This window comes from Carex rostrata, chromosome 7 (assembly GCF_964058835.1).
Source record: "Carex rostrata chromosome 7, lpCarRost1.2, whole genome shotgun sequence".
Classification (NCBI taxonomy): Eukaryota; Viridiplantae; Streptophyta; class Magnoliopsida; order Poales; family Cyperaceae; genus Carex; species Carex rostrata.
Genome location: NC_135924.1, coordinates 13,068,559 through 13,140,647, shown reverse-complemented (window position 1 = coordinate 13,140,647; position 72,089 = coordinate 13,068,559). Strand labels below are relative to the sequence as shown.

Here is a 72,089-nt window from a genome sequence, read left to right as displayed (position 1 = left end):
TTTGTTTTTACTTGCCTCAGGTGTTGTATATAGGGATGGCAAAAAAATTTGTAGTTCGTGATTCGATTCGGGTTTGATTCGAGTTTAATTCGATTCGAAATGGGTTCGAATTGAAACGAACCAAACCAGGTTCGGTTCGAAATTAATTCAAACCAAACTCAAACCTAGTCTGGTTCGATCGAAATGGGTTCGGTTACTTTTATGGTTCGAATCTCATAATAACATCGACCGTCCATTTACCTGATGAAATTAAAATTCAAGATAAAGAGTCATAATTTAACTTAGCCGACACTCTCTCGCTCTCAAATCTCAATAACCTAGTTCTCTCTCCAACTCTCCCTAACTCACTCTCCCTCTAGCTCTAAAATCTAGCCGACGCTCTCGGCGACTGGCTGTCTCTCCGGCCTAGATGACTCTCTCATAGTTCATACCAGGAAAGCCGTCTCTGATGTATTTTTTCATAAACAATTTTTCAACTTAAAAACACTCATTTTATAGTTCATACCGGTAAAAGGAAGTCATGTGAATTTTGTCCCGCAAGAAAAAATTAATGTATAAACTACCGGTATAACTAGGGCTGCTAAAAATAATTTAGTTCGTGATTCGATTCGGGTTCGATTCGAAAAATGTGTAGTTCGCAATTAATTCGATTCGAAATGGGTTCGGTTCGAAACGAATCAAACTAGGTTCGGTTCGAAATTAATTCAAACCAAACTCAAATCTAGGGTAAGTTCGGTTCGGTTCGATTCGTTGCCTCCCCAAGTTGTATACACACTTCAGAGATTAAAAACAAGCACAGCATTTTTTAAGAAATAAGGATATATTTCGAAAAAAGAGGCATTGTTTCACAACAAAGTGGGTCTATTTTTTGTTATAATATTAATGAAATTAATGAAAATTATACAAATTTGAAGACTTAAGGTCTTTTTTTGTATAAAATTAATGAAAATTCAATCAGTGTACAACTAAAGAATTGAGTGACTGAGACACTAAAGGGCATCTACTGGCATCCATTGGGTTTTTTAGAGGGTTTTTCGTTTTTTAATTTGTTATCAGTTGCTTTGTGGAATTCATGTATACACTGGGAGTTGGTAATAGTAATAGGAAATTTTTAATACAAGTTTGAGCTGGTTACAGCCTTTTTAAAAAAAAAAAAAATACAACTGTAAATTATTTCTTATAATCAACTGTATAAATTTATTTGAAAAATAATGTCAGGATGATTAAATAAGTAGATTGTGAAGTGGTTCCTCGTTATAAATAAATATGCATCAATCTGTCGCAGCCGTGATATAAAAAAACATTTTTGTTTGCCAATAGGTATGATAAAGTTAAATATAGTGACCATGTATTTTTGACACTACATCAAAGACTAGTTCTTAATTATCATCCATTTTAGATGCTATTCTAATATTTTGCTTCTCATTTGAAAATCATCATATTCTTTTTCTTCCATAAAGCGAATCATACATTAATTATTTAAAGGTCTTCATTATCATAATCTTTTTCATATTTTGGACACTGCTAACATGACAGTCCTCAATATTTTGTTAGATATGTATGTAAGTAGATTTATGTGAAAAAGAGCAACAAGAGATAAAAATATGTTCAGATATAATGAATTAAAAAAAGATACACCTAGTTGATTTTTATTTTATTTATTTAATAAGTTTATGATCACTTCTACAATAATGAATAGGAAACTCCGATTTTTATTTAAACAAAATAAAAACAAGAAATTAAATTTGTATGAAAAAGACAAAATTTATTGATATTGCTATTAAAGGAAAACAAATTGCCGAATTGATATATTCCTCTTGTCTAGTTTCTAATATAATTGATCTAGAAAGAGTTTTGTTATCAATCTATTTTGTAGCAAGACGAGAAGAATATATTGTATATAGAAATTATTTTAAAGAGTTATTAACGGATAATTTACACATTTAGTAAACAAAAAAGTATAAATAGATTAATCGAAAACAATACGATCACATTTAGTTTTCTTATTATTTGCGTTGAAATGGACAAACTTTTAAAATCTAAATTCGGAAAGCTCAAAATTTCCATTCACTTAATTTGTTTATCAAAGCCGTTTGCTAGCCTATATATATATTCTTTCTTCATTTGGAGTTAATTTCCTCTTCAACTCGCATCAGGTGAATAAAATATAATTTACATCTAGTGTAATAAAATGTGGTCTATGCGGCTGCATATGCATATTCGGTTGTAATCTGCATAGAAATCTGTGCGGGGTCAATATATGTGGTTTCACATATGCGGCTGTATATTTTTACCACATATTTGGTCGCATATTCAGCTGTATATTTTTACCACATATTTGGTTGCATATTATCGCATATTATTTGTATGATATCAAATATTACCGCATACTTGTTTTTATATATATAGATTCTCATTTTAAAATTCGCATATATAAGTCCGCATAAAAAGTATGTATATGTGGCCACATACCATATATGTGGTATGCGGTAACCTTCCACATACTGCATAGAAATCTTATTTAAAAATATTATTTATATCTATATTTTAATGTATCAATCAAATAAGTACTTCATTGTTATTCTACCATTTTAAATCTGAACAACCTATGAATGCGTTTGGATTCAATCTCAGGAATAGCAAGAATAGCGCTAACCTCACTCTGAAGTTAGTGCTATTCCATCATTTAAATAGGTTAGTAAAAACAGCGCTACTATCAGAAATAGCTCTATTCTTAGAGTGATCCAAATATAAAATAGGAAAAAAAAAATAGTCACTAATTCAAAAACAATTCTAACCTTATACTGTTCTTATGAAAATAGCGCACAGCCCATTCATTTTCTTTCGGTAGTTATGGCCCAATATTCATTAGTTCATTTAATTGCTGACATCATTACTCTCTTAATTTTGATTTAGCTCGTTCACACGTTGATCCCTTTGCATCGTTAATGGTATTAAATAAAATTAACATGGACAACTATCCAGTGCATTCCTCACTATATATACTTCAATTCTATTCTAAATATTATATCAATACATTTGATTGGATATTAAAAAGAGCTATCGTTAATAACTTCTATAATTGTGTTCTAAAGAATGACAACTCTGAATTACTTTGGTGACGATTCAAAAAGTATTGCACCTAAAAAATGGAATTCGCTTAAGAATTGTGCTAATTTTGTAACGCTGTGACATTGCTTTAGCTCATTCAGTGATCCGTTTGCATCCTCAATGGTATAAATTCAAGATTTCATTTGGCATATTTTTTTTGATATAGAAAGGTGTCTAACCTACTAACTTTTTGTTTAATTTTGCTTTCAAACTCCAATAAAACTTTTATGTCTTCTATTGTAATGGTACCAGTACTTGTGGTACCAAAACTATTATCTTGGTGTGTGTTTGAATGAATCAAGGAATAACTCGGAATTGCAGCTATTTCTGAGTTCAAAATAGCTACTAACCCAACATTTTATAGGAGTAGCGGAATAGTAGCTAACCGGAGCTATTCCTTTGTTGAGAATAACGTTTTTTTTCATCCAAACGTGCTGTGTTGAGAATAGCTCATCAGGAATAGCAGCTATTTCTGAGTTAGCGCTATTCGTGTGTCATCCAAACGTAAAAAAAAAAAAAAAAATTCTAACTTGGATCCAAGGCAGAAAGCAGGTAACAAAGTACGGAGATCAACGGTATATTATCATCCCTATCCACATCATGTAAGTTCATGCTCATCCTCATCCTTCTCATCATCCCAGTTGCCATGTGGGCGTCAAAAGTTCGGTTCATTTCCGTTATTACTAGCGTCTTGATAATTTAAATTCAGAGAATCCTGAAAAGAATTGTCATTCCAATCCATGTCATAAATTACTTTCTAAATTAGGAGATGTTAGTGTGTGCTGTGCATTCAAGATAACTGTTATTCTGGTAAGATCCAGAACTCGGTCCCATTAATCGAACAGAGCTGTCTGATCTTGACTGGTGCATGTGCAGTACTGGTACAGCAGCACAGGATCGATGTAGATACTGTGGAATCAGGTACAGGCTCACAGGTGCATTGTAAAGGGGGGTTGGAGCAACTTATCACTTATCAGCAGCTTTAATTTGTTATGTACATTTGTATATACACTTGTTTGAGAAAGAAGCCAATGAAGCACCGGTGTTTGTACTATTTGTGTTTGGTAAAAGGAAGCTCATGTCTTCTCACCGAATCACTTTCAATCTCTTTCAATCTCTTTCAATCTATAAAAGTGACGAGGTATACAATTGTACTTGGGTCTGTTAGAATGACATCTTAGTTGTCAAGAGATCGTGATGACAGCTGTATTCAGGCAAGCTTTTTTTTTTTATCTAGTGCCAAACAATATTTTTTTTTTTTTGGTATTTTGTCAAAAATATTATTAAATCAGTAAAGTTAAATCATTAAACTCTTGTAGACCTTGTGTTCAAAGTTTGTGATTCGGGTATAATATAAATATATCATTCAGAAATAGTTTGTTTAATCAAAATACTTATAAATATGTCAAAATTCTGAAGTTAAGAAAGAACACAAATTTTGCAAATAATTCATGAATTATTCAGGTATAATTCAGAAAAATTGGAATTGTTTTATGCATTTATTTCTTGTTACTTAATACATAAGTTATTCATAGATCTTGTTACTATGTAAGTACATACTTCAATAGGCAAGTTAGGTGATTTAAGATATACAAGTAGTACTTCTAGACCTCCAACCCCTTGCTCAGGAAAAAGAAAAGAGATGTATACATGAACATTTTCTCCTCTGTGGTACAAGTCTAGGGGCGAAACTTACCTATACCTGGGGGTGCTAAGCCACCCCAACTTTGTAATTTTGTTATTACCAAGTATATAGAAATTATATTATATTGTTCATTTTACATGTATAAGCCCCCTATAAAAAAAATATTTAAATTAGAGGGCTTCAATGTAAATTTTAAAAAATATAACTTGACTCATTTGATCTAATTGGGCCTGGGCCTTCCATTCTTTGCACAATGAAATAAACAAATTAGAAACGAATAAACAAATAATATTTATTATAGCTCCGTCGGTTCAACTATTTATTTTAGGAAATTATAGGGCAAAATTTAAATAAAAATATATGAATATTATGTGTTTAGTTTAATTTTGATAGACATGACACTTTGTTGGTGTAGTTATTCATTATATATTTTGTGAAATCAAATAGTGAAGGATTTTCTTATCTTGTATTATATTGTGTTATGTATTTTTTATATGATATTATTTAGCACCCCCTGTGCTCAAATCCTGGTTCCGCCCCTGGATACAACAAGTCTTGTTTTGCTGGTACGGTACCAGTTTGTTCACATGCATGCCCAGTCATATATCCTCTGCTCATTCATGTTTGGACTTGGTAATTCAACATACTTTTTGTGTATTCTTTTCCTTTTTGTTATTTTAAGAAAAATAGTACAGTCAACTTGGTCCTTGCTCAATGCTTCCTCAAAAACTATCACAAGACTGTGAGGAGAGATAATTACAAGGGTGCTGTTTTTGGTTTTTAACTGTTTATATTTACTGTTTGTATATGCTGTTCTTGTCCTCTATAATTTTTTTTTTCAGTTTAATTGTGCTGCCTTTGGGGCCCATTTCACTAATAAGTCTTGGGTCAATTTACTAATAAATTAAAAATTAGGCCTGGAAATTGTCCAAATACTAAATATAAAGCCCAATAACTTCCATTAATTATTAGGCATGATGCTTGCAACCCAAAATTGCATTTGGTGCAATTGTTTTCCTCACCATATCATGCCATCTCTTTCAATACAAATATTAGAGCATTGTTCTCCTAATTTTTGAAGTAAAAGAAAAAGGAAAAAAAGACTTGTCCTAAATGTTTGTATGACTAGTTAACTATTTTATTGTTAAAGGTGAACCTAGAACACCACACAATATATTTATATATGATATATTCTTATTATAATAATAAATGAGATTCTTCTACATGAAAACTTCTGTAATTTGCAAAAAAAAAAAAATAGCTGTATTTATTTTCAATGAATACTGACGCAGATTAAATTAATTTTGAAATAATTATCATTAGAATTTTTATTTGGTTGACTAATAAAAAATTCTACAACATCTTGTTTCCATTACAATTCATGTAGAACAACTGATATTTTATTTCCATCCCACACTATCATATATTCATAACTGTGGATTTAAAAAAAAAAATTGTAGGTTCCCATATCTCTGAAATCTCATATATGGGATATCTAAAAGTGTGTCAAGGCTGAGGCTCTATGAAGAGCCCCTTTAGATGCAACATATACTTCCCTTATGTTCACAAATTAAAAAATAGAACTATTTTTTTTTTTAAGTAAAGGTTGGAGGTCAAGTCATCCACCTATTTAATATACATAAAGAATTCTCTTACGGATTTCGAACATGTGACCTACTATATAAAAAGTACTGCATTTGTCACTAAACTAAAAATTGATTCTGATTAGAACTAATTGATTACCAATTAATTAAGGATAACTAATTTTGGGTTGGGCTCTCTTCCGGGTGTATGCTAATTGGGTAGATGATCTCAAACACTGGATTAATTAGGACCCAAATTATTAAATCAAGCACTAGTTTCATTTATGCAACCTACTTTTGAGACTACATAAAGCATCCAATCAAAGATGCGCAATGCTATGTTAAGATTAGAATGAAATATCAAACTTGACATGATTTTTTTTTAAGCTAACAAAATAGAAAACTAAATAGAATGAGGTTTTGTGGTACTTTACAATGCCTATGTAAAATTTGTATATGAATTCATTTTTGTTTTTAACAATTAATTCACAAATCTTCATATGAAAATATACTTAGACATGCATCAAATTTTAATTTCATTTTAGAATTATGTTACTATTTTTTTAAGATAAATTTAAATTCTTTTGATCCAAAATTTTTGGGCTATCTGCAATTAGTTTTTTTCTACCTATCTAAACAAATAGTAAAAAAAAATGTAAAATTTGATCAATATAAGTAAATATCAAGGTTCTAAATAGCGATTATCGCGTTATCGCGGAAAGACTAAAAAAAAAAAAAACTATCGTGAATAGTGTAGCTATAGCGAAAGCTATCCCAAATAGTGTTTTTTTTTTTTGTTTAAAAAATTATGTTTTATATTTCTACTAATTATCAATATTATTTAAAGTCACATAGAGCAATAAGTAACACAAAATTGATTAAGGAATTAGAATATTCATATTGAATCAGTTTAAAGTCCAAATTGTTATTCAAAATATCTCTAATAATATCATAAACTATCTATCTTTTTCCATTGAAAATAACATAAGCATCATGGTATAAACTATATATCTTTTTCTATTAGAAAAAACTAAACATCATGGTATAAACTATCTATCTTTTTTTTATTTAAAAGCAAAACAATCCAGACCTTAAAACAAAATTATCCTTAAAAAAGAGCTTCAGTTTGAATCTTTAAACAAAAACCTATGTAGCATAGCATGTAGCGCAAATAGCGGACAACTATTACCGCTATAGCGGTCGTAGCTGAAATAGCACACTTTTATTTCATAACTTATAATTTAAGGTCTGAAAACGCTATAGTGACCCTATTTAAAACACTTGATAAATATCCATATGTAGATCATGTAACATATAGCCTGACTCAAAAATATATACACACACATCATGAAACGTTAGAGAATTTCTTCATTATCTAACTCAAGTTGTATGAATTTCCTTTTTATGTTGCTTATCCCCTTTTGGCTTATGACTAAAAATTATTATCCCTTTTTTTTTATGTCCCCATTTAAACATGAGAGACGTAGTTGATTTGAGCAGTAGTTTTCAAAAAAAAAAAAATTGGGCCACCAGTTATCTAAGCCTACACAGAACCTCCGGCCATTTTTTTATTAATACCCCCCCCCCCCCCCCCCGAAAAAAAAATAATTTAAAAATGCTCCTGCTATCTGTTTTTTTTTTTTTTTTTCAAAACTGTCCCAACCGTCAGGCCCACGGACGGCCCAATAAACCCACCAGACCGCCCGCCCCCTGCAAAGGCGGTCCTCTATTTTATTTTTTTAGAGATATTAATATTTTGATTTAAATAATTTTGTGAATAAACAGTTTTCTTGTTTAGAGTGTACGCCAAAAAATAAGACATTTGATATATTTATGAAGTGATACCGTAACTCTTTACTACGATTTATACAGGATACGTGCATGGGATATAGTTATGAAGTTTTCTTGGCCTTGATTCTTACTAATTTATTTTATTCAAATATATACAAGGAAATATAGTTAGATTGCCTCAATGATGTCAACTTTTTTTTTTCTTTTTTAGAGAATAATTGGATTATTTGATTATTGTCGACATATACCATTTGCTCGAAGATAGGCAAACGAGCACAATAAATAGTAAATGCATTTTAAAATAAGTATATGAATAATTCTTGAATAATCTCTTAGGTTTTTAATTAAACAAAATACCGATCATTATACGTCTACCGTTGAACAAAAACTGAATTTTTGAGGCACTAAACGACGTTTTTTTGAAATTTTGATGCTTCGGATGCGACAATGCCCGGGGTTTCTCTTGGGAAAAATTGGATCCGTCTCATCTCCCCCTTTTCGAAAAGTAGTCATACGCGCAAATCCGACTTTCCTAGCCAAAGTTATGGTTGTTTAAATTTTTTTTGAAAGCTGAACTTAGAAAATTCATAACTAATTGTAGAAAAATCCAAATAAATTAAAATTTGTGTCAATTCTGTGTATTTTTGAATGCTCTACATGCTGGTGTAATCGCTTTTGCATTTTGGCCCCTGCATCAGTCCAGACCTCTACTGGTAAATCAGTCCAGACTGGCCAGTCTGGACTGATACAGGGACCAAAATGCAAAAGTAATTTGAGTAGCACATGTGACAGACTGAAATGTCTAATAGGATCCTTGAGTGTGGAATTCAAATCCTAGATACCTGAGGTTCAATTATAAAATCTGAACCGTTTTTTTAACTTGGCACGCATCTTGAAACAGACTCTTATATTTTCTTAAGACATTGAATTTATTTTGGCTGAGAATTAATCTGGACCATCTATATAAATTGCACCTCAGGTCCCATAAGATACAAATTCTTTGAGTGTGGTGTTCCGGTTTGTTGTTTTATTTTTTTGAGTGGTGATTTGACGAAAGTAAAACGTTGATTTGACAAAAGTTAAAATAATGCATGTGAGCTGTAGATTTGATTTCCATGCGCGTATTATGTATAAATCGTTGTAAAGAGTTACGACATCACTTCATAAATATATCAAATGTCTTATTTTTTGGCGTACACTCTAAACAATAAAAAATTTTCTTCACAAAATTATTTAAATCAAAATATTAATATCTGTCTAAAAAATAAAAAATAGAGGACCGCCTCTGCAGGGTGCGGTCCGCTAGTGGACTGGCCCACCTCTGCATGGGGTGGTCTGGTGGGTTTATTGGGCCGCCCGTGGACCTGGCGGTCGGGACAGTTTAAAAAAAAAAACAGATGGTAGGGACATTTTTTAAATTTTCTTTTTTTTTTGGGTATTAATAAAAATAGCCGCAAAACCTCTCAACTTGGAGAAATATATGGCAATTTGGACCTCAAAAGCTCTTAAATAATGTACAAATATTACCTTTTTTATATCCAGTTGAACAAAGTAACACTTCCTTATTTCCTCAAAGTACTACATGGTACCTTTAAATTGGCATTTTTTTTTAGCAATAACAGAAAAAAGAAAGGATAAAGCACATTGTTATTTATCTAATTGGAAGGTCCTACATGTCAACCATAAGGTAACTAGTCTATTGTTTAATGTTTTTGCTCCAAACCCAGTAAGAAAAAGAGCTATTAATTATTGAACACTCTAATTAATTTATTGGCTGCTTTTAATTGGAAGTTAGATAAGGCAAAGTGACTGTTTCAGCTAAAGCTAATCAATCACCGAATTAATGTTCATTTTTTATATTCCTTTTAAGAAATATTATAAAATAATAGAGTAAAAGAGAAAGAGTACTTTGAAATTTTCATGCATAGATGGATCGGTAAAAGTTTCTCCGATCCAAATTTTTTTTTTTAGTTGCCTTGGATCCTCTCTCGCCTCCATCCTGTGAAGAAAAAACAAGTTTGGAGTCAGAAAAAATTTGCTACAGAGAATCCAAGACAACTGGAAAAAAAAAAAAAAAAAACTTTGGATCCGTCAAAAAATTCCGATCCAAAGTTTGAATCGGATAATCTATAGATGAAGAGTTTCAAGGTACTCTTTATTATTTATATTTTTTTCTATAAATAAAAAATTCTCAGCCACTCCAACTTTATAAGGAAAAAAGAAAGGTGGGATAAAAAAAAAATGAAAGAAAAGGAAGGTGAAGAACATGCAATTTTTAAGAGAAAATAAATCTAAATGTTTTTATAGTTCTTCTTTATAGTTACGCCAAGCTTTTTAATTTTCAAATACCCCTCAATGCGCTTTGCCTCTACTCTACTGTAGAGTAATTCCTTTTAATAAGGGGCACTGCTAAAAAGGATTTTTTTTATTTTAAATAGAACTAAATTTAAATATTTTAAGGGAACAAGCAAGTTTGAACTTTTTTTTTTTATAAAAAAAACAGGGAGGTAAAAAAATTTACTTGACTGCATGCAAAGTAAGTATTAAAAACTGTTTGTGGATCGATGGAACTGTTTTTCATAAAAAAAAAAAAAAAATTGTCCAGCTTACTTATTTTGTTGAAATAATTAAGTTTGGTTTTATTTTAAATAAAAAATCGCTAAAAGGTATTGTTTCATATAAAAAATAATAATAATAATGGACAAAATTACAAACTTTTAATTCATGTTTTCCATCTCTTTCATCCGCCCATGTCTTATTTCATGCTTAAAAAGTTTGAAAGTTCATATTAAATAATAATTAACTATCACAACATATTTTAACAACTAAAGCAAGTTTTTTTTTTTAATCCAAATTAGTATGCATTACAACAAATTTAAGTTTTTGTCTCGGTGAAATGAATGTGTTGAGAGACAATTAACCTGAGTGTATAAACTAATACTTATTTTCTTTGAAAGCAATTTTCTTTTTCACAATTGAATATTAATGTTCATTGCTTATTTGCTTACCTCACTAGCTAGTTTATGAGTCTGGCTACTATAACATCAGTGTCATTTTAGCCTATATAACACCAATTCCGAAACCTATCGAATCAACTTCAAATGGTGAATCCAAACTGTTCAAACCAATTTACTTCATTAGTTGTGTGTCTACATGCAAAAATTTTAATTTTTCGAATTTATTTAGTATCAAGTCAGGTGGTCAAATGTGTGAGTTTTTTAAGTTAATTTTAATACATTCATTTTTTTTAACATTTTTATTGCTTGATTTGATACTAAAATAACTTGAAAATATAATTTTTTTGCATGTAAATGCATCACTCATAAAGTAAATCGGTTTGAACAGTTTGAATTAGTAGTTTGAAATTTATTTAATTAATTTTGAAGTTAATGTTACATGACACCGATATTATACTAGCTGGACTCATTCAGCTTATATAATATTAAAAAAATATAGCCAAAAACTGTTTTTTTTTTTTTTTTTTTTTTTGGGAAATATTCACACTTACAAGGTCCGCAGATATTATATGCGCAACTAATAAACTGATTACGTAGATATTATCTGCACAACAAAATTAGTATGCGGATATATTGATTTCACATAATTTCACACTAATTTTAGTTGTGCAGATAATATCTGCAAACCTGATTTGAAAATATGGTAAGAATAAAAATCGGCCCACTGAGTAACACCACTAATGCAAAAGATATAAGCAAACCTTACGGAACTGAACTTCTTCTAAAGATCTAGTCTTTTTTGTAAAGTAAACCTTGGTTTGGTAAGAACTATGAGATATGAGAAACGAGAAATTGGATGCATATTTGATGTGGTGTTCTGGATTTTGAAATTTTATTAAGATTTATTGGTTTGGATTAATTTTGTCTCTCTTTGAAAAAAAATTTGTCTTTTTTGAAATTCTGATCAGTAATTTGGATTAAATTTAGGGTTAAAATTAGAATTCTTTTAGTGTTAAATTCTGATCAGTAATTTGGATTAAATTTAGGGTTAAATTCGGATTGGTAATTATAACAAAAAGTCGGAGCATTGGAAATTGCAAGTTAGAGTATTGTTTATATTATAAGATCACAACATATTATGTAACAATTAAATTCTACATTTTTATTGTCATCTAATTAGTTTATACTTTTTTATTGACTGGTTCAAACATTTGTAAACTCAGTCATTTAATAAAATTAAGAGATGGAATACATTTCATTATGAATACATTTTAGCGAAATATATGTATTCATAGTGAAATGTTTTCTATTAAATAATTCATGTTTTTTATTGACTGGTTCAAACATTTCTATTAAATGACTCAGCTCACTATGAATACATATATTTTTATTTTTATTTTCTAACATTATCTAAAAATATATATATTTAATTCGAATGTTTTGATTTTTTTTTTGTTTTTTAATACACATCCACATACTCAATCCGCATATTCTATCACATATTCATCTGCATACAATTCATATATATGAATTATACAGTTACCAACCACATGTATATTGAAAATGATATTTTAGAGTATTAATTGAACATAGTTTATGGTTCTCCCAATTGTCTAGCCAACTCAATGCATGTCCATGTCATTGCACGTTAATATGGAAAATTATTCATAAAAAAAATTGTATAAGATTAAGATGCATGTGTTATAGTTAATTAATTAAGCTAATAACTATACGTGTACTTTAAAGAGTCGTTTTCAATTAAAAGAGGTCAAATTTGTGTTTTCATTTAGGAAGTTTCCCTTTTAAACAGTGTATATATATGATGTATTACGAATACCACTTGTGTTATTTATATAATTATACAACTTCTCAATATACATGCAGCCATATTTTTGCAATTAATGAATGCCTCCTGAGACATTGACACCCTGTTTGGATGGAGAGTAGAGGAAGAAAGGGGAGGTGAAGAATAGAGGAGAATGGAATGAAATAGAAAGGAAGATTAATATATTTAGCCTCTTCGTGTTTTAATCACATGATTAATGAGAGAATAAATTTAACTTTTCTTTCCGTCTTATTTTTTGTTTGGTTGATTAAAATTTAGAAGGTTAATGAGAAATTTGATTGTTGTTGTAGGATTGTGATAAAAAACTTGTATGAGAATTATATAGATAAGATATAAAGTTAGACATTTGTATTATTTTTTATAAAAAAATTTGCAACAAAAAAAATTTCATCCGTTGCACTCCAAATTGGGAGGGAAACTTATTATATTAATTACAATGGAGGAGGGATCCAATTACACCATTTTATGGTGACACATCTTGACACCATATTTTAAGTTATTTTTGCGATTTCAAATTTTAAACAGTCAATCTGAATCGTTAAATGTGATGTCCATATTAAAATGTTCTTGGAGACCAAATTTTACATTTTTTTTGGAAATTTATTATTATTTATTTAGAATTTTTTAAAATGCCTGAAAACAACAGTTTTGTACACATCTTTATAAATACTAAAAAAATTCCAAAAATGTAAAATTTGGTCTCCAAGCACATTTTAATATGGAGATTATGTTGAACGGTTTAGATCGTCTATTTGGATTTTAAAATCACAAAAATAACTTATACAAATATGGTGTCAAGATGTATCACCATAAAATGGTGTAATTGGATTTCTTCTCATTACAATGATACAAGGTTAAACATTTCAACTCCTATACCCTTCACCTCCAACATAATTTTGTTAACCAAATACGATTCGACATAAAGTTTTATTTTCTTTCCATTCCGTCCCTTCCTCTACTGTCCATCCAAACAAGGTGAAGGAAACATATATTTGCATTTGCAATAAAAATAGACTCTTTTTTTTGGAAATAAGGCATAGAGCCCGTTTCATATAGAAACTAAGTTAACTTACATCCTACATATTTGTATCCTACATATTTGACTTTATACTAAACTAATTCGAATGTTTAAAAATTTCACATGTAGACACATCACACGTAAGATAGACGGGTTCCAATAGTTCAGATTCGTCATTTGAAACTGATTTGATGAATTTTGAAGTTAAGCTCACTAAATACTTTGGTGAGCTTAAGAACACCCTAGTTCTACTCATAAAATTAAATCGGTAACAATTCTAGCGATCGAAAAATGAAAATACTATTTCTTTTTTTTATATTATTTTATTATATTTTCTATACATAAAATACTATCTCATGAGAGGTGCTCAAGCATTTCTAGCTTTGATAATGCATAGAAATAATTTATTTTTAAAATTCGGAAAAAAATTATAAAATTCGCCAATTATTTGTGAATAATTCGGTCAAAGTTTGGTTAATCGAATAATTCGGTGTTCGATTTGCCATCACAAGAAAAAAAAATTATTTACGAATAATTCACAAATTTTATAACTATGGGACTCAGGGGTGGAGCCATACATTCGAACTATGGGGATCAATCATATATAATTTTTCGAGCAAAGATAGGGTGTGATGTGCTAACCAAGAGATTTTGGTGAGCACAACTCCAAAAGTATATCGAATCGGCTTCAAACAATAAATTCAAATCCGAAATTCATGTACTTCATGAGTGATGCATGTTCATGCAAAATTTTGAAAGTTTCGAATTCATTTGTTACAAGGTCAAGCGATTAAAGAAATAAATATTTTATTTATAAGTTGTTTTATATATTCATTTTTCATTATTTCTTTGACCGCTTGACCTTGTATCAAATGAATTCGAAACTTTCTAAATTTTGCATGTACAAGCATCACTCATGAAGTACATGGATTTTAACGGTTTGGATTCATCGTTTGAAGCCGATTCGATACACTTCTGGAGTTGTGCTCACCAAACTTTCTTGATGAGCACATCACACCCTAGCTTTGCTCTAATTTTTCTGCGTAAAATAGATGTCAATTTTGCAGTATTGTGACATTTTACACTAAATTGTATATAAATCATACATAAATATAAAAAAAAACTGAAAAAAATGGAGGTGAACTAACTAGGACTTGCTACATTCTTAGATGCATCATTCGCGTAACAGTAAATGTTTTTAAAGACAAAAATAGAAAGAGGATCAGATTCTCTCAAGGAGGATGTCTTCCTTTCTCAACTCAGGTGCCAGTGTGCCACATGTCAGATTCGTAATTGGCGCGAATAATGTGCTGCCGTAGCCAATCACTATGTTTTACTGAAGCATTATCTGTGTTGGCCAGGACAGCACATTACTCAGATAGATATCAGAGAGACCCGACACACATATTGCTATTAATTCACGCTAACAAAAAATCATAAAAGCTAAGACGTCAATAAAATTCAACTTTTAAGTTAAATCTCACGTTAAACTCACTTAAGATGTAAGGAATTTCAAGTATTATTCCAAGCACAAAAAATATTTGGTTGATTCAAGTTGAGTGTTCAACTTCCAAGCACTATAACATAAAATCATAAAAGCTAAGACGCTAATAAAATTTGACTTTTAAGTTAAATTTCATGTTAAACTCACTTAAGATGTGAGGATTTTCAAGTATTATTACAAGAACAAAAAATGTTTGGTTGGTCCAAGTCTAAATTCCAAGCACTATAACAGAAAATCATAAAAGCTACAACGCTAATAAAATTCTACTTTTAAGTTAAATCTCACGTTAATCTTACTTAAGATGTGAGGAATTTCAAGTACTATTACAAGCACAAAAAATGTTTGGTTGGTCCAAGTCAAACTTCCAAGCACTATAATATAAAATCATAAAAGCTACGACGCTAATAAAATTCAACTTTTTAGTTAAATCTCACGTTAATCTCACTTAAGATATGAGGAATTTCAAGTACTATTACAAGCACAAAAAATGTTTGGTTGGTCCAAGTCCAACTTCCAAGCACTATAACATAAAATCATAAAAGCTACGACGCTAATAAAATTCAACTTTTAAGTTAAATCTCACGTTAAACTCACTTAAGATGTGAGGAATTTCAAGTACTATTTCAAGCACAAAAAATATTTGGTTAGTCCAAGTCCAACTTCCAAGCACTATAACATAAAATCATAAAAGCTACGACGCTAATAAAATTCAACTTTTTAGTTAAATCTCACATTAATCTCACTTAAGATGTGAGGAATTTCAAGTACTATTATAAGCACAAAAAATGTTTGGTTGGTCCAAGTCCAACTTCCAAGCACTATAACATAAAATCATAAAAGCTACAACGCTAATAAAATTCAACTTTTAAGTTAAATCTCACGTTAAACTCACTTAAGATGTGAGGAATTTCAAGTATTATTCCAAGCACAAAAAAATGTTTGGTTGGTCCAAGACCAACTTCCAAGCACTATAACAGAAAATCATAAAAGCTAAGACGCTGATAAAATTTGACTTTTAAGTTAAATCTCATGTTAAACTCACTTAAGATATGAGAAATTTCAAGCACAAAAAACGTTTAGTTGGTCCAAGTCCAACTTTCAAGCACTATAACAGAAAATCATAAATTCTAAGATGTTGATAAAATTCGACATTTGAAGTTAAATCTCACATTAAACTCACTTCAGATGTGAGAAATTTCAAGTACTATTCCAAGCACAAAAAATGTTTGGTTGATTCAAGTCCAACTTCCAAGCACTATAACAGAAAATCATAAAAGCTAAAATGCTGATAAAATTCGACTTTTAAGTTAAACTCACTTAAGATGTGAGGAATTTCAAGTACTATTTCAAGCACAAAAAATGTTTGATTGGTCCAAGTCCAACTTCCAAGCACTATAACAGAAAATCATAAATGCTAAGATGCTGATAAAATTCGACATTTGAAGTTAAATCTCACATTAAACTCACTTAAGATGTGAGGAATTTCAAGTACTATTCCGAGCACAAAAAATGTTTGGTTGGTCCAAGTCCAACTTTCAAGCACTATAACAGAAAATCATAAATGCTAAGATGCTGATAAAATTTGACATTTGAAGTTAAATCTCACATTAAACTCACTTAAGATGTGAGGAATTTTAAGTACTATTCTAAGCACAAAAAATGTTTGGTTGGTCCAACTTCCAAGCACTATTTCAAATTTAGCATTAATCCATGATCAAAGGCAGTGGCGGAGCCACAGTGCTGCAGGGGTAGGCAGCTGCCTACCTCTAGAATTTTTTTTCTTTTCTGGACTAGGTTCTTTAATGGATTTTGCCTACCTTTGGATTTATTTCTGCCTACCCCTGAATTCAATTCAGAGTAGCAATTATCAGTTCAGACTTCAGAGATGGATGTGTGAGTTTTTTTAATCTAATTAGGGAAGAAAGGTATTTTAAATCTTTGTTCAATTTGGAGTATCGATTCTCCTTTGCCCAATTAATACCAATTATTTTAGAAATTATAAGTAATTATTTTATTAATTTTGATATCAATTAGTAATTTAGAAATTACAACCAACTCGATAGGTAGAGATGCAATTTGATAGACGAGTGGAGGCGATAACATAATTATAGAGACTCAAATCTTGGCTACGTCACTGGTCAAAGGACCAAACACAGAAAGAAACTTGTGCAATAATGCAATCACCGACTGTTAACTATGACTAAGCAACTTATTCTTGGATCAGTTCTTTTCAGATTAAGGGGCCCACTTATAGAAATATCCAGGTGTAAAGTGCTCTAAGCTTGCATGCCACCTCTCTGTACTTTCTTCATGTCTTTCTATCTGCTTTTCAAACAATGCATTTTTATGCCTCTAAGCAAAGAATTCAAAGGATTACAAGATTTTTGTGTGATTTGTTATTCTGTCATTATCTCTTCTTGTCATAGTCATTGTTTGCCGCGTTTCTCACCTCTCTCTCGTTCTCTCTAGCTGCTCTGGTAATTAGCTGGATTTGAAACTTGATAATTAAGTGACCAATTAAGTCTTAGTGATGTGTGTATTTTTTAATATGAACTTGCTGGCAATTGTTAGTCTTTGTGATGTATTGTGAGATGTCATTCAAAAGGGGCAATTTTATTCTAAATATATCTATTTAATTTAATATTATATAGCTAATTACATTCAAAAAATGAATGCCTTAAAATTAATTCATGAATTTTTCTAATTTTGACCGCTTGATTTTATACTAAATTAATTTGAAAGTTCAAAATATTCGCATAATACCAAACGTGAAAGATTATTAATTAGATATATTTAGAATAAATTTTTAAAAAACATTCAAAAAACTAATGCATAAAAATTAATTTATAAATCTTCTAATTTTGACCACTTGACTTTATATTAATTTAAATTGAAAGTTTAAAATTTTCATATGCAGACACATCACTCATAAAATAAATGGATTTTAACGGTTCAGATCTATTATTAAAAGTAAATCTAATAAGTTTTAGAATTAAATTCATAAAGAAACTTGATGAACTTAAAAACACCTCTTAATTCTACTCTATACATTTAGTTAGATTTTGACTATTTATCAGACAATTTCATTGATGTCCGCTGTATTTCCAAAAACCAATAAAATTATTCATGGTGACTGCCAGTGTTGTAATTAATCAGTCGATTAATTGTTGGCGGTGATCAAACTGTCATGAATTTTTAGACTAATCAGGCAATTATTTCCTAATATAACCGATTATTCCCGATTAATCGCTTGATAATACCACCATCCAATAACCGTATACCGTTATTTACAAGACATGATGACAGCAACACACCTTTTCAACTTAATCTGTTTATTTTGATCATAACACATGAATTTCGTTTTTAGTTCATCTTTAATTAAGCCAACACATGCAACTTTCTTTCCATGTCGGATAACTGTTAGTTCTTTTGATAGCATTTTTCATAACCTATTTATGTACTTCTTGTCCCTATTAGGTAGTTCGCCGACAGCACACTAAAATGCAAAAAAAACATTCCTCTGAAATTGAAAATGTTTTTTGAAAAAAAAAAAGAAGAAATTTTGCATATGCTATCAACATATAATCTCAAACCACATTTTAGTATGGAGAACAAGATGAACGGTTCGAATCGACCGTTAAAATTTTGAAAAGTCGAAATCCAAGCCGTTGCACGGAGGGGCTCTATGCTATGCATAGCATGCTAGCATATTCCTATATATATGTATGTATGTATGTATGTATGTATGTATGTATGTATGTATGTATGTATAGGCATATCATATCCTAGACTTTTAAAATAGTTCGTATTACCGTATCCATATCGTATCCGTATCCATGCAACATAGTTACTCACCAAATTTTCCAAAGAAAAAGTTTCTTTATATATACATTACAAGCTAGAATAAAACTATGATACTTTGTAATGTAAATATCAGTCTTATGTACTATAAATTTATACTTTATTTTCAAAGTTCAAACAATTAATTCAAACTACTAAATATGATTTTCATATAAAAATGAACATACATATCAAATTTAATATTTTTCTAATATTTGTTTAGTATTTTTTTTAGATACTTAAAAACTATTATTTTAGATGGTTGAAAATCTTTACATCATGGGATTTTCTAGTTAACTAAAAATATAGTAATCAAAATTCTAAAAAATGTATAACATTTGATTTATAAATATATTTTTATATAAAAATTATGTTGAACGATTCAAATCAACTGTTTGAACTTTAAATATGAAGATATAAATATGTAACGTTACCTACGTAGGCATTGCAAAATACCATAGTCTTTCTTCCAAGCTAACTAAATCTAAAATAATATATACATTAATTAATTGCATAAAATTTTGTTACACCAAGAAAAAAATAATCTCCTCCTAAGATACTCCGCGTAGAGATATGATCTCAAGTGAAAGCTCTCTTCTAGAGGGGCGGTGCAGACACGTTTGACGTGTCGAAATGTGGGGAATTTGCAAACATTAATCAAACCAAATAATGAATTAATCAATTGAAACCATATGACATGGATGGACTAATTGGTGGTGCCATAGACATACACTAGGCCTTGAGATGGCGACCGTGATGTCGTGGTTCAGTCAAAGGGGACACGGCAGTGTTGTACCATCTGACTCGTTCAAACCCATAAAAAAAAACGCGCTAGCTTTTCACATAAACTATTTTAAAATTTAAATTGCTTTTTTTACACCATGTTTGGATGGAGAGTAGAAGAAGGAAGAGGAGGTGAAGAATAGAAGGGAATATAATGAAATAGAAAGGAAAATTAACGTATTTAACCTTTTTGTTTTTGGATAATTAATAAAGAAAAATAAATTTATTTTTCATTTCCTCTTATTTCTTGTTTGGTTGATTAAAATTTATAAGGTTAATGAGAAATTCGGTACATGTTGCAAGATTGTGATAAAAAAAATTTGTATGAGAATTACATAGGTAAGATATATGATTAGACATTTGTGTTGTTTTTTCTAAAATATTTGCAACAAAATTTATTTCCATCTGTTACACCTCCAATTTAGAAAAGAAACCGATTATATTAATTATAATGATACAAGATTAAACCTTTCACATCCTGTACCCTTTACGATTTGATGAAAAGTTTTATTTTCTTTTCATTCTCTCCCTTCCTCAAAAAATAATAGTTTCTAAGTATCTAAAAAAATACTAAACAAATATTAGAAAATATAGAATTTGACATGTATGTTCATTTTTATATGGAAATCATGTTTAGTAGTTTGAATCGATTATTTGAACTTTAAAAATGAAAGTATAAATTTATAGTACATAAGACTCATATGTGCATTACAAAGTATCATAGTTTCATTCTAGCTTGTAATGTATATATAAAGAAACTTTTTCTCTAGAAAATTTGGTGAGTAACTATGTTGTATGAATACTGATATGGATATTGTATCGGATAAGATACAAATACCGTGATACAAACCATTTTAAAAGTCTAGAATATAATATGCCTATTACATATATTAGTTTTTATTATTTTAATTATAGTATTAAGATTAATTATAATCATAACTTAAATCAAACTAGCACAAAAAAACTAAAGGCTTAATTTAAATATAAATTAAATATAATAATTACTAGTATGTATCAAATTCAAATAAGATAGTTTAGTAAAGTGACAACGAGTTTGAGTCTCAACCAAAAAAATATGGGTTTGAATCACACAAGAAACAAACAATTTACGGGTGCGTTTGGATGAATTAAGGAATAGTTCGAAATAACAGTTATTCCTGGGTTCGGAATAGCTGCTAACCCAGCATTTCATAGGAATAGCGGAATAGCAGCTAACTCGAGCTATTCCTTTGTTGAGAATATTTTTTTTTTTCATCCAAACGTGCTGTGTTGAAAATAGCTTGCCATTAATAGCAGCTATTCCTAAATTAGCGTTATTCCTGTGTCATCCAAATGTACCTCTGGACCATTTAGTGCTCCATCCAATAGGTCCCAAGAGTGTTTCAGAACAATTTCCATTTCCTCTCTTCCTCTACTCTCCGTCCAAATTAGCAAGGTGTTAGTGCTCTGGACCATTTAGTAAATAACTTTTTAATTTATATATTACTATGATCAAATAGGTCCCAAGAGTATTTCAGAAGTATAATTAGTGAATTTAAGTGTAGTTAATGGATTTGTACTTGTTATTTAACTCAATAAATTAATATGATGAAAAATCAATTATATAAAAAATTTGACACAAATTCAAAATTCGAATAAAAAATTTCTTAAGAATATTATACAGTTAGTTAACTTGATTTGAACTTCATCTAAAAAATTTAACTTATTATTTATAAATATCAGAGCGTTCAAATTTTATAGAACTCACACTTGTAAACATTTTAAAGATAGACATTACCAAACACATTACAACTTTTTAATTATTTTTTTAAAATTAGTAGCTTTAAATATTTACAAATAATTTTATTGATAAAAAAATTATTTACAACATGTCATATGACATGGTGTTTAATTCTAAATCTATTTTATACTTTTATTCAAATTATTCTCTTAATTACTATATTTTCTTAATTTTCATCTTTCTCTATGACCGAATTTGCTCTCCAACAATCGCGACGCTCTGACGACCGAATCTGCTCTCTGTCGTGCTCCAATTAAAATAAGAGTAGAGACTGTGTTCAGTTCTCTTCCTTTGAAAAGATAGAGACGAGAGAGGAAGATATTGTTGTGTGGAAGTGAAAGGAAAGGTTGGAGGGGGTTGAGTTTGAAATTGCATTTCTTTTGTTGGAAGGGAATCAAAGAGCGAAATCAAATCACCCCTTCTTTGTTCTGAGCAAGAACTTTCAAATTATATATGATATTATCTTCAAAATTCAAACAAACAAAACTTTATTGAATTAGATTTCAAATGAACAACCTTGATAGCTACTACCAAGTTTTAAAAAAAAAGATTTCAAATGAACAACACAGACCTCTAACAAGAAATCGGACATGAAGTAGCTCAATGTAATCTATATTTTTTTAATTCTTTCTACAGCTGATTAAATTTTGGAATATTAAAAAAGACCACGTTGAAAAGTGAAAATTGCCATACAAGACATTACTTATAACTTAATTATGTGAAGCTGTAATTAGTGCACAACACAGAGTTTACGAGTTTAAGTAAATTTTGGACACGTGAAACACGAGACACGTCCGAATTATAACATGGCACATCAAAACACAGTATGGCACAGGTACATTTTGGACACGTGAAACACGAGACACGTCCGAATTATAACATGACACATCGAAACACAGTATGGCACAGGTACATGATGAAAAATGTAATTTTCTTAACATTATTACCAAAAATGACATGAAATCAGAAACAAACACGCAAAATTAATCAACATTATTACCAAAATTATTCAAGATACTCTTAATCAAAATGGATCGAATATAATCCAAATTCGATTTTAAATCTTCGATTCCGGAACCAAGACTTGAAATTAAGTAGAAACCCATCCATCTTTAAACCGAATATTTTTTAGTTACCTTAGAAAATTTAAATTAATTGATTACCACTCTAATGGTCAGATTTCATTTTCTATCACCCACGCAAATCCAGTTCGCACATCAAATTGAATTAGTACGTCGACTGGGAATGCTCACCGATTTGATGCGCATATTGAATTGGCGCACGTAATTGGTGCCTTTTATGCACATACTGGGTAACAATGGTCAATTTGGTGCGCCAATTCAATCTGCGCACCAAATCGGTGCGCATCCCCAGTCTGCGCGCCAGTCCAATTTGATGCGCGGACTGAATCCGCGTAGGTGGTATGTTTTGAAACATGTTGATTAGGATGGTAATCAATTAATTTTGATTTTCGGGGTGGTAACTAAAAAATTTCGGATCTTTAAAACAGGGAAAAAAAAATCTAAAAAGGAAAATAAAATTACGACAAATGAGAAACACATAATAAATCCAAAAGCAGCCGTTGGACAAAGTGAGCCCTCTGTTCCATACATGATGTTTCCTCGTATTCAATTTTTTCATTTTTCATTTTCAAAATGAGCCTCCTTTGTAATTGCTCCACGTGGTAATGTCCCATGTGTTATATAAATCAATCCTACCACAGCATCACCTTCCTATCAAATGAAACATTCCTTTCTTCCTTCCTTCCCAACCAACAACAATACAACATCATCAATTGCATATATAGCGCAAGTTCACACAATCAGAACAAAGAATAAACAGAGCATATGCTTCCTCCTCCTCCTCCTCCTCTAGTCTCTCAAACAATGGTGACTTCAACTTATAGATCAATTCATGTTCCTAAAATGCCCCTAAATGCAGTCCGTTGCGCTGCCACCTCGTCCCAGTCGCTCAAACTCGGCCGCAACCCCACTGTTCCTTCCTTCAATATAAGCCCCGAAAACAAACAAAAAACCGTACCCGTTATCACTCGGAGGCAAGAAACTGGGTCCAATTCCAAATCCGTTCCACATCCCAAATGGAACCCGCTACAGCGTATAGCCGCGTTTGCACTTGACAAATTTGAAGATGCTGTGATAGCAAATTTTCTCGAAAAGCAGCATCCTTTACCGAAAACTGCCGACCCGTCAGTGCAAATATCGGGCAACTATGCACCCGTTAAGGAAACATCACCTCACCATAATCTCCCTGTGTCGGGTCAGATTCCTCCTGTCATCAATGGAGTCTATGTTCGAAATGGGGCAAACCCGTACTTTGATCCAGCTGCCGGGCATCACTTGTTTGACGGTGATGGGATGATCCATGCCGTCCATTTGAAAGATGGCAAGGCATCATATGCATGCAGATTCACTGAGACAGAGAGACTGATACAAGAGAGGTCAATTGGCCGACCCGTCTTTCCAAAGGCGATCGGTGAATTACACGGCCACTCCGGAATTGCAAGGCTATTGTTATTCTTTGCACGTGCAGCCTTAGGCGTCATCAATGCGACACACGGCATTGGGGTTGCAAATGCGGGTTTAATTTACTTTAACAGGCGGTTACTTGCCATGTCAGAGGATGATCTTCCATATCAGGTGTCCATTACACAGAATGGAGATTTGAAAACAGTCGGGCGGCATGATTTCTCGGGTCAGCTCAACTCCACCATGATTGCACACCCAAAACTCGACCCGGTTACAAAGGAGATGTTTGCGCTTAGCTATGATGTGATAAAGAAACCTTACTTAAAATACTTCTATTTCTCGCCCAATGGAGAGAAGTCGTCTGATGTCGAGATACCGATTGACGGGCCCACCATGATGCATGATTTTGCCATCACTGAAAATTACGTCATCATCCCTGACCAGCAGGTTGTTTTCAAAATGCCGGAGCTTTTGCGTGGCGGGTCACCTGTTGTGTATGACAAGACGAAAACAGCCCGATTTGGTATTCTACCGAAATATGCAAAAAATGCTCATGGAATAAAATGGGTGGAGGTAGAGAACTGTTTTTGCTTTCACTTGTGGAATGCATGGGAGGATGATTCCACAGGCGAAATTGTGGTTATTGGATCATGCATGTCACCACCCGACTCGATATTTAACGAGTCGGATGAATGCCTAAATAGTGTCCTATCAGAAATCCGGCTCAACCCATCAACCGGCAAATCAACCTGTACCCCAATTCTGGCTCCGTCAGAACAGGTTAATCTCGAAGCCGGCATGGTGAACAAAAACTTATTGGGCCAAAAAACCCAGTTTGCATATCTTGCCATTACCGAGCCATGGCCTAAGGTATCCGGTTTTGCGAAGGTGGATCTCTTCACAGGCAAAGTTGAGAAGTTTATATACGGAGATAACCGATATGGCGGCGAGCCATATTTTGTGCCAAAGGATCCATGTCATACAGGAAATGATGAGGATGAAGGGTATGTTTTGTGCTTTGTTCACGATGAAACGACATGCAAGTCGGAGTTGTTGATTGTTAACGCTGCTAACATGAGACCCGAGGCATCGATTAAATTGCCATCGCGGGTACCTTACGGATTCCATGGCACATTTATTCGATCCGAGGAGTTAGACATACAATCCTAGTTCTTGACTAGCTTCTTGTGCTTATTTGTTAATTAATTCTGTTACATCAATTTTTTTCTTGACTGAAATATTTTGTAGATAAACAGAGCAAGTATCATATTTTATAGGTACTTGGTAGCTTGTATTATTATTGTTTAGGTTAGTTTCTAGGTTTTCTAGATCATTATGTTTTATATTTTTGTTTTTTAAAGTGGGGTTGGTGATGAGTTTAGTTGGTCTATGTTATTTTTTTCTCTCACTTTTCCTTTGTTTCATTTGTGCAACTAGGATAGAGGCAGATGATATAAACCACTGATCTCTCATTATTTGCTTTATTGTGAATATTATATTCTCTTTTAACAATTGTGTTTGAATCATGTTTCTCTATTCTTAATTATTACAAGTACTTATTGTCAATTATGAAATGATAACATCAACTTCAGCGTAAGACACAACATCCTCTGTGCGTGATGCTAATAATTATAGAGGAAATTTCACATATACCCCTCAAAAACCTCAAAATTTTATATTTCTCCCTCTAAACTTCCAAAAGTCACAAATTTGTCCATTTTATCCTCTTTTATATTAAAATATTTCAAAATTTTAAAATATCCATTTTACTCTTTATTAAAAGCATAAAAAAATTATAATTTATTTAAGAAAAATGTTGATCTTATAAGATATCCATTATACCCTTTATCCTTTATGAAATATTCATTTCCTCCTCGAAAACTAGATATCCATTATAGCCTTTAACCTTTATAAAATATCAATTTTACCCTAGAAAAAAAATCAAATATAAGACCGACATTTTTCTTAAACAAGCTACAAGTATTTATGCTTTTAATGAAGGGTAAAATTGATATTTTATAAATTTAAAATGAGTTTTAATATAAAAGCCAATAAAATAGATAAAATTGTGAATTTTCAAAGTTTGGAGGGGGGGCAATACGTATTTCGAAGTTTAGAGGGGGGGAATGAAGTTTTTGAGGGGTATACATGAAATTCCCCCTTAACTAGTATATGTTCAGATTATATGAATTTGCATATGCTTGAAAACAAATATTTCAGTTATTTTTGGAAGTTTAGTATGACAGACACTGTTAAAATTTTATTTTATTAAATATAAACCTCACATTCACAGTTCATTTATGGTATCCATACAGCTCCCCACTAAGGTTTCAACATGTAATATTTTTCCTTTCAAAAAAAGAGCAACCTAAATACCTCACCAGTTATGGTATATACTAAAAAGAAGAACATGTTTCCATTTGCACCTCCTATTGGGCTTAGCTCATAACATTTTTTTAGTTAGATATAGTCCTTTTCATAAGCCCACTATTCTTTTAAAATATGATATGGATAAAGGAATAACTTTTTTTTTGTAATTCTTTTTTCTTCCTTTTCATCAAGTTGGTGCTTGTGTCGGCGTAAAATTAATTGATTCATTCATTTTCAATCTGTTCTTTTGGATATCCAAATGAACTTTCAGACCAATCAAATCAAATGGAATAACAAAAATGTCTACAGCCAGTGTCATCATATATATTTTTCCCCTATTTTTTTTAGAGGAGGTTCTAATGCTTTATGCCTTTTGTACCTCATCATATCTAATATTCTATATCTTCGTTTTCAAAGTCTAAATTGTCAATCCAAACCGTTCAACATGATATCCATACTAAAATATAGTTGGGATGAAATTTTATAATTTTTGGAACTTTTTACTATTTTTTTAAGATGGGTAGAAAATCACAGTTTTTTTAACGGTCCAAAAACAGTGATTTTGTATCTATCTTAAAAAAATAAAAATTTCCAAAAATTATAAAATTTCATCCTCAGGCATATTTTAATATAAATATCATGTTGAGCGGTTCGGATTAACATTTTGAACTTTGAAAACAAAGATATATAATAATGAGATATGATAAGATATGAAAAATATGAGGAGTTGGAATCCTCCTCATTTGTTTTAATATAATTTAGTTGTTTGGTAAGTACTTTTTATGCAATGTGATATGTAGAATTTTTAAATATGTGGTCCTGTCCTTATCTACACCAATAAACAGTCTCTTTAATTTTCATACAAATTACCTAGCAAGAACATGACCACACGATATAATGTAAAAGGAGACATATCATGTTTTTTTTTCGTGCTTAGTAACACCTTTGGATATGGACTGATTCATAAAATACTCGTAGTTCACTAGGTCTCTCCTTATTATGTTCATCTTAGTTACCGTCTAACAAAATTGTATGGAAATTTGAAGACTATACTAATTTGGTATACTCGAAATAGACATTTGGTACAAAATGAATGATCTCACGAAGATAGATAGAAAAAATAGTAGTACAGTAGTTTTCTATTTACTAATTCTATCTTTCACGGAATCAATTCCCTTTTTTGAATGTACACAAATTTGTGGAGCTCAACATGTTTGGAAGCACGGGAGAATGTTCTTTTGTTGATATTATCACCAGTGTTTGATACTGGATTATTCATAGCATTACTATACTTTTCTTATTCATTGCGGGTTGGTTATTCGTCATTCCAGATTTAGCTTACGATGTATTTGAAAGTCATCGGCCAAACAAATATTTCACGGAAACTCGACAAGGAATTCCATGCATATGGTATATGCTAGTTTAGGGTAACTTTAAATAGATGCATACTGTTTTAGCTTATGATATAATTATACAAGTTTCACTAAGGTTGTGCTTCAATCAGGAGGAGAAATCTTTCATTAAAAGGAAGGAAGGGGAGACGCTCTCAGACCGGAGCTGCCCCTACGCTTACTCGCTTCAGAAATGAAGAAATCGGAGAGGAGAGAAAGAGAAATGCTACTGTTGCAGGGGTAACTCTACGTACACAGCTCTGAAATTTGTCCCCCCTATTCGGGGTGTAGACGGAGTAACACGAGCGCATTCCCCTTCTTTCGTCTTCCGTCCCCTTTCTCTGCGCAACAGGTTTCTGAAGCACGCCCCCTAAAGAGAATTTTAAGGAAAGCGCAGAGATTGTTTTTCTTGATGTGTGCCCTGTGACACAAATAAAATGGGAAAATTTCTAGTGTACCCATACAAACTTCTAAAATAGCCAATATCCCCATCAAAACATCATAATATCCTATATCCCCATAAAAACTTAATAAATTTTCTTCTATCTCCATTTACTCATTTAACCTTTTTTCTAGTAATTTTAAAAATTAAATTGACATTTATACCCTTATCTCTCCCAAATAGGCTGTGCTATTCGAATAATCTTGAATTCGGATTTTGCTAGAGAACTTTTTACTCTGTCCAATTCAGAAAATTTGAGAAGGTCCTTGAGTCTTGTTAGAGTGAGAATGGGTCTAAATTACCTATGGCCTATGGGGTTTTGGTACCAGAACGCTCCAAAAAGCCATGATCGTGCCTCAATCCCTTTTTTAATATATCATCTAAACAAAGCGGAAATAGTTAGACCTACTTCATGAATGCTAAAAAAAAAAAAAAAAAAAAGCCTCCTTAAAGAAGCAAAAATGCTTCTTCTTATTTTACTCAGTTTTTTTTCTCTATTATGCAATTGTTTCATTTCTTGTTTTAAGCCTATCAAATGCTATTTTGACCACCGAGTCAATTGAAACCGATGCTCCTCTTGGGGTAGGTTCTTTTTGCAATGCTTGGTCTATTCTTTCTAATAAGAGAATCTGATGGGAGGACAACAAATAGAAATATATTTCATCGATGGCCTCTTCCATTTCTCCCAGTATAGTACTATTTGCTTCACCTTTCCCTCCTGGTCATCCGTCCTTGTTCTTCTTTGTTCTTTGGAGGATCTCAGATTGATTCCACTAACAATTTAATCAATTCCCTTAATAATTAAACCAAATTTCTCAGTTTAATCATAAATCAGACAAAAACTGTAAAGAAAAGATAAACTGTAGTTGGTGGTTTCAACAAATTATCACTTTATTTTCTAATCCGAATTAAAGTGTTGCTCTTGTAGGCTATCCGATACAAAATCAATTATTAACATCTATAATCTAGATTACTCAAATGAAATGCACTTCTAATTGCCATGTGGACATAGTCACATACACACCAACGTTTCTCTTTTCAGGAAACCCGGTAAGGAATTCAAGTCAGGGCAATTAGAAGAAAAATAATTAGATGTATTGGACACCTCTCTTCAAAAAAAGAGGGTATAATGGTCAATTTAATTCTTAAAACAATTAGATAAAAGATAAAATAAATAAAAGGGGATAGGAGAAAGAAATTTTTTTTTTTTTTTTTTGTGGGGATATTGGCTATTTCAAAAGTTTGGATGGGTACACCAGAAATTTTCCCAAAATAAAATATTTGGAGCCATATGTTATTGCTAGGTTGATATTGTTGAAGGAATATGGCAAATTTCAGGGGGTTCTCCGTGAATTGTGTGAATTTATTTATGCTGAATGAATTGCCTGATTTCTTGGAGCTGGAGTTGGTATTGGGCCCTGGTACCCTTTCTCTTTTAAATATTATTATTATTTTAATCCGTTGGAGGTTTGGAGCAAAAGAGGCACTACTTTTTTTCTTTTTCCTTTTATTATTATTTTTGTTGTTCTTATCAATTGTTTTTATTTTATATGAAAGTGTCTGTAGGCTTTAGACTATACCAGTAAGTGATCGTACAAAGCAGATTTTTTTTTTCATTTATTTATAAAAAGCCTATAGACAATTTTATTTATTTTAAAAGAGTTACAGAGAATTTGTTTTCTCTGTGCACAATATTTGTTCTGCTGGTCGATTTTATCGTAGAAGACACTGAATCAAACCAGATAAAAAACAGTACATAGTAAGATTAACAATGTATATCCTACATAAATATAATTTTGTGCTAAACAAATATACGTGTGTAATATAATATTTTTTATTAAACAACAAATATATATGTGGAATATAGTCCATTTTTCTCATCTTTAGTCTTGTGCGCTCATCTTGATACTATTTGCCCTTTTTTATTTCTTTTGGAATGAAAGGGATACTTAATTTTATTCTTAGGATAAAACAGATTCTTGTAATGATAACTTAATTTTGTACAATAAATATTTGAATAATTATTTCCATTTTAGAAATACAACAAAATTCCCTTAATTATTTAAAGGTCATCAATATTTCTCCAAAATTCCAAATTAATTAAATTTTAAAGCTCTTAAGTCATGTCAGACCATTTATATCCTTATTGTCTAACCTTACTTATCCTCATTTATCCATTTATATGCTGTCATTATTTTAGCAGTTTATGTGATGCTACAAAGTGTTATCACATGATAAGTGGTACAATTATATAAATTATTGTAACTTGGAATGCTTTCATTTATTTAATATAAGGGAAAATTAGACGGTACACATTGCATGTTGGTGTCTTTACTTTTCCTTTCTAATTTAGTAATATTTTCTTTTTTGTGCTGTAATTTTAATTAATCCCACCACACTATAAAGAGAAAAAAGCAGCACTGCAATTTGCACCATTTGTTCGTTGTCATCATTTTCTCAGTTGAATGGGCCAAAACCTTTTGCTGACATGTGGCCTATCAAAATTATTTAAAAAAAAAAAAAAATCTATTTTTATATTTTTTTTTATTTTTGTACAAAAAACATTATAAAAATATATTTGAGATTTAAAATAATTATAAATTTATATCTCATTCTAAAATTTTGTGCCACCTCACTAAATATCTTGGCTCTTCTCCCCTTGTCATGTAACACATACATAATATTTTAATCAATACATAATATTATCAAAATAACGTAAATTTACCTAAAATATGTGACAACAAAAGTTTACATTAATTTTTCTATTTTTTTTTTTGGTGAAAACCTTGTGATTTTTTAAACCAAAATAGAAAAAAAAATGCAAAAATACGATACCTCAATGTTCATTTCAAGGTTCCAAATAACGATTATAGTGGTATAGCGGGGAGACAAAAAAAAAGTTATTGCGAATAGCGTAGCTATAGCGGAAGCTATCATACATAGCGATTTTTCCTTTTCAAATTTTATATTCTATATTTCTACTAATTATCAACATAATTAATATTAGAGAATTGATGTAACGACTAAGTGACAACTAATCTAAGTCTATACTTTTTATCAATTACGCAAATAAGAAGGAAAAAAAAAATCTAAAATGTAACATTATTTAATAGTTCATACTTCATAGTATTACATATTATAATAGAAAAAGAGCAATTAATTTTATAAGGTAAATGAAGTCAATATACATATTTAAACATTTTATATATTATAATAATAATCAAAATCAGCTTTCAATTGAAACGAACGATAATAGTTTTACAAATGAATACTATGTGAAGAGCAATGAAAATGAAGATTTAATATTTCAATATTTCTCAATATAGAATGAGAGAATAAATCACAAATAAACAGAAGCACATAGTTTAGTTTAGCATACTTATCATAGAAGACCATGTAGCATTAGAAATAAGAATAGAAGTACAAAAATCCATATAAATTGCAAAAAAAAAAAAAAACCATGTAACATAGCGATAGTTATAGCGGGTCGCATATAGCGGTCGTAGCTGAGTTAGCGCACTTTTATCTAATAGCTTAGCGTTTATGGTCCGAAAAAACTATAACTAGCTATTTAGAACACTGGTTCATTTATTTATATAATCTGTACATTCATCTCACATGGGACACAGAGACCCAGGGGCCAGGATCTCCTAAAGTAATTTAATTTTTGAGCTTAGATTCAGACTGTTCAATTTGAATTCGGAACAATTCAGTCTGAAGTGGAGCACACGAGACTCTTTTAATCTCATGGTCTGATTTGAATCAGACCGTCTGGATCTAAACTAAAAAATTGGGTAACTTTAGAAGATCCAAACTCGGGACCAAGCCAAGGGAATTCGTATCCCCTAATCTAACAGAATATTTATGTTTAGATCTGAACCGTTCAATTAGAATCCACACAACTATGAAATCGGTCCCTTGTGTTCTGTCTTGAACCGGATTGATCCGTATTCCGTGATCCAAATAGAAATATTTTGTTACCTCAGAGGATAGAGATTCGGGTCCGTATCCTCCCAGGTACCTGACTCAACACAATTGAAACGGACGGCTCAGATTTACTCTCAGTCGGTCCTTGCTCGGGATGACAGAGGGGACAGTATTATTTGTGCTTTGAGATTCGTACCAAATTAAAAAAAGGCAATTAGCCAATCACCATCCAAAGATGTCCATTAAACAAAAGAGAAGTTTACAGAGAGTGTTCATATTTGTCGTAGAATTGGTTGCAGATCTTCCGAGAGGGATATGGAGACGAGCAGAAATGTCAAAAATTACGGTACTTTCAAAATAGAAATATTTTTATAGTATAATCTGTCTAACAGTCTAGTAATATTCGGTCTATTCTAACGAATATTCTTATTCGGTTGTAATCCGAATAGAAAAGTTATATTTAGTCCGAATATACAGTTTAGAGTATATTAACAGTGGTTTATATCACATATTATACCGGTTTAAAGTATATTAATGGTTTAGAGTATATGAACAATGGTTTATACCACATATTACCGTATACTTGTTTATATATATATATATATATATATATATATATATATGAATTTTCATTTAAAATCTACATGTATAAATCCGCATAAAAATCTGCATATACGGCCGCATACCGCATATAAATCGAATATTAAAACACTGCTAATATCTATTGTAATTGTATAATTTTTGTATGTTAAGTATTGATTTTATTCTTATCTTATCTTTACTCGTTAAAATTAATGAACAAATATTGAATTATGAGAATCTATATAATTTCATCCAAACATTTTTTTTACAAAGAAATAACTATATTAATTTAAACTCATAGAAAAAGAAATATAATTATCCATTCCTTTATTATATTTTTTTACAAGAAATAAAAATAACTGATAAAATTAAATCATATAAAATATTATTAAAATAAATCTAGTAATAATAATATATTATATAGTTAACTGTACGAATAAACATTATGATATTAAAATAGTTTCATTACCACCCCTGAAGACCTGCCATACCACTGACAGGTAGGCCCAAGATTACTTCATGCATTTTGAGGGAACTTCACTTTTGTGACTGACTTAACGGGCCTCTTTAAGAAATGAAGTAGGCGCCAAGCCAAGCCCAGCCCAGCCCAGCCCACTTCCGAGAAATACAGGCTTCTTTACCGCTGCTAATGCTGCTTCATTAATTCATACTAGACTATCCCCATGCTATTTTAGAGTAAAAGAGTATTTTTAAGAAAAAAATATATTCTGAAAGAATATTACTAAAATTTAATAATATTTATGCTCTGTTACACTTAACCTGGATAATGCTACTTGTTACACAAATTTGCTATATGTTTCACAATGAGGGGGTTGTGGGTCACACGATTGACATGATCTGCCTTAACAAAGGAGAACAGAGTAGGTTCAATGGACATTGGATCTATTTTTGAGTCCAATGAGCTCCAGCACTCTCTGATCCGTATTAAGATCTGTGCGTACAAAAATTAAAGCAGGCACTGCACGATTTTAAAGAAAAATGTATGTATCTTAATACAGATCGAGCGTGATTGAAGCCATCGAATCAAAATAGATTCAATGGGCATTAGACCTACCATGAATTCTTTGTTAAGACTCATTTGATTCTCATGATAATTTTTTTTGGTGCGACTTCTCGATCAAACAGAACTTGTCAATCTATTAGGAATAAAAAATTGAGAGCTTGGAGTGAGAACTTGAAGATTTTAACAGCTTCGCAACACGTTGGATTGGACGACTTATAGGAAGTTATAGTCCTACAACTAGATTTTCTTCGTAGATTTCATACTACTGACTTTGTCTCCAGTGCTAATTATCTTGTGTGATAGTTTATCACTATTAGTTTTTTTTTCTTATAATTTGTTTTATTTTCATGCATGTTTTCTTTAAATTTTTTTAAATATGCTGGTATAATTTTCTGATTTACTTAAGTAGAATATATGAGAGATATACTGGAATTATTGTATCAGTGGTATTTTAGTTCTCTAATTTAATTTAGGTAGAAGATAGAGAGTATCAATACTAATGTAATTTTTAACAGTAAAATTGTGTATCAGTGGTACTGGATTTTTTTTATCTCATTTTCATAAGAAAAACTAATGTAATGATTTCACGTCAGTATCAATAAAAATTGGCTAAAAGCGTGTTTGATGCAAAAGCAAAAAAATATTAATTTTTATCATTCTACCGCTACTAGTAGAGGTGAAAACGGAACGGATAGTGGTAAAACCATATCCATATTTCTTTTTTCATTTTTGGGATACGGATATGGAGCGGATATTAGACAGATACGGATCCGAGTTTGAATTAGATCAAATATTTATTAAAATAATATAAAAATATTAAAGGTCGTAATATTTATCTAATTATAATGATGAATAACATAAATTTTTCATAATATATATTAAAATGACTGTGGCTAATTTGCTGCCGGCGGTGCTGCCGCATTTTTTTTATTTTATGATGTCCAAACAACAAATCCAAACCGTTAGATGTTTAATCTATACTATAATCTACTTGGAGACCAAATTTTACATTTTTTTGGAATTTTTTGACTATTTATTAAGCTGGTTTGAAAACCGCTGTTTTCAATGCTGCAGAAATTTATTGAAAACAGCGGTTTTCAAACCAGCTTAATAAATAGTAAAAAAATTTCAAAAAATGTAAAATTTGGTCTCCAAGTAGATTATAGTATAGATTAAACATCTAACGGTTTGGATTTGTTGTTTAAACATTACAAAATAAAAAAAAAGCGGCAGCACCTCCGGCTAAAATGCTGCCAGCAGCAACTTAGCCGGACCCTATTAAAATATATGGTATATATCTATTATCCGGATACATATAATTGAAACGTAAAATCATATCAACATTCTTATCTACACGGATAATTGGATATCGGATATCCACATTTAAGTTTTTATCAGATATTATCCATAGTGTTTTCACCCCTAGCTACTAGCCTACTAATTAATAGGAAAACAAAATATATTTTATTCTACAACATTTAATAATAGGTGATTTTATTTGGAAATGGATTAATTGAATTACAAGAACTCATATCACCGTATAGATTAGGCTCCTGGTTGAGGATCAAATTGGTTGGAATATGGAGAGATTATAAAATATGAATATGATATGGTCTGGAAGGCAAAAATCCTTCATAAAAAAATATTTTTGGAGTTGGTCAAGAAAAGGAAAGTATTAACATGAAATAAATGTTTAATCGTTACTTCTAATATTCATAAAAAATAAAAAGATTTGAGATGATTTTGATAAAAGAAATAGTTGTTAGGAAAAATGCAGCTATGCCCCTAAAATAGTTTTAATCCTTTTTACCTATGCCACGTCATCGACATCATAATCTATCCAATTCAATTATCCATTTTTAATTATTATGATGGGAGGATTCAAATATGTTTACATTTCTCTACATTACTTATTATAAAATTAATCATGTTATTTTTATTATAAATAGATTTTGAAATTCCAAAAATATTTGTTTGTCCAAATTTTGTTTGATTGTTAGAATTTTTAGAATTAACTATCATTATAAAATTTAATATATTATAAAATAGAGGTTATTATTTTCGGAGCGAAACCTGAACAACGGTCCTAGTTATAATAACTAGAAATTATAAAGCTTAGTAACTGTAATGCAATGCATACATTTATCAGCCAATATCAATGTTATTAAATGCAGTATTAATGCGGTATGTGGAAAGCCACTACATACCGTATATACGGTATGCGATTGCATATGTGAATTTTTATGTGGACGTATATATGCGGATTTTAGTAATGAAAAGAAAAAAAAGTTCAGTCTATCTATTATATTATGTTTAGTAACGAACTTCTATTAATCTATCTTTATTTTTAAGTATTTAATATACTTTGTTTTATTTTTAAACACATAAGCTCAATAATAATTTTGATTTAATTCAAGTGTTCAAAGGAGTGTTATTAAATGAGCTAAGCGAATTGCTTCCCAGCCCACTTAACAAAGTCCAAAGTCCAGTGCTCCAAACCAGCAGCTCCCAGTCTGGTTTCTACATTCCGAATTAGTCCTACAATTTAAAAGAAAGGGGGGGGGGGGGGGGGGGGGGGGGGGTTGCTGGATTTCTTAACGGATCCTGGTTCGGAACTCATTTAATGGGTACTGGACATTTTGGATCTCAGGACTCAGTTTTTTTTTTTTTTTTGACAAAAGTGGTATTTTACCACCGGTTTCATTACGAAACAAAAAGTTTATACAACATGTCCAAAATAAAGCGCTAGCATACAATCCATCGAATCTCGAATCTCAGGACTCAGTTAATGGGTTATTAATATTTTTAAATCTGTTTTCAACATTTCAACATATGTGGTCCGCATATCATAGTAACATGATTTGCGTTTTGTTATGAATAGTACGTTTTTTACGAATTAATCGCGTTTTATTTGAAAAACTTGTTGCTCGGTATAATTTTTTGCTTTGTAGTCCGTGCTTTTCAAGCTGAGGCTAAGGCAGTAAGGCACAACGTAGTCCTTGTTTTTGAATTTTGAATAAAATGTGGACCCCACCACGTGGTATAGGAGAGAGTATATTTCCATTTGAAAGGATGTGTATCCGCTGCTTTTCTAATAAGAAAAGCAGCTCGCTACTCTTCTGTTCTTCCTATCTCTCTTAAAAAAAGAGGAAAAAAAGAGGAGAGAGAGAAAGATAATCACGTGAGAGAGAGAGGAGGAGGAGAGAAATAGAGAGAATAGCATGGGAAGTCCAAACCACCTTAAATCAATTTTTTTATTCAGAATTTTGAATGTCAAAGGAAGAAAAATACTATTATATATAATTCTAAATTTTTGAGCACTTTCTCAAAAAAAAAAAAAAATTTCCTTCAAATTTTATTAAAAAGATTGAAAATTAAAAAAAATTAAAGTAAGTACTTATACATTTTTCTTGATTTTTTTTTTACTTCCTTGTAAAACCGAATAATTTCCAAATTATCTCCGAATCATACCCGAATCACGAATTTTTGAACCCACCAAACCGAATCCGAATTTTTCATTTGTCACTATGCCGCATATGAATTTTTAATGTGATTTGAGGACGCATACATATATACGGCTGCATAAAACTGCATTTTATTACATTGGCCAATATAGACATCTTTCTATTATACTGATAGACTTTCTGATCCACTGCATAGCAGCACAAAATAGTGATGGACATAAATTATCCAACTAAAACTCTTTTAATCTGATGGTTCAAAATAAATAAAGATCCATTCATAATTAGTCAAGGATGTTCAATACAAATTGTCTTATTTTAACCGAGATATAAAAGTTGGCTTATCCGTGATTCTGATACAAAGTAATAATTTCATGTAATTAATTAATAGAGGGAGCATAGTCACACAACTCACTTTTATTTTGTGAATTTTCGCGTTTTATTCATTTTTTTTATGTTTCTGAACCAAATTCCGAATAAAATACAAAAAATATATAATTCATTTTATTCGCAAATAAAACGCGAGTCACGAATTATTCGCTAGAAAAATGTGAAAAAAAGAGAAATTTCCTTTTTATTTTTCTTTTGGGGTTTTTTTTTGCTCATTTATTTTATTGAACCATTTCTGAATTATATCTAAATATATTCAAATTACAAATATTTTATCCAGCTAAACCGAATCCGAACTATTTGTTTGTCACTATAGTTATAATGAGCGAGTTGAGGTCGTGAGTTTAATGAGTCAGCCAACTGGATTTAATTCTGAAAGTAGATTATAAAAGTTTAATAATATTTATGCTATCTTAAGCTTAACCTGTATAATACTACTGATCACACAAATTTGGTATATTATCACAATGGGGTTTGTGGGTCTCACAATAGGCATGATTTGCTTTTTAGTTGAGACTCATTTTAGTCTCATGATAATACAATTTTTGTGAGATATGTTGATCTAACAGAAAAGGTCATGTTTTTTGTGATTTTGTGCTAACTTTTAAATTAGTTTCATTATATATGCAGATAAATTAAGGTCGATGCTATAGTAGAATAGTATATATTCACTATATCAATGCAAAACCTCTTCTCTATCTTAGTGTGTTCAAATTGACAATGTCTCCATTTATTTCTTACAATTGAGTCTCATAAAAGTAGAATATAAATCATCAAAATATTGGAGGAAACTAATGGAACCTTAGCTTTACAAATTACAACATTTAATTTGAACTTGAAATTTATGTCACTGTGCATATTTCAATTTGATCATATTCTTTTAATTCTCACTACGAATTCATTGCAGCTTAGATATGTCAAAATATGGCTTCAATAGGAAGAAAACTGAAGGTTAAAATGTCAATTTATTCGGAAAACAATTAAGACACAAAGGCTGGAAGAAAACTGAAGAAAAAAGATTGTGTATTAGAAGTCAAGACCTTGAAATAATAAAAGAGGATAGAAATTCAAATGCAGATAATGTAAATAAACTTTTTTGCAACAAAAAGCAAAATTACAATTATTTTAAGATGGACATGTAAATACTAAAACAAAAGAATTTCTAGGGAAAAGAAAAATTATATTTTATTCTAAAACTTCTAATAATACTTCAGATATATCTTTTAGAATGTAGTCAGTATGCGATTTCTTTCAAAATGGAATGAATTACATAACTCTTATCATCTTATATATACAATTAGGCTCCTAATTGGGGATCAAATTGTATGGTGATGGAATACTTCAGGAATTTTAATTGTACACTCATTTTACATTTGGTTGGAATATGAAGGGATTATGAATCATGAAGGCAAAATTCCTTCTAATTTTTTTTTTTTTTTAGTTGATCAAGAAAAGGAAAGTATTAACATGAAATAAATATTTCATCTTTACTTCTAATATTCATTGAAATAGAACCTACTGAATACTGATATAAGAAAGATAGTTGATAGGAAAGAAGATGCAGCTGCCCTTGAAATAGCTCAAAAGTTATTTAAGAAACAAAACAAATTAAACAGGGTAAAAACCACGGATTAATTTCATTGAGGTTAGAGGTGACATATGGACTCCAAAATCTACACTTAGGGGTGTCAATGGTACCTTTTTAGGGCCCGTTCGGCCACATACTATTCACTGTGGGAAAAAAAAATTTGCTCAGAGCTAAGTTTTTATTCCCACGGTGAACAGTAAAATTCAGTTCAAAATTTTTGATTCCCACGCCCATTCCTATTCCCTACTAGGTTGCCAAACGGGCCCTTAGTGTTTTATCCAACCCGTATCGTATTTGATAAGACGAGTATAGGTAAGATTTTTTTTTCGTTAACTAAATGAGTAAGAGTATGGGCAATTACTATTTCGTATCCGTTATTCTATAAGATAATAATAAAATCTAAATATATATTAAATTCAATTTCCAAACACACCTAAATATATATTTGTGTTTTTAAATTTTCTTCTTTTATAAAAAAAAACAATTTATTTGGAATTGATTGTACATTTATTTTTATTTTTTATTAGAAATGCAATTATATATGTGTGAAATAAATAATTTTTTGATGTTTAATTTGTAACATATAATAAAATTAATTATTATATTAGTATTATCCGTTATTTTCCATGACCGTTTCTTTACTCAATAATATTAACGGATAAGGGTAGGATAAGGTCAATTTTTAATGAGTATAGATATAGTATAAATAAAATCAAATTTGATGAGTATGAGTATGAAAATGCTTCCACCCGACACGTACCATACCCATTGACAACCCTATCTACACTCGAATTAAACATATGCCACGTCATCATCAATCATCCAAATATATTATCTATCCTTAATTATTATGATTAGAGGATATATATGATCATATCTTCTCATGCATTTTGTCTTCCTTCATTAAAGAGAGAACATATATTTGTATTCTCTACATGAATTATTATATGATTAATCATATTATTATTTTTATTATAAATAGATTTTAAAATTTTGAATTAATTTCGTATTGAATAAAGTCGTCAAAAAATATTCAAAAAATAAATGCACTAAATTTAATTTATAACTTTTTTTAATTTTGACCGCTTGACTTTATACTAAATTAATTCGAAAGTTATTTTTTTTTTCTGCACATAGACATGACTCATCACATAAATGAGTTTTAATAGTTTAAATTCGTCATTTGAAATCAATCCGATAAATTTTTGAGTTCATAAAGAAATTTAATGAAGTCAAGAACACCGTAGTTCTACTCCTATAACTAATGCGCATTCCGGTATTAAATGAAGCACCTCGTAGGAATTTCATTCAACATATCGTAATCAGTCATATTATTAGAGGTCCAGATTTCGGATAAAATAATCCAATTTTTTAGTTTTGATTTGGACCGTCTGATATGCTCTAACACGAATATTAAAGGAGCCCGTGCATACTAGTACGGGTCGGATTGGCCCGCATATCTGATCGGACGGTCAAAATCAAAACTAAAAAAATTGGGCTACTTTAGGGGATACAGACTCAGTTTAGGCGAATGTGTATCCTCTGCATTAACTCAAAAGATAATCTTTTGAGTTAATGAATCTCAGCTGTCTGATTTTAAACGGGGTCAATTCGATTTCTATCTACAATATAGAGATCCTTTAATATTAATGCGGATTTAATCTGCACGAATCTTAAAACAGATTGGATGATCAAGATGCATTAACTCAAAAGATTCTCTTTTGTGTTAATGCAGAGGATATGAATTGCACTTCAGTCTGGGTCTATGAACTTCAACAATACAGAAAAATTAATTGACAAGACTGGGGAAAGCTCTGTGATTGGAATTTTCGATTTCATAAGGCAATAAATAAACAATAAAATTCAACAGCGAACAACGGCCGGAAATCGTATTTCTAAATTGGTTAGATTAAAGATGGTTGGTTCAAGTTTTTTTTTTTTTTTTTTTTTCTTTTTGCTTTAAAATTTGTGCAGATTTCATAGCTCGAATGTACATGAATCATCATTTTTCATGCGTAAAATTGGATCCGTATCCTCCCAAGTACCTGACTCAACACAATTGAAACGGACGGCCCAGATTTACTCTCAGCCGGTCCCTGCTCGGGATGACAGAGGGGGCAGTATTATTTGTGCTTTGAGATTCGTGCCAAATTAAATAGAACAATTTTGGACCGTCTGATTCAATTGTACTCAGTCTGATAACCAGAGGGGATGTGAATTCTAAGCGATTTGCCTCGGATGAGCAAAATCATTACACTAAATTAGAAGGGTATTTTTGGAAAAACAATAAGACTGACTGGAGATAATGAAATTGTAATAAAATTATGTTTGGCTATCATATACTTAACCTGAATAACACCAGTGACCACACAATTTTGCTCTATGTTTCACAATGTTGGGGCTGTAGGTCTCACAACTGGATGATTTTTCCTTTCAGTTGAGGCTCATGTTGCTCTCATGATTCATTTCTCCTTTTTTATAAGATGTGTTGATCTAACAGAAAAAAGCATGTTATGTGTGCTTACTTTTATGATAGTTTCCTTATATATTTAGGTAGATTAAGGTTCCTTATATATCTTCTCTGTTATTCTACTACAATGTGTTAATAATTGAGTTTCATAAAATTCAAATATAATTATTTGAAATATTGGAGGGAACTAATGACCATATTCGTGAACCAACAATTCACATAATTTAATTAGAGATTTGTCTTTGATTCTAATATTTATAAAAATCAAAGTTATATGACGAATATTACCAATCAAACTTACTGGCAAAAGAGAGGTACTCATCGGGAAAAGAGGAGATGCAGTTGTCTAACAACAACGTCCGATACGAACCATTCTATTTTAATCGTGAGATATGTAAAACATTGTATTTATTAATGTTTCTGATACAAACGTTTCATGCAAGAAATAATTTCATAGTGATGATCTTTTTTTATTTTAAAAAAGTGTCATTTTTGTAGTTGGTGAACTCATTTATGAATGAGAAAGTCTCTTATCTATATATATGCTATTTGCATTCAAGTTTTGAACTTTTTAACAAATATCTTTGATGAAATCTTCATGCTGGTACATTTAGTGTACTTGCCAGTACAAAAGCTAAATATACAACAGCCTGATAAAAAATGTAATAAAAAAACAACAAATAGACCTGAAAAAGTAAAAAGAAAGAAAAAAACAAAGCCAAGAGCTCACATTATAAAAACTTCTGATACTATCATGTCACAAAATTGTGAAAGTACAGCAAACATTTAACATTAACATCACTGATCCAAGCTTTTTCCCAACTTCTTTCTCAAGCCCTTTAAAGGTCCGTCACTCACAACCGTGCCCCAACTTTCCTCTTCTCCCTCTTCTCCCTCGACTTTCTCGCAAGTGCAGTTACCGACATTCAAATTGGTACTGCACATCAAACACACTCCCTTGCAATTAGGGCTACAGAGAACATCCATGTTTATTTCAAGATGAATCATGTCACGGATATGTTTCGAAAGATCTATCTCTTTCTCTCCAGGCGGGAAGTAAAACCGGTCATCCCACTCTATGTCTTGGTCTTCATCTTCACCTTGATATGCACCTTTCCCTTCAAACATGATTTTGTTTGAAGGGGCTTCATCAAACAACTCTTCAATAGTGTCCAGGTTGTCATCAGGATCCCCTATTGGGTCTTCGCTTAGTAAGATTGAGAAATTTAAGTACAAACACTGCGCAGCAGGTCCAAGACAACTGATAGAGAAAATAAATATAAACTTCATGTAAGTACTATATCATTGCATTATAGTTAAACATGGCAACACCACTAAGACCAGCCTTTCATACAGATTTGTGTTTCTCCCTTTTCCTCTTTTTCTCTATTAAACAGGATTTGATTGCAACATTTGATTGCAACAAGGGCCCATGCAATTTTATTCAAGTTGAGCAAATTGATAATAGTGAAAAATACCAACATAAAACTACTTCACATGCTATCTTGCTAAATTGATACATAGGCTTCAGATTACTAACTTGTGGCAATCAAGTCCGAGGACGGTGCGGAGAATTCCATCAAGTCTAATTCGACCTTTCCTTCTTGTTACATCTATTGACAGAGCAACAGGTGTATCCATAAATGCATCATCTGATTTGTCATCTTCTTCTTCATCATCAATAGATGCATTAGAATGATCCTCATTATCATACTCTACAGAAACCTCTGCATCTTTCAACTCGTCGTATGATAGGGACACTGGGTTGCCGTTCTCGTCTACACCTGAAAAACAATTACCATATATGTTTCATCCAAGCATTATAACACCTTATTATCCAGGTTCCATAGTCACAAGATTTGCGAATTAAATCCGAATAATTTGTTTTTTGGTTATCCCGAATAATTCGTGAATTTTTCCCGAATATTTCCCATAACATTTTTTTTTTTTTTGGATTTTTTTTTTACTCTCTTGCAGGACTGAGATCTTTGGTCCGGATAATTCCAAATCATTCTCAAATTATACCCGAATTATTTCCGAATCATGAATTTTTGACCTCGCCGAACCGAACCCGAATAATTCATTTGTTACCATGGTCAGTACCAACTGGACACCAATTTATTTCCAGAATTATATAATAAAAAATAAAAACAAATCAGACTGGTTTCTTACTTTACTATAATACCAGACCAGTCAAATTCAGTAACAGTGATGGTACCATGTAACATTTTAAGTTCTATCTGACCAAAATATACTAACTAATACCCAAGAAAAGCTTCAATTAGTCCCGGTGTTGTTGCAATTAAAACACTCACCTCTAATCGCCACATCCTGTTCCTGTTCATTCAATTCCCCACTAGAATCCTCGTCTTCGTCTTCATCTTCTTCCTCGTCATCTTCATCCTCATCCTCCTCATCTTCTTCATCATCATCAGAGGGCCATTTTAAGTCATCAGGAAGCTTGAGACCCATCTCAGCAGCTCGATCGGCTGACACGCGAGATGAGTACCACCCAAGGATAAGCCTGTGCAAAGATGTACAGTACTCGATATGTGACACGTATGCATCCCTCTTGTACACAATGGCGCCTTTCCAAAGTTCTAGGTCGAGGAAAGTCTCGTATTCTTCACTTTTTATCGAGATGGGTATGTCGTACGTGGCGCGAGGCGGCGGGAGAAGAGGAGGCGAAGGGGATAGAGGGGTGAAGTTGTGGAGACGGAGAGGGAAGAAGGGTTTGGAGGTGAGAGAAAGGCGAAGAAGAGAGAAAGAAGCGAGCTTGGTAGTGGAGCGGGGGAGGAGAGGAGGGGAGGCAGGGAAGATGGTGCTTGGATTAGAGGAGAGGAGAGCCATTTTCTCTCCTACTGGTTGTGTTTTTCAGTGAAAACTGAGAACGAAGATAAGAAGGGTTTTGGAGAATTTCATATATACCGCTTAAAAACTGTGAAATTACGAATTTACCATTTAAATTTCATTTCAGTAATTACGTATTTTTCATCTAAAAATCTAATATTCTAATAACGCACATATTTACTCAATTAATTAAAAAAATAAGATTAATTAACTTTAGTATTTTATAAAATACAATTAATAAGTTAATTAGTCTTTTCTCTTTCTCCGCATCTTCCTCTTCTATGCACAGATTTCTCTTCTGCTTTTTTCGGCGAGACTTTATCATTTTCGCTGAAATTCTCTCCTCATCTCATTTTTTCTGCTGAAACTCGGAGAGAAGGAGGTAGCAGACTCAGATATTAGAATTTCAGCTCCATCTTGAACGTCTAAAAACAAAGTAATCACTCAAACTTTTCTAATAAAACAACTCGTACTAAACATCTAAACTTTTCAACTCCCGACTAATCGGCCAATTATTTTCAATTATTTCCGATTAATCGCTTGACGGTACTCTGTCCGTCCAACGACCACATACCGTTATTTACAACACTAATTTCAACCAAGACTTCTCATAGGAGTTATATTTTCAAAAAAATAAAACCCTCGCAGACTTTCCTTTTGCTTTTTCTTGATCCAATAATTTTCAAAATTAAATTCATAAATTTTTGTTTGTGATTTTAAGAACATATTAGCTACACTTTTATCAGAACAAAATCGGATGATTAATTCCACTCAGAAAATGAATTCGTATTCTTTGAGGCCGCAGAGGCGCAGAATGACTTGAAGGCTTGGGTATTTTTTGAATTCCGGCCTTGTAGGCTTCCTTCTCCATTCTGAACATATTTTTTTATTAAAAGCCCGTAGGCACCATTTTGAACATAACAAGGGTTAATGCGCGAATCTCCACTCTCTCCTAACTCGAGCTCAAAACTCTCAGTCGGGAAGTCGAAATTTAAAACTGGAGAGCGGCTTCAAGGGACGAAGCCGGGAAGAAACAGGAGCAACGGAGCAAGTCCGCTGCTTTGGTGATTCCTAGGCTCCATTCCTCTCAAGTCACCCAGGTTCTACTTCTCTCCAGTCCCCTCTCCTCTAATATTTAGTCGTTTTTCAGGTTTTTTTGCGGGGTTGCTCGCAAGAAGTGTTATTATACTTCACCGAACATAATTTGTGGAATTTGGATTTCTGGCTTACTGAAATCTACAAGCTTTGATCACTAGGTTATCATTTTAATATTTTCTGAACAAGGAAAAATAGATATAATTGACCAAATGAAATTTCATACTTTATTCCTAAATTGGATTGCTTTTGGAAGAACTCATGTTTTGGTGCCCCTAGTTAACCCTTGGAAAAATTCCTGTTTACCTATGCAATGATTTGGCAATCAAGCCTCAATTCAATTGATATTCGCTTAGTTATTGAGATTCGACCCCAATTTGGCCTTGATCTAAACCAATGCAACTTGAATATGCCTGTAATTTTGCTATTAGATAAACAAAAGGACAAGAAAAGAAACCAAAAACCAACAAGGTTTTTGGTTGCAATCACTAAGATTTTTCGACCAATTTTTAGATTCGTATGCTTACTACTCATCACAGATGATAATTATCATCTGTATCCTATAGTTGTCTGTTTCCTTCTCTCTTTTCTTTTTTCTTTTTGTGAAGCAGATTTATTTTGTTCCAGTTTCCGATCAACTGCTGCATATAAATTTAAAGTTAATTTACCGTCATTATACACTTAATGACCAAAAAGGCCAAGATAGGAGGGTTAATTGATTATGGTAATACTTGCAGAGAGAAATAAAAGCGAAATCCTCAATGCAATGTACTTTTAGCCTTAATCAGACATCACCTATGCACTTAATCTCTATTAGCCGAACTTACCTTCAATTAAAGCTAAATTCTCAATTTAATGTACTTCAGCCTTGATCAGACACCATCTGATGCATTGAATCCCAACTAAGTTGGCAAAAAGAGCCAACAGATATAATAACCAAACTACAGTAAGGTAATACCACTACCTGCTTTAGTCCACTCACCAAGTACAGTATGTTAAAACTTTTTCTTACCTATTTGTTTCTGTCTCATAGCAAAAGAGGAAGGAGAAGGAAGGTAGGATGCCATTGCAGCACTTCAGCATGAGAAGCGGCGGTGGCGGTTCCTTCATCGGTGCATCATTGCATGATCTAAATACAGTAGATGCACAGGAAGGAGGAGAGATGGAAGGGATGAGTGACATTGATCGTGAAGCCGTCACTGAAGATAGCTTGGAAAATGGCGATGACTCGAATTCTGTGTCTGCGGTATGTTTTACTTTATTTGTTTAATTTTTTTTGTCCTTTTAGGAGGTGATCATAGTCAGGCTTCCCTAAACCTTTAGTAAACGAGTATTTTTCCCTAAAGTGATAAAGAAAAGTAAAAATAACTTCTTTTTATTCTAAAATTAGATCAGTATTTTCTTAAATCCAATCGTGTACTTTTTGTCTTCCTAAATTCAGACTCTAATCAAGCCACTGGGGTTAAGAAAGTGTGGTTCTATGGGTACAAGATGGCGTGGAGATGATGATTTGTCCATTTTTTCCTTATCTCCATTTCTTTTTTCGTATGTTTGGCTTCTCATGACACTCTTTTATCTAATAAGGTGATAATATTCAGTTTCATGCATTAATAGAGCATAGCAATTAACCTATCCTCCGTTATGTCCATTATTTACGTGAACTTCTATTAATAAAATTAAGGCAGGGTCGAGTTTGGGTCAGGTCACAGTCATTTAAGGGGGTAAGGTAAAAGAGAATTTTCTTTGTCATTGGTGCCTTCCACTTTGAAAATAGCTGTTGAACTTGTGAGTCTATCCCTATTTAATATTCCGTTCCACCCAGTCATGTCGTGCACTTTTATGCCATCTGTTAGAAGCAATTGCACTGAGAATTTCAACATGTCTGGTATATTGGTGTATACTGGTTTGTCCTGGTAATGGACCCAGATTGTAACTTGTAAGTAGTTTACCTTGCTTAAAAGTGAAATAGCATTAGCACTTGTTTGTTTCGTCTGGGCTTTTGAACATTAGTAGATATTGAAAGCCTAATTGAGCACATTGCACTGTACATATGACTCAAATTACACTGCAAATAAGCCAAGTAATATCTCTCTCTCTCACCCCCCCCCCCCCCCCCCCCCCCCTCCCCCCCCCCACCCCCCCACCCCCCCACCCCCCCACACACACACACACCCCAAAGAGAATTTTCTTAGAGATTAAACCAGCATGGCTTCAAGTATTTAGCCATAATATGCCAGTATAACACCAGTATTGGTCCCAAGTGGCATTGTAATTCTTGATTTTAATCGGTTGATACATAAGGGAGCTTGCATTTCTAGAATGGGATTCCTGCAAAATTTTATGTTGCCCATGCTTGCTGATTAAAGAAAAGAAATAGAATGTAGGAAATTGTGGTTTCTCATTTACCTCTGTTAACTGTAGGATTGCATACATGAATCATACAGAAATTCATTAACACTTCATGGCATGGCTGTTGAAGAAGAGCGCTCGGTGCTTGACAACAATAGTAGACCGTCTTCCCCTTCTTACAATATTCTTTTGTCCCAAGGTAATTAGATTTCATTCCTTTATTATAAACTATGATGCAGCATATCATGAGCGAACCCGAATGCACTTTCGACTTCCTTTGTGGCCCACAACTGAATAAGAATGCTAAATTGCTATTCAGTTGTGATTTGTGAACATAAGCATCAATTTGATCTGATTTTTTTAATCTTTTTGGCTAGAAGTTAGTGATAAAACTGAATTAGGCTTCGACTACAGTACTCAGCCTCGGTTTTATCCAATTGAGAAAGCTGAATAACTGCTGTTGTATTTCGTGCAGATGTATTACCCATTGAGAATGTTCGAGCAAGGTTCTTAGACTTGATAGTTGATCACTTCATTAACCAACATTTGATTGAGGTGGGTGACTCGCATGAAATTGGTTATAGGGCCCATGAAAAGGCCAATAAAAGAAAGCTACGTGAAGCTCGGTATGAGGGTGACCCGCGGGTAGCCTTGCCTCTGATGTACATTGCTAACCTATATGAGAATTTAGTAAATGACGTCAATGCTCGTCTTGGGGCATTGAATGTAACTCGGGAGGCAACTATTGGGGTTGCCCTTGAGGCAGCTGGCGGTTTATACAGGAAGCTCGTCAGTAAGTTCCCCAAAAAAGGTAAGTTTGCTGTGTTTTTTCTGTTTTGCTTTTATTTACTGTGAAATGCAATTGGATCAAATTTCTGTCCAAATTGCTAGAATAAAGTCTTAAAAATGCAGCAGGACCAGAACTCTAAACTGAAAAATATTTAAAAAGAATATTGCATATTTCTACCTCTATTTTGTTTGTCTATAACTTTCCATCTGCGGAACTTCAGAACATCATGCAGACCCATCAATAAAATCTACAGTATGTATCTCTGACAAACACATGAAATGCTATTTTGTTCCACCTTTTTAGTTGATATTTTTAAACTACATACAAAAGAGAAGCAATGAGAAAGAAGAGTTACATTGTGCATCTTTTTAAGAAAATGGTCAAAATATTTATCTAGGATTTTTTTCCTGTTCTGTATGCCTTATGCTTTATAGGGGCATACACGTTTATCAAATTTTGTACTAATGAAAGTGTAAACATGAATTGGCTTTTTTTATTTGTATTTGGCTATTGATATATTATAATTTCTGTCATGCTTTGGTGCTGTAGGCCCAATAAGCTTTAGGAGAAGAGAGCTTGCAACTTCTCATTCAACACGAAACCGCTTCCCAGAGCTGGTGGTGCAAGAAGAGAAGCGGGTCCGATTTGTGGTGATAAATGGGTTGGACGTTGTTGAGAAACCAACCACCATGTTGATGGAAGATGCTGAGTGGTAGGCTTAAGAAGCTATTGAAATGACATTGTTACTTTATTTTGTAGCATTTTGGTGTGTAACAGGACATTTTGTATGATTTCTCACTATAGCACACAACATTCAATAATATTTGCAACTGTTAACTGACGTCACCATACTCGAGTCCTTGAACTATTTTCAAATAATGTCAACACATCAGTTCTGATGAAAAAGGTGTGGCCAATTATATATGGAATGATTTTGCCCGCCTACCACTAATGAGCTCAATTTTGTAAGCTTAAGGAGAAGAATCAAGTTGAGCATTAAATTGTGGGTTAAATGTCAGTTTGAGCTTGATATGAAGTGATTCGTTTGTACTTGTTTTAAAACTTTTGCAGCATTTTGTCCCTTTCTTGACTAAGGTTTTTCTTTGATAGTTTCATGGTACTTGCAAATGGCCCAAAATTTATCAGTGATACTTGCGAGAATGAGTGTTTTACATTATTTTCAAATACCGTAAAACATTGGGCTTAATTTGGAAGTATGCTTTTGACATACTATATTATTCATTCTATTTTTAGGTTCAAGCGCTTGACAGGTCGATGTGAGGTAGCTGTAACCACAAGAGATTACAAGTACTATTCACCACGGCATAAGCATCGGCGATCCCTGTCTCAACCTCTACTTAACATCCATGAATCAGCAGTATGATATACTTCTCAGTAATATTAAATTCTTGAAGGGTATTTTTACTTTTTCCTTTTATTCTCTGTTTGTTTATATGATTACATCTATCCAGGCCTTCTCTGGAAGTGATAGTTCTCCACTTGTGGGTAGCTCTTCTGAATACCAACCAAATAATGAAGTAAGACCCATGTTACATTTTACGTTGCAAATTTCATTTTCTTGTGAGCACCATATGAACCTTCTATTTGTGCATTAACCCTTGGAAAAACGTGCGAATTGTTTTCTGTTAACTTGATTTTTTAGTTGATGGTAATTATGGGATAGTACTTGTGCAGGTATTATACAAGGGGTTGGCTAAGGTTCCATTTTAATTGCTGTTATCTATCTAGTGACTGATTCTTGTTTTAGTTAAAAAAAATAAAAAAGATTATTCAATTTGCTCACTTCACATGATTATTTCTCTATTTTTAGTTGCAAAATGATCATCTACCAGAGTCGAAACAGCAACAGCAACAACCCCAGTACCACCTGGTGCACCATTTGCAGCCCCAAATGCCTCTCCATAACCAGCAGTACATGACCACACAATACCCATGCACGCCTGTCTCACCTGACAGTGGGGCCAACCAGCACCAGCCGCATGGAGTCAGTAACTTGGCCCCACACTTAGCTTGTGTGCAATTGTCAAGCATAGCTCATCTCCCTGGCCGTTTGCTTCATGTGGTATTTTTGTTTCTTTGTTCTTTCTTCACAAAAGAACAAGAAAAGAGAAAGGATTTCCCTGTCAAATAATAATTTCATTCTACTGATAGAAAAAAAAAATAGATAGTGGTATAGTACGCACATCACTGTTTTATAAAAAAAATTATTAGGCCCCGAGCCAAAAGGCATCTTTTATGCCCATATCCTTTCATTAAGAAATGTCATGCCTGCTGGCTAAGATATGGGAAACAACTCATGTGCCCCCTCCTGTGTTTCTTTATCATTTATGTCACCATAAATAGTTATGGATGTTTTTTTTGGAAACAAATGTGATGCTTACAGTAATGTGTGAATACAAAACTGATTTCTCTATTTGGGCTATCAATAATAGTTTGTCTTTTCAGGACAAGTGAAATTGCTTCTAAATTTAGCAAAATATAGCTGGTGATGTGTCTGAATGCAAATGCATAAGAAAAAATTGCAAATTTGTATAATTATTTGATTCTAGGAACAGTCAAAATGCACCCACATTTTATGGGCTAAATGATTGTTTTTGTGTGCAGCCTACAAGCCCTGCTAAATTCTGTGATGAATGTGGGTCCCCCTATTTGAGAGAGACTTCTAAATTTTGCTCAGAATGTGGCACCAAGAGGTTTGGGATATAACAACTCACTATCCCTTGACAGTTTTCTTTGGCACCAAAGCAGCAGCTATTTTTCTTTTTGATTGCAGAGACATGTTTGCCAAGGTAAAAGCAAAAAAAAAAAAAAAAAAAAAAACAGTAAATTTGGTCTACAAAGAAAATCAGTGTGGTTCTAATATTATGTTGCAGAATTTGCTCATCTTGAATTTTCGGTACTAAATGAAGTAGCAAAATGGTGAATATATCTTCTAATATTATATTCTTATGATTGTTAGTGATTATATAAATTCAACTGCAGAATAATGTTTCATCTCGATATATGAAATGTTATGTGAAACACAAATGCTTGGTATTTCCCTATTAAACCTTCTGTTTTGTGAAAATAAAATAAATCACAAAATTAACCTTCTGGGTGTTGGTGTTTAGGTTTTTGTTTGTAATTTATATTGAATAACGTGAGGTTTTTAAATTCATTCCGTCCTTTTTTATATATAGTATACTTCTAAATCATCCAGGGAGTGTACCATTTGTATATAGTATAGAATTTTAGCATCTATTTTTTGGCACATCAATTTTCCTGATATATGTTCTTTAGCCACATCAATTTTATTTGGGGTTTAACATTGCCACATAATTTTTGTAGTTTAATCCCACATAAATTTGTGCATGAATGGTGAACAAAGAGAACAGAACTAGGGTGTTCTTAAGTTTACCAAGCTTATTTTTGTGAACTCAACTCTAAAACCTATCGAATTGGTTTCAAACGATAAATTTAAACCATTAAAATTAATTTACTTTATGAGTGATGTGTTTACATAGAAAAAAATTAAATTTTCGAATTAATTTTGTATAAAGTCAGGTGGTAAAAAAATATTCAAAAAATAAATTATTTAAAATTAATATATAAACATTCTAATTTTAATTGCTTGATTTTACTGAATTTTAAATTTTAAATTTTTGCATGTAGATGTGTCATTCATATGTTATATCAAAGTTCAAACGATTGAATTCGTCATTTAAAATTAATTTTAAAATTAAATTTACAAAGGTCTAATTTGATCAACTTAATAACACCAGTTCTACTCAAATAAAGATCCTTGTGTATAATTTAAAGCGCTTGAGGGTCTATTTCCTACGTCTACAATTCAATTCAGCTTTCGGCTTTCCTGTCACTATCTATGTTTATTTGGACAACCAGCTCCTCTCCATTTCTATTTACTGGAGACATCCCTTCATACCAAAGATGAGATCTCAATTACTGTGGGAATGGAGAAAATCAAACCACATCGAATTAAGATAAAATGAAAAAAAAAAAAAAAAAGGTAACAAAAAAAACTAACTGCCTGATTCCTTCCGTGGATTTCTGGATATGCAATAAGGAGTTGTTAACAACAAAATCAAGCAAATAAAAAGGATAATTGTACAACCAAACAAAAACAAAATACAGCTAAAAGCAAAAAATAATTCCAGCTGGTAGTAATTGGTGAACACGATCAGTTGTGGATGTTGCCATCAAATCTTTTTCGATAATTGCTCCGCCAGCTTTTAATTTTCTAGTAGAAAAAACAATATATTTTTGACTTCTTTATGTTCTAGGATAACTGCAATATGGTCCTCAAAATTAAAATAATTGCTCAATTAAATTTGTTTCGACATGAATTTGTCGATGTTAAATGCATGGTAGGGGTGTAAACGGATCGGATATTATCCAATTTCGTCCGGATCCGAATCTGGAAAATTATCTAAATTATCTGATCCATATCTGTATCCGAGACTATCCGTATCTGTATCCGAAAAATTATAGCGGATAAGAATACGGTAAGACTTTTAACTATCCGTATCCGACCGTTTACACTTTTAAACCACAACAAATGTGCTATATGTTCTTAAATTGATTTATTAAATTGCATATATATTTTGATGAACAATATAACACTATGACATAATTAGTGACTTATATTTTAATAATATAATAGATGTTTTGTAACCAACAAACTAATTATGAAAAATATCCGATCTATATCCGTATCTGAGATTATTTGTATCTGTATCTGAAAAATTATAATGGATACTAATACAATAAGACCACTATCGGATCCGTATCTGACTGTTTATACCATTGCATGGTGTTTAAATTTTGCATAAAATTGAGAGAGCTATTGAATTGGCAAGATAAATGTACAATTGAAGTGAACGCCGAGAAGGGAAATAATTTTTGCATATTTTAGGGACTAAAGTGGTAATTCATTCCATTAGCAAGTACTAGTTGGCAACTGCTTTCCTGGCAAACTGGCCCACTTCATTTCATTTCAATGTGGAAAGCAAGCAGCCAAAGGGTTATTTGCAAATTTACCCTGCAAAAATTTGAAAATCAATATCAATGCAAAGGTACTTTTGAAGATAAATAATGATAAGGACCAATTTAAAAAGAAAAAGTCTGCCTATAATTTTTAAAAAGAAAAAAAATCAATACAAATTACAAAGGTACTTCTGAACATAAATAACGATAAGGACCAATTTAAAAATAAAAAGGCATCGTATAGACGACATCAACATTTAGAATAGTTTATAAAAATTATAATAGTTACAAGTCTTCAAAGAAAAAAAAAATAGTATGTCTATAGACATGTTATAACTTATAACACCATAATTAAATGTAGTGATTTTTTTTATAATTGTAATTATTTTATTGTTTTCTTTTCTATTTTTTGTTGATGTAATCACCATTGCTAGTTTATAGGTTTGTCTTCTTATTGTGTAAAATATAACAAATTTATTTAAATGACGCTTCTATCATTATAAATAAAAGCATTTTATTTTTGTTGTATGTAGTTATATATGCTATTACATGCAAAAATTTCATGCAAAAATTCATTATCTGTGCCTCCATATTCCTTTCAATTTTATCTTTCTTATACAATCATTATGTTTTTCATCTAATATAATATACTTATTTACTTCTATTAATTATTAATTAAGCGTCTTTCTCATAATTTAATATAATTTTGTTTGGTGATGACTTAGAAAATTCTTTTAGCTAACAATTCCTCAGTCTTTCCTTATAAATATGAAAAATTTCAGGTACCGTTATCAATTGTGAACTTGTGAGTGACAACAGTGCAATGAGCTAGCTCGATCCGAGCTAAGTCCTAGCTCAGCTTGTTAATTCTGGACTGAGCTACAACTGAGCGAGGTGAACCTAGGGCATCCGAGCTAAAATCTAAATCGTGACAAGCCAGCCCCAACTAGCTCACCAATTGACGAGTTGGCTCACTGAGTTTGGCTGAATCTTGTTTTAAGAAGAAAATAAATTCTACAAACTTTCTAGATCGAGTTGAATCAAGATGGACCGAGCTATAGACAGTATAAAATGCACACAAATTCATAAAAATTCACAAATTGATGCCTAACCAAGCTAGCTCGCGAGCTGGCGAGTAAGCTAGGCCCCAGCTTGAACTCGTTAATTCTGGATTGAGTTAGTGGCGAGCTGGCTTATTAACAGCTCAATCCAGTAACAAACAACCTGTAAGCATACGAGTCACGATAGAGCCACGAGCTCAATCCAGTAACAAACAACCTGTAAGCATACGAGTCACGATAGAGCCACGAGGTACGAACTTTTTTGCCACCCCTAACTGACGACTTAGACAATTCTTTTAGCTAACAATTCCTCAGTCTTTCCTCATAAATATGAAAAATTTCATGTACCTTTACGAATTTTGAACTTGTGCGTGGCAATAGTGTAAAGTTTCCAAAAAGGAAAATTCGCGTTTTTTCTGGATGGAATTAGCTGTCGGTGTCGATCAGTGTCAAGGAATCAGTAAAAGTCAAGAACAGAGACAACAATGGCTGAATGCTGATCATGCTTTCGATGCTTCGTCTCTCTTCCCTCTCTTAACAAATGAAAAACCAATAACAAAAATTGTTACCTTTCTCTCTCTCTTCTTCCTTTCTCTCATCGCCATTAAAAGACATTCCTCAATTCTTCATAAAGCTCTTTTGGTTTCTCGTTTCCAATCAATAGCCGCGAAAGAGACCCACCAACTTTTCTTTAGCCAAATTCAAAGTTAGAATCGTTCTCCTTCTAGAAACAAATCTTTGAAAAGGAGAAAGGCGATTTCTTGCTCCAATTTTCCATTAAAGCGAATCATTACCCATTTCAAAAGATACTCTGCTATTCTCTGTTTCCTTCTTTTAACGATCCATGATGGCATGTACCCAAATTCCCTTTTTTGCTCTATTGTTGTCTAATAGAGTAATCATTTGTAACTGAAAAAGCTCCTTTGATCCAACAAAACCATGGCCATAGTCTTGGAAGCCTTTCTGAGGCGACTAACAGCCTCTTTTGAAGAATTTGTGAACAGTGATGCTTGTCTAATGCTTGGTGTTAGAGAAGATGCACAAAAGCTACTCAAAACCATGCTGAGAATATATGAAATTGGCATAATTGGAGAGAGAAATCAACTCAAGCACCCGCAAATTGACTTGTGGATCTCCGAGCTGAAAGATGCGGTTTATGACATAGATGATCTGATTGACATCTGTGTGATCGAAGGAGGCAAAATTTTGCTAGAAGATCACCCGGCCCCGTCTCAAAAATGTTCTTTCAAAATCTTATCATGCTTTAAATGTGCAAAATACCGGCATGAGATTGTGTATAAGATTAGAGAGATCAACAATAGGCTCAAAGAGCTTGAGGAGGCTTCCTTGTCGGCAATTGCTGCCGACTTGCTTGGTTCGGTTTCACCTTCCAAAGGTACTCCTGTGAATTTTGAGGATTTTAGTTTGGATTTGGGGGATTTACCAGTGGGGAGGCAAATTGAGAAAGCCGCAAATGGGCTTGTGCAATCAATACTCAAGGGTTCAAAGAAGAAGGTTGAGCTTTTTGGGGTTGTTGGTATGGCTGCAATTGGCAAAACTACCCTTGCCAAAATGGTTTATAATGATGAGATAATACAAGAAAATTTCCCCATCAGGATTTGGGTTAGTGCGAAAAACCTATCTGAGATAGATTTGTTGAAAGAGATAATTAAGGGTGCCGGAGGAGATCCTGGCGATGAGTCTGCTACCAAAGAAGAGCTAGTGACTTCTCTCGGCTCTTCCCTTACCAAGAGGTTTCTAGTAGTGTTGGATGATGTGTACAAGCCGGGTATATGGGAAACTTTGCTCAAAGTTCCATTAGGGGATGGGGTGGCGAGGGGTCGTGTGCTTATAATTTCACGAGATGTGAATGTTACAAAGGAGATGAATGCAACCATACATCAAGTGGAGAGAATGGATGCCATTGATGGTTTCGAGTTGTTGTGTACTGAAATATTTGGATATTTTGATGAGGATGAAATTGGGTTGCTAAAAGAAGTTGGTGTTAAAATCGTGGAGAAGTGCGAAGGTTTGCCAATTGCAATTAAGGCTGTTGGTGGTATGCTGAGGACAAAGGAGAGGAGCGAGGCCGAGTGGGAGAAGGTTCTAGAAAGGGACTCTTGGTCGTCTCTATATCAGCTTCCCGAAGAGATCCCGGCGGCACTTTATGTGAGTTATGAAGATTTACCGGCTTATTTGAAGCAATGTTTTCTCTATTGCTCTCTGTACCCAGAGGATTATCCTATAAACCGCTTTCACCTAATACGCCATTGGATTGCCGAGGGGTTAGTGACAATTCCGAATGGGGATACGATATCAATTGAAGATTATGCAGAGGAGTGCTACCAAGAGCTCATCGGGAGGAACATGTTGCAAATCAGTCCCCATAATTGCCATTATTGTTTGATACCGCATGGTGTGTTACGCACACTCGCGCGGTTCTTGATCACTGATGAGAGTGTATTTCTTGAAGGAGGCCAGAGGCTGATTGTGACTTTGTTGAAGCCTAAGAGGTTGGCTTTGAGTAATGTGGAGAAAAATAGCCTTGATGACCCGATTTCGATGAAGCAGCAAAGGTGTCTAAGAACAATTTTTCTCATAAATAGCCCCAATGTGAGATTGATTGATGAGATGCTTCTCCAAACAGCCATTTCCCTACGCATACTTGATCTTAGTAACACGGGAATCGAGGCACTTCCTCCTTCAATTGCCAATTTGATGCACCTAAGGTATCTTAACCTTGATAGAACAAAAATTACAGACTTGTCGACTTTGATTGGTTACTTGATAAACCTACAAACACTCAGCCTGAGAGATTGCCAATCCTTGCATAAGCTTCCTAAAACCATCAACCTTTTGTACGAGCTACGATGCTTATGTCTCAAAGGGACAGCTATCACAGATGTACCCAAGGGGATTAGAAACTTGACAAAACTAAACCATTTTGACGGGTTTGTACTGGGGGATGCAACGGACAAAACTGAAGGGTGCACATTGGATGAGCTACATTCCTTGTCAGAGCTGAGGTATCTCCACATGGAGAACCTTGAGAGGGTTAAAGAGATTAAGTCAGGTTCATTCCCTCTAAAAAACAAGGCTTCCCTAAGGGATGTTTACCTATGTTGGCGACCGCATGAGCCGGTACCAGTAGAAGAAGAAGAGAATAAAGCAGAAGGGGGACAGGAAGGAGAGAACTCTGTTCTGGTGCGAAATGATGAACCCGTTAAGAAACCCGTTAGGGACTGGAGAGAGCTGTCCCCATCACCAAGTGTTGAAAAACTCGTTTTAAAGCACTACCCGGAGCAAGAATTCCCGACATGGCTTATGACCTCAAACTTACCCGCCTCCCTCCCGAACCTGGTTTACCTGGACCTGTTTGTTTGCCCCTCATGCACACAGATCCCTCCTCTTGGGCTTCTACCGCAGCTAAAATTGCTACGTATTTCTGGTGCCGACTCCGTTAAAACCATTGGACCTGAGTTTCTAAGCACCGACACATCATCATCAACAACTTTACCTGCCTTCGAAAAGCTTGAGTCTCTAAGCATAAAGCAAATGGCCAGCTTGGAAGAATGGACATTTGGGTCTACTGAAACTACCCCCGAAATCTTCCCAAACCTAAGGTCACTAGAAATCATAAACTGTCCCAAACTCAAATCCCTTCCTAAAGGCCTCGGCACTGCCGCAACCTCCCTCCGCTCCCTCCACATAGAATCAGCACACAGCCTCACTGAGATCAGAAATTTCCCTCACCTAACAAACGAGCTAGTGATCAAAGACAACAAGGGGCTGCTCCGCCTCTCTGATCTTGGCTCCTTAAAATCCCTAACTGTCGATGACTGCCAGAAGCTGAAGCATGTGAACAATCTCGCAGCATTGCAAAGGCTCAGCCTAGTGTACCCACCATCAACCGAGACTTTCTATTTCGAGGAGCTGATTATCTTCTGGAGCATTGAGTTTCCGAGGTGGCTTTCAAATTTGATGAAGCAGCATTATGCGGGACCCAAGGCGACACATAATCTGAAACGGTTCGAGCTGACTTGTAGCTTGCCACTGCTGAAGAGTTGCATGGACGGGGGCAAGAACTGGCAAGCTGTGCAACAGATACCGGAGTTTCGTGCCACAACCTGTGATGGGAAGGCATATCTTTGGTACAGCAAGAACCGGCGCATTTATGAGACCAATGTTGGTTCTGATGAGTGATTTGTTTGGGAGATTTGATATGTGCCGGTATGGATTTTTTTCTTTTCTTTTGTGTGTGTGTGTTTCTTTTACGAGGGTTTTGAACTTAATTTTCTTTATTGAAATTAGATTTTTCAAGGAGGGGTGCAAAATTTATGTTATTTATCAGCATTTAGCTCACAATACCGCAATTCCTAGCATATTTTAGCAATCTTGCAAACAATTATTAGCTGAGCCAAAGCCATTTTATCTTTAATGGTGATGCTAAAAGTCAGCTTAGCATGATTTTAGCTTGAGCCTGATTTTTAATAAGTAATTATAAATTAGTTAATTTCACCCTGGGATATGTGATTGATAGCTGATCACCAAGTCAGAAGATGCAAATAATTGAGAAAATAAAAAAAATGTAAATGTTACTGTACAGGTAACATAGTTGCCAGTAAGTACCTGTATCTTGTAGAACAGGAAGTTTGTTATTTGCTTCAGAAGTTGAACAAATTTAATGCTGAGGGTTTAATTCAAACCATACATTATTTTTACTTCTATTGTAGTTGACATGCCAGAAATACTGTCGCTTTGGGGATATAGATACAACAAGGATCACTGTTCTTCTCTTCAAGGTGTTCATACAACAGTTGGTTTTTCGGAAGTTTGGTTATGGTAATCTTTCTTCTCGGTGTTTGGAATTGGCATTTTTTGTTTGTTGGACATTTCATTTTGGTCCTTTGTTTGGACCCTTGTACACCAATACTTAGATATGTCATACTTAGCTCTGTGAAACAAAGATTTTATGTAATTGTCAATGATATGCATAGCCTTGAGATTCAAGAAAAGATTGGTCAAAGAGAGTTTTTTTTTTTTTATCAGATTTGGTTGGGATTCTTGTGTTGTGTGGTTTTGTGGTTTGTGTACATAAGATTTGAATTTTTGAAGATAGTTGTAATAGCTTTGCAAAAATCACGGTTCCACCTTTGGTTTGCTCAGGTTGTTTTGTTTTTGGTTCATCAGATGCATCTTTAATCCATCCAATGGACTGACTTTTATTTCAGCTTGGCTTTGGGTTATCTTGTTTGTTTGTTTGTTGTAAAAAACATGTTATGGAAAGACACTGTAACTTTGGAACTTCACACTCATTGTAAATATCCTCTCTTTTTAAACTTCTTTTCTCTAGAAAATTATTAAATATTTCAGTTTCGCATGTACTTCCTCAAGGATTTTTCGTTAGTAGTCTCTCAAAACTTTCTTATTTTGACCTAAAAATAAGATTTTCATGATTTGGTAAATCTCTGTATTGCACAATTTATGGTAACAGTAATCAGAAACTCTCACACCACACTAACATCAAATTTGGATAAAACATGTTATGCTACGTTGTTCTTAAATACAGAAACGAACTACAAGCTGCAACAAATTCTGGAAAATTGACCCAGAAAAAGGTATTATAAAGCAGAAATGAACTTCTGAATTTGTGCTTGAGATCGTTCCTTTTCTTCGGGTCCATCTGAATCTCCTATATTATCATGGTACTCCTACATTTACCACCAATCAAATATCAATGCAAGATTGACCAACTTAGATATTAAAATAAGGGGTGTAAAATAACATTTCAAATACCTGCAGAATATCCTTCACATCTTCCTTCGACAATTTGTTCTGTTTTAGAAGTAATTCTATTCTTGCTCTTATTTTTGGATGACTACAATTGTAAAACAGTAGACAAAGCAAGACTGTCAAGTATATTGCTATTTATCAGTTTTTTTTTTCTTTCACTGCTATTTTGAGGAAATTTCTCATGTAACCCTGCAACATCTCAAAACATCAGAAATCCCAGCTTAGCAAATATATCATGCAATTAGAAGCCAAAACAACCACTTATTTTCTCAAAAGATGCCCACAATACCTCCACTTCTCCCAGTTCATCTGTACATAACCAACACAAAAGAGGGGGATGTTTTTGGTATCATTTCAAGACCAAGAGATATGTGCATGAAATATCCTCCACTCTTTCTTAGTTTCAATTTGCCATGTGAAACCAAACTTTGGATTTCTTCCAATTAAGGTCTGATCCCGAGTTCCGGAGGAAAGGGAAGGAAAGGGGAGACATGAGGAGAGTATTAGGTCTGTTACCCTCCAAATTGGAAGGCAATAAATATTGAAAAGATATATAAAGTGATTCTCTCCATTCTCTTTTATTCACCTCCTGTAATTATAACTTGAGGACAAGGTTAACATACCCCTTTCTTCCCTTTCCCTTCCCTTCCTCAATTTAAAATAAACTAAATTTCCCTATTTTTGGTTTAGAATACATAATTCTTTTCTCAAAAAAAATTTTATTTCTCAAAAAAAAAAAAAAAAAGAATACATAATTCTAAAAAGGGAAAAAAAACTGCTTACTCAGAAGTCCATATATGACCGAGGATAACCGCAATCAACTGAAAAAAAAAAACAAGGGTTCTCAGATCAGAAACAAAGCAACAAAGGAAAAGGTAGAAAAGAGTACTTATATATCTACCAGGGTTAAGGGTTTACTTGGAGTGTATATAGGCCAGCTTCAAGTTTTCTGATGTACCGCTCATCTTCATCCATCTATCAACAAGAAAAAAGAAGAAAAAAAATTTTTCCATTATGATATCATTCTAACCTCACAAAATAAGAAATGTTGTCTTATTACCAAACATACACCCCGCCAACACACACACAAAGACACACATCCCTCTCTAGACCTCAAAACTGTTCTTTCCCAAAATGTATCTTTTATCTTTTCACAAGTTTGACATAGGATCAAATGACTCGTAGTCTCAAGCCATTGCAGTTTGAAGGAATCAAAGGCCAACAGGCAGTAGCAGGCTATATTGGTCATAATTCACAGAGATCACCAGAATGTTTACAATGTATGCAGGAATTATTGAAACAAGAAAGTAGAAAATATAGAAGGGGCTTATTGAAAGAATGGGAGAGAGAAGACCTCTAGATCATCTAATTCCAGCTTGTTGAACCGTTCTGTCTCAGCCTTTACTCTATCTGAATATCTGCACATAATAGTTCAGGTCATGTAAAACTTGGTGTACCAGCTAGCACTGCACAGGGCTGTCAGACTGATCTTTTGGTTTGTCTACATACTGATATTTGAGTTAGGTCAAAATTGTAACTGCTTAGGAAAATATAAACAGAAAACACGGAAGCTAGCCTTCAAGGACCAAACCAGTCAGCAACCATGCTATTATGAGCGGTAAATGTGTCGGTTAATCGGTATACTAATTTCCGGATAACTAATAAAACACATGCTTCTTTTGCAAAAAAATAAAATAAATAAAAGCGTTGCAAAGTTAAATTCAGTATTTATTACCTTATGTAGAATTCCATCAAGCGGTCTATCTTTTCACATTCATTTTCAACGAATTTACTTAGCAACCTGTCCCTTCTTGAACCTCTTGTCACACCACCTGCATTCAAAACCACAGAAATTTTCAGAGCTTATTTCTTCAGATAATTAAACTTAAAAAGTCTAAAACGTCTCACTTAAGTATTCTAGGAAAGTTACACCACAAATCACATGAAGAGAATTCAAAGTTTTTCAGTACTGTTTTGCTTTCAATGATTAATTTCTTTGCCAAAAATCAATATTAAAATCTCCCTAGGCAGAAATTAAACTATCTTTGTTTCCTCAGTACCATTGTAACCACAGTGCTTGCCCATACAGATCAGTACAGTCAAAAGATAATCTTCACCCAATGCAACAGCATATCACCAAGAATTAAAAAGAAAAGAAAAGTATATTGTGTTATGAAATTGAATCAAAAGAACACTTGCCTTCTTACCAAATAATGAGGCAATAAGCGAAATCAATCGCTCCTCTAGCTCCTCCTGATAACTCTCCTTGTTTTTCTTACCAATTGGTAGCTGTACATATACATTATCAAAGAATTAAAAAAATAAATAAAAAGAAAGCACTATCTAGATTATGTTCAAATATTTAAAAAATAACAATTGCCTTCTGAACATATACATTACAAATAAAGCAATCCCTGCAAATGAATGAATAACATGTGGGTTCTGACCATATGTGCCTCAGAAACCTTTCAAAATTTATGTTAGAAGAGAAAATATCTAGATTACATTATACCATACATTACTACAAATGTCTAGAGTAATTGCTTATTTACTTGCAGCAGCATATCACAACCATATTTAATCCCAATAGGAGCTTATCTCAAATTTTCAATAAAGGACAATGTTCTACAAAATTCTACAATACATGAAAAGTAGTACACTCTGAAAGATAATTAGAGAACACTTGCCTTACCCATGAAGGCTGAGAAAACTGTCTTCAACCCAAGCACATCCACAAAACGTTCGCAAGCAGGCGGGTACTTGGTCATGGCAAAATCCAATGCCCGTATTGCCGACCCGTATGCTGTTTTTTTCTGCTTCATTATAATAATCATCAGCTCCACTCCCTCTGACTTCATAAACTTCTCTTTGTTCTCCACCGGCATCAACAAACAACACAAACAATCAAACAAATTCTCCAACATCTCCTCCTCGTCAGAGCTCTTCGGGTCCCGTGACTTGTAAAATGACACCGCTTGCAATATTCCATCCACTCCATTGATCTGGCCGAACCGCTTTTGGTTGGAAACACTGTTCTGGAGGAGAATTGCAAGGATTTCAGACGCATACTGTTTGTTTGCATCAAACTCACGGGTCTTAATTCGACTGAGAAGCCACCGAAGGAGCTTTGTTCTCTCACACACCATTTCGGCCACGGCCGGCTTGACCTCAATCAGATTTTCTATCACTGCTAGGGTGCTATGCACCGCATTGGCCTCGTCTGTATCAGATTCTGACAATCTCGTCAGGTTTTGCACTAACAATTCCAGAGTGTTGTTCTCTACTAAACAATCAGCTAAGGCGATAGCAGGAGCCAGGTCATCTAAGTCCTCATCAGCGTCAGTGAGATCCGATAGGAGCGATACCGTGTCAGTAGCGATGTCTGAGTTTTCGTGCGACAGTAAGCCGACAAGAGGAGGGAAGAGATTAAGAGAGATCAGATCGGGGTAAAGCTCCGGCGCGCCAGCGAGGGTGCGGAGGCGGTCGAGTTCTTCGTGTAAAGCAACCTCGGAGTCGGCAAAGCGGTCGGGAAGGTCGGGATGCTTCATGCGCGCCTCGAGATTCTCGCGGAGGCGGCGCTCGAAGGAGATGACGAGCTTTTTGGCGGCGCGGAGGTCGAGAGGCTCGGCAGAAGCAGAAGACGATTGCTCGAGGGATTCGAGGAGGGAGAGATCGACGCCATTGTGAGTGGTAGCTTCGTCGTACTGGTCTTCGCGCTTGCGTTTTGAATGGTGGTTGTCCATGGAGAGAGAGGGAAAGTGGTGGACTGGTGGTAGCGGAGGTGATCACTGAGGATAAACCCTAGAAAGAAAAATAGTGTGCTGCTCCAGTGCTCCCTGCAAATTCATATCACCTAAGGTAACATAATATTTCTGTTTTGATCAGAACCGTTCGATTAGAAACTGCACGAATATTAAAAATCCCCCCCTGCATTATACATTTCTACTGCTGGCCGAATTTACCGGATTCTGATCGAACGGTCCGGATATAAACATAAATATTCTGTTACCTCAGAGGATATGTGCTCGCTCCGTTCTCGTTTCGGACGGTCCGGATCCAACCACAAAATTTGAGTTACTATTAAAATTTTGCAAATTGAAATTGATCGAGTCTGTCATTAACACTATACTTACTTTATTATATGCAATTAAGGACTAATTAATTAAGGAGTACAAATTAAGTATCAATGATCTCTTTTCTAGGCTCCTAGCTACTAGGTTCTATTTTTTTTTTTTTTTTGGTTCTTACATGGCCCGTAGGCCTACTAGGTTCTATTAGATATTAGATATTAGATACGGCTGCCCTTCATTACCGTATCTATGCATAGTCTTCTAGTCTCTAGATATCGTTGCCAGCGCTGCACCCACGCAACCTCAAGGGATTGAAGGGGAAAAACATAAGAACTAATAAAGCCCCTCATATTATGAAGGCATATATATTTACCTCTTCACCTATATATATATCGTCCCCGGCTTTCTTCCTGATCAAGCTCCCATATCTCATTCTCAAGCTCGATCAATCGCCCCCTTCCTCCTCACCTCTCCTTTTGAATTTCTTAATTCATCAGAAATTAATTAAGTTTTTTTCTTTCTGATAGCAGACACAATCTTGGAACTGACATTCATGTTGTAATGTACGTACCGACCCTCTCGATCGGTACTGCTCTGTCGTCAATGATGGCACAACGTGAATGTCAAATCAAGGGTTGTGTCTGCTATCTAGAAAATCTTCCGACAAGCATCTCCAACAGAGAAATTTAAGAGGAGAGTCCCGGTGCTTTTTCAATTATTCTAAGCTGTGAGACGATGAACCTAGTAATAGTCACAAAGAGTACAAGACTACCTTCATCACGAAAAATGTACGCTATATGTATATCATCTAATTACGGTTTTATTTGTCGATGAGTTTACAAATTTTGTTGTTAGAAAACTAAAATGTGGAGGTATATATGATAAAGTTCAAAAAATTTGAAAAATTTAAACTCCTCTTCATATATGAATATTATTTATTGCGGGACCGATTGATGTGACGGGTGCTTATAATTAAACAGCCTCCAAAGAAAAGAAATGCTTAGACACGAGTCATGAGAGGTCTTCAAGTGGACCATAGAATAGTGCTGAAAGCGGTGAATAAAGCAGTGCTTATGCGGTGCGATAAGCAAGGTGAACAAAGGCAAAACAAAAAGGAAAAAAACAAAGTCCTGTTATGTATGTGGGCGTGATTCTATGAGTATGTGGGGGGGGGGGGGGAGGGGGGGGAGTGGCAGGGGGGCGGCAGTCCCCTGTGAGCGGTGTCTGAGGTTACCCAGAGAATTTTATTTTCAGAGAAGTCAATTGTATAAAAATTCTTTGACCGACGGTCCAGATTAGTCAAGTTACCCATTAAGATGTGCGGTCTATATTAGTCTGTTTTTACGCCCTTTCAGTGGGTTTTGTATTTTATATATGCATTAAATCTCTCTATAATTTGTTGTAACTGACTTTGAGAAATATTGGATTTTGTTTGACGGGCGGCCGTGGGTTTTCTTCCCCTAGAGGGTTTCCCATGTAAAATCTGTGTGTTCTGATTTTAATTATTTCTCAATTTTCTTTCTTTCTGTGTTGTGTGATTGCTCTCTGGTACTCATATTCTCAACAAGTCCCTCTCGTTGAGTTCATCCCATCGTATTGAGTATCGAACTGAAGTAACGTATTAGTTGTTGATGCTTTTTCCTTTTCGGTGATGTAAGGACGAGTAGTCTTTCGTCTGTATACAGTAGATATACCTTCCGTTTTTAATTTGATGTTTATGTGTTGTTTTATGTTGTTTTTTGCATCTTATTCTACTTTTTTTCTCTCTTTCTCTTTAGATGTGACTGTCCTAAACTGGTTCATTTAATTCTCAGTCTGGTATGATTCAGTGTCTTTTCAGCTTATGGGTGGCTGTCTGGTTCAATCGATTCAGTTTCTAATTTAGTTTAAATTCAGTGCTTTCTCAGCTGTGATATACGTACAAAGAAAACTATTACTAAATTGTCGACGGGTTATCAATCAAATAAAAAAAAGAAGCAGAAGAAAAAAGAAGAAGCAGAAGAAATGCTTGGACGTCCAATTTTTTAATTCTTGTCGCATCTCCGGTCCGATGTATATTTTACCATTTAAAATATACTAATCCATATCAATTAATTATAAGTTGCTGGCCTTATATCATTTTGCTCGTTCTTTTACGTAAGTATTATACGTAGATTATATATTTATTACGTACTCTAATTAAATTTGATATTCTACTTGTTTAAACTATATATCGAGAAAAGTATTCATAATTTTACTTTCCGTTGTAGTATTTTAATTATTGTCACGTTGTCAGAAAAGTTTGTTCTCTATATAACCTGCGGATATTAATATACTGAACAACTAAACAATATTTAGAGCTATATATATATACAACACAAACTTTAAAAACAAAATTGTATGCAAAAATTTGACCCGTCAGCCAGAAGATCCAACTGATTAATCATTTTAATTCATTTCATGTTCTTTGCCGATCTGATAAATTTTAAATGTAAGTTAATTTCTATGCACTCTTGAAAAAATTGTACAAACCCTAGCAAATCGTTTTCTCCAAATCGGATAATCCAGATATATAATTAAGCGAATACAGATGGTAACCGTATTCAAAGTGAATTCGAATCGGATAATCCATATTTGTTTTCACCTCTAGGACAAGTCCCAGGCTCTGAAAATAGGTTGAGGCCTACATGTTGCGCGTACCTTTTCAAAACAGATCCGGTCGATATATAATGTACTCATTTCCGAAATCTGTTTCGTTCCTATAACTTATAAATTATCCGGATAGTGTTTCGGAGAATATGTCGTCTAAATATTTATTTAATCGAAACAAATTTAGCCAACATAGTTAACATACATATAAAAAAAATTAGTGTGAATATGTCGTCTAAATATTCCATGTGAATATTTTTTTGAGAAATATTTTTGAAATATTTTGCATGATGATAGTATATATAGCTTGAGGAAGTTGGAAATTGTGTGGGTGATGGCAGTGTTGTAGGGTGAGTTCGATAAATTTTAAAAAGTTTATGTTGTCATTTGATTTTTCTCTAATATCATATAAATATATTATATGAGTTTACTCATCTCAATTATAATGTTGAGATATAATCTTTATTATAAATTTTCAATTTATTTGTACAAATTGAGATCTTTGATAAATTTTGTGAAGCAAAATTCATATATAAGATATTGGGTCTTAACACAAAATTCATTTACTTTTCCACAATAATTGTAGTACATGTTACTTAGAAGTCATGCAAAATGAATCTAAAATGAGTATAAAAAATATGAATTAAGAATTTAAGAATTTAAGAAGAAGCAATAAAATATATATATCTAAAAATAAATAGAGTTCGAAGAAAATATGAGTTCTTTAGAAATATATTAATAATTACTTTTACATAAAAAAAAAATATAAAAGGTTGGGGTTGATTAAATTCCATTATTACTGATGACATGAGGCAATGTCGTGTTGACATGTTGACTATTTACCACATATTTAGATAAGTTATTTGAAAATTTTATTTTTTATAGCAGTCACACACATGCCAAATCATTATTAATTTGATGAATGAGCATGGTACAAATTGATAGTTAGTTGTCCCCAAATTTTTACTCAAGCTTCCATCTAAGGGTGATCATGTTGGAAACAATTTAGGTGTCATATATGAGTTAGGCTGGGGTGCTATGGATAGCATAGTGGCCTCTATGCTACGGCTCAATATTCGAATTTTCAAAATCCAAACGGTCGATCCGAACCGTTCATCTTATTCTCCATATTAATATCTGTTTGGAGACCAAATTTTATAATTTTCTGAATTGTTTTACTATTTATTAAGCCACTTTGAAAATCGCTAATCCAACGGTTTTACTGTTTTGTGCAGCCACCGTTGGATCAATAATTTTGTAAAATACTTAATAAATAGTAAAAAAATTCAGAAAAATGTAAAATTTGGTCTCCAAGCAGATATTAATATGGAGAATAAGATGAACGGTTCGGATCGACCGTTTGGATTTTGAAAACTCGAATATTGAGCCGTAGCATAGAGGCCATTATGCTATCCATAGCACCCCAGCCTAACTATATATATATATATATATATATAGAGAGAGAGAGAGAGAGTAAGGCTACCATACATTGCAATGCATAGGCATTTTTATACTTCAATTTTGTTCTGAATATTATATCAAGATACTTCATTGGATATTGAAAAGAGAAGATAATTAATTTATTTATTTTCTCAAATATTCTAGGATCACGCTTGTCCACCGAAGTATACCATACAATTAAGAACACTACATCAAAACTCAAGTTTAGAAATGTTTATGATCCATTGGATGGTCATGAGAGTAGGTCACAATATATTCTTATTACAGGTGGGATTTTGTTGGGCGTTGTCAGTATTATATTATTAATATTATTATGTTATTGTTTGAGAAAGCGAATAACCAAACTTTCTAGACCGGAACAGGCTAATCCATAACTCAAGCTTGCTTCACCACCAGTGTTGCCTCTTGTCCGAAGCTTCGAGCCTGAAGCTATTATGAGTTTGCCCGTGGTGACATATCCACCACTTTCGCATCGACTTTATGAAGTACCAGATCCAATATGTGCCATATGTTTGGAGGAGTTCTCCATAGGAATGGAGATTAAAACTCTTCCTTGTGGTCATTATTATCATCCAATATGTATTGAGGTTGCACTTTTATTACGGTCTAATTGTCCTATTGTAGTCAGACGGTTACAATTGTTAATGTATAATTTGAAGTGTGAAATAAACAATGCATGTTATTGTTATTACTATGATATATTATAAATAGTTGTGAATTGAAGCTTGTTGAGTAATATTTTAATTAAATGTTTGTTTTATTAGTTGTTGTTACATTTTGTAAAATAGAGATATGAAAATTAATAAATAAATTGACTTACGGAAATGTTTTATATATGTATTAATAAAAAAATTGAAAAAATAAAACAGAAAGACCGTCTCTCTTCTCTCCTCTCTCCTCTTCTCTCCTCTCCTCTCCTCTCCTCTCCATTCCCACTCTATCACTTACTCGATTTGTTTGGGTCTCTCGCACATTTATTGCGCATATCTCACACCTCCCCCTTTTCCGATCTCTTTGTTTCTCTCTCCCTCCCTCTTCTATCTCTTTTTTTTGGCCTATTCATGGCCTTATATTAATTTGTTTTATTTTTTATATTTAGTGGAAGCGAAAAATAGTAAGGAGAAGAAGAGTAACATAAATTTTCATACTATATTGGTATTTTCTAACTCTCATACATATTACAAATGATAACTCATCTATTTATAAGCTACATGATGCATTTTAGATATTCTAGAACATATATAATATTAACTATGACATACGCATCAAGTGCATGAATTGTACATTCCAACATGATCCTAGAAACCATAAATATTTAATCTATCTAGAAAATTCAAATACATTTACCAAAAAATTGAAATTGATCGGAAATTGAAATTTATCATTGAACATAAATTTGTTGCAATTATACAACATAACCATTTTATTTGATGTTAATCAGTTGAATTTTGGTCCTAATTTCTGCAACCATGCGGTTCTCCATAATATAATTTATTTTTATCAGTCTTGCCATGAAGAGCTACAGCTGGCACTGCCCTGTAGAAAATATCTATATCAACTTTCGAATTAAATCATAAATTTTAGGAGAATATGTCGTCTAAATATTTTTTTTCAAAACAAATTTAGCTTACGTAGTTAACATACATATAAAAAAAATTGTGTGAATATGTCGTCTGAATATTTCATGTGAATATTTTTTTGAGAAATATTTTTGAAATATTTGACATCATGATATATAGCTTGAGAAAGTTGGAAATTGTGTGGGTGATGGCAATGTTGTAGGGTGGGTTTGATAAATTTTGATATGTTTATGTTGTCATTTGATTTTCTCTAATATCATATAAATATATTATATGAGTTTACTCATCTCAATTATAATATTGAGATATAACCTTATTGTAAATTTTCAATTTCTTTACAAATCGAGATCTTTGATAAATTTTGTGAAGCAAAATTCATATATAAGATATTGGTATAAAATTTGTTTTTAATTAAAAAAAACTTAAAACCGCAAAAAAATTTGCAATTTTGGAATTCCAAAATCCAAAACTGCATTTTTTTCGGTTTGAGAATTCCAAAACTGAAAAAAAATGCGATTTTAGGCTGAATTTCCATAAAAATATTTTGCGGCTTGAACTGATTTTGAAATTCTATCTAATAGATTGTAGATTTTTAAATTTAATATATTTTATGGGTTTTAATAAAAATTTCGGAAGTAAATCTGTTGTGATTTCAAAGACGTCCATCACTCTCTTTTTTTTCTTTTTTTTGTTTGAAGTGCACGTAGGCAGTTTCATTTCACGAAGGAGATTACAAGCTAGGTAGTGTTACATCAGGTCTCTTTTATTCTATTCTATATAGCTATATATAATTAAGGAACCCTAAAACATAATAGCAGATGATCTTTACCCAAGAAATCTCTCCAAGTACCACTTACCTTACAACAGGTGGGACTGCGGCTAGGGATGAAACGGATCGCATATTCCTCGCTCACAACCCGAATGAACACACAGCTACTAGATATAGTCGCAAAAAATCACGGGCACAGCCATATCCCACTCAACTTAAAGGACCTCGCTATAAAACCCACAGCAAGGTGAACAATTTCTCATCCACTCCAAATAACATCTCTCTTCTAGGCCCTCATCCGACTATTACTCACAGTAAGCTCCTTATAATCATGATGAATACCAGTGATGAAATTTCTGCACTTTTCGCCTCCCTTGCTCCTAATTCATCTTCTGCAAGTCACCGCATTTCTATTCCACAGCAAATAACATCATATAGGGATTGGTCCCTGTCATGCTTGGCTCGGGTTCTAACCGATCGAACGGTTTTCGACGATAATTTTATTGGCACAATGATGACTCGCTGGGATGTTTGTCCAGGAACAATAATTTCTCCAATTGCTAGAAACACATACTTGATTGATTTTGTGAGCCCAAGAGAAATGTACGAGGTCCTTCAACAAGAGCCTTGGCTATACCGTTCGGACATAG

At 33.0% G+C, this 72,089-nt stretch overlaps 5 protein-coding genes across 9 annotated transcripts; 3 read left to right on the top strand and 2 right to left on the bottom strand.

Moving 5' to 3' along the window:
* Positions 1–23,622: 23,622 nt before the first annotated feature.
* Positions 23,623–25,719, top strand: LOC144557361 (9-cis-epoxycarotenoid dioxygenase NCED2, chloroplastic-like). The gene has a single exon (XM_078305926.1). The coding sequence runs from the start codon at positions 23,706–23,708 to the stop codon at positions 25,512–25,514; it is 1,809 nt and encodes a 602-aa protein (XP_078162052.1). The 5' UTR covers positions 23,623–23,705; the 3' UTR covers positions 25,515–25,719.
* A 16,970-nt stretch (positions 25,720–42,689) lies between these two features.
* On the bottom strand, positions 42,690–44,899 carry LOC144556966 (BTB/POZ domain protein, putative (DUF177)). The gene is made up of 3 exons (XM_078305480.1): positions 44,305–44,899; positions 43,530–43,773; positions 42,690–43,250 (listed from the first exon to the last, which is right to left on the bottom strand). Exons 1-3 carry the CDS (start codon positions 44,837–44,839, stop codon positions 42,788–42,790), a joined length of 1,242 nt encoding a protein of 413 aa, XP_078161606.1. The 5' UTR covers positions 44,840–44,899; the 3' UTR covers positions 42,690–42,787.
* Positions 44,900–45,789: 890 nt separating this feature from the next.
* LOC144557642 (PPR containing protein) lies at positions 45,790–51,939 on the top strand. Of its 4 annotated transcripts, XM_078306244.1 has the most exons (10): positions 45,790–45,939; positions 46,968–47,180; positions 47,376–47,479; positions 48,356–48,482; positions 48,759–49,094; positions 49,623–49,785; positions 50,328–50,451; positions 50,546–50,611; positions 50,905–51,156; positions 51,699–51,939. In XM_078306244.1, exons 4-10 carry the CDS (start codon positions 48,401–48,403, stop codon positions 51,798–51,800), a joined length of 1,125 nt encoding a protein of 374 aa, XP_078162370.1. In that variant the 5' UTR covers positions 45,790–45,939; positions 46,968–47,180; positions 47,376–47,479; positions 48,356–48,400; the 3' UTR covers positions 51,801–51,939. The 4 variants fall into 4 exon arrangements, with proteins under 4 accessions (XP_078162370.1, XP_078162369.1, XP_078162367.1 ...); XM_078306243.1 differs by lacking the exon at positions 47,376–47,479 and having other exon boundaries at positions 45,798–45,939; positions 50,905–51,153; XM_078306241.1 differs by lacking the exon at positions 47,376–47,479 and having other exon boundaries at positions 45,801–45,939.
* Positions 51,940–55,583: 3,644 nt separating this feature from the next.
* LOC144557640 (putative disease resistance RPP13-like protein 1) lies at positions 55,584–60,301 on the top strand. The gene is made up of 2 exons (XM_078306239.1): positions 55,584–59,368; positions 59,872–60,301. The coding sequence occupies exon 1, from the start codon at positions 56,078–56,080 to the stop codon at positions 59,339–59,341; it is 3,264 nt and encodes a 1,087-aa protein (XP_078162365.1). The 5' UTR covers positions 55,584–56,077; the 3' UTR covers positions 59,342–59,368; positions 59,872–60,301.
* A 258-nt stretch (positions 60,302–60,559) lies between these two features.
* Positions 60,560–64,765, bottom strand: LOC144557641 (ARM repeat superfamily protein). 2 transcript variants are annotated; one of them, XM_078306240.1, is made up of 8 exons: positions 63,619–64,763; positions 63,139–63,220; positions 62,667–62,763; positions 62,286–62,349; positions 61,850–61,906; positions 61,715–61,752; positions 60,935–61,016; positions 60,560–60,849 (listed from the first exon to the last, which is right to left on the bottom strand). In XM_078306240.1, exons 1-8 carry the CDS (start codon positions 64,672–64,674, stop codon positions 60,760–60,762), a joined length of 1,566 nt encoding a protein of 521 aa, XP_078162366.1. In that variant the 5' UTR covers positions 64,675–64,763; the 3' UTR covers positions 60,560–60,759. The 2 variants fall into 2 exon arrangements, 1 of the variants encoding a protein (XP_078162366.1); XR_013512727.1 differs by lacking the exon at positions 62,286–62,349 and having other exon boundaries at positions 63,619–64,765.
* Positions 64,766–72,089: the final 7,324 nt, after the last annotated feature.

Coding starts and splice junctions, on each gene's coding strand:
- LOC144557361 (XM_078305926.1), top strand. CDS start 23,706: ATGCTTCCTCCTCCTCCTCCTCCTCTAGTCTCTCAAACAATGGTGACT.
- LOC144556966 (XM_078305480.1), bottom strand. CDS start 44,839: ATGGCTCTCCTCTCCTCTAATCCAAGCACCATCTTCCCTGCCTCCCCT. Junction 43,774..44,304: donor ACAGGATGTGGCGATTAGAG/GTGAGTGTTTTA, acceptor ATTGTTTTTCAG/GTGTAGACGAGAACGGCAAC. Junction 43,251..43,529: donor CTCGGACTTGATTGCCACAA/GTTAGTAATCTG, acceptor TTTCTCTATCAG/TTGTCTTGGACCTGCTGCGC.
- LOC144557642 (XM_078306241.1), top strand. CDS start 46,995: ATGCCATTGCAGCACTTCAGCATGAGAAGCGGCGGTGGCGGTTCCTTC. Junction 49,786..50,327: donor TTGATGGAAGATGCTGAGTG/GTAGGCTTAAGA, acceptor TTCTATTTTTAG/GTTCAAGCGCTTGACAGGTC. Junction 51,157..51,698: donor CTGGCCGTTTGCTTCATGTG/GTATTTTTGTTT, acceptor TTTTGTGTGCAG/CCTACAAGCCCTGCTAAATT.
- LOC144557640 (XM_078306239.1), top strand. CDS start 56,078: ATGGCCATAGTCTTGGAAGCCTTTCTGAGGCGACTAACAGCCTCTTTT.
- LOC144557641 (XM_078306240.1), bottom strand. CDS start 64,674: ATGGACAACCACCATTCAAAACGCAAGCGCGAAGACCAGTACGACGAA. Junction 62,350..62,666: donor TTGATGGAATTCTACATAAG/GTAATAAATACT, acceptor TATTATGTGCAG/ATATTCAGATAGAGTAAAGG. Junction 61,907..62,285: donor TGGAATTAGATGATCTAGAG/GTCTTCTCTCTC, acceptor TCTTGTTGATAG/ATGGATGAAGATGAGCGGTA.